Source organism: Megalops cyprinoides, chromosome 3 (genome assembly GCF_013368585.1).
Source record: "Megalops cyprinoides isolate fMegCyp1 chromosome 3, fMegCyp1.pri, whole genome shotgun sequence".
Lineage (NCBI taxonomy): Eukaryota > Metazoa > Chordata > Actinopteri > Elopiformes > Megalopidae > Megalops > Megalops cyprinoides.
In genome coordinates this window covers 24,203,736-24,264,643 of record NC_050585.1, presented here as the reverse complement: position 1 = coordinate 24,264,643, position 60,908 = coordinate 24,203,736, and the positions used below count along the sequence as shown (strand labels likewise).

Here is a 60,908-nt window from a genome sequence, read left to right as displayed (position 1 = left end):
AACACGTGTATCAAAATCATATGACCATCCGTTAGGACTATTAGTTGTAGACAATGGCGAACATCAAGATATATGAAGGGACCATTCAAAAGAGCACTTTGCACACACTGTCCACTGTCAGTAGGCATAGTGTCCTGACCTGTGGCGCTGGACGGTGTATGCACAGGTTATCAGACTGCAATGACCAATACTAATCAGGACAAGAATGGGTGCTCAGTGTTTGCCCTATGTTACATGCGTCACACGGGGGTCTGGTTTGTGTCCTGTAACTGCTGCAGCTGTGAATTAAGCTGTTGGAATCAGCATACTTACCATAAATTACCCTGACGCTCATTGTGCCGTTTGAAGTTGTTGAAGTTTGCCGTTCGAAAGTATATCGTACTAGTTGCCCTTTAGGCTGTAATTGTAAAAATCTGATAGTACTGCGTCCTCAAACAGACCTTGCTCTCAGCTGAGAACTGTCTCATTGTGGAACTGTACACATCCTGTCCCCGTACTGTCGCTGTACCTACTGTATGCACTTTTGTAAGTCGCTTTGGATAAAAGCGTCTGCTAAATAAATAAATGTAAATGTAAATGTAAATGCACTGATATGTAGGGTAGAGTCCCAAAGACTTCGAGACCAGTCTAACCGGTTTACTGTAAACCTAGCTCTTAAGAGAGCAGGCCTGTCATACTGTGGTGTTATGTCCATCAGAGCAAGAAGGAGTAGGAGCCCCTGAGTGTTAACTGCCTGCACAGTGCTGTTGTCCTCCAGTTCTGGACCCTGGAAAGTGTTCTTATTGGAAAATCTGGATTATTTTAGCTCATTACGCTAACAACTAAATTCAGTCACCCCATGTTTGATCTGTTCTTCAAATCAGTTGCTCTTACTTTTAAATGAACTCATTTTTTTGCCATGGGAAAATTCTATGTAATAAAACAAAACAAGAAAGAATTCCATCTTAAATAGCTCTGTAAGTCCTACTTAATAATGACTTAGACAACTTAGACATATGCTGAACAATGCATCATGTACAAAGAATCAATGATTTCATTGGGCCCTCTTACATAGTTCAACTCAGTTGGAATGCTAAATGCAAACATGTTGCAATTGCATCATACTATGACCAAGTCTGTTGGTTTGAGGCTATACATGACAATGAAACTACAGGATTAGGATATAGAGATGCTTTTGGAAGTTATTCGGTATACAGTCAGTATGATGCAGATATAGAACATTATTAGTTGTGGATTTAGATGTCCGACTCAAGGGAATTGTGGCACAATGAGCTGAACTGGAAACAAAGCGGTTATCCAGTAGTTTTGTACTTTTTCCTTGAAAGGTAGAATAACAGTGCTCCACCTGGGATTTGACCTTGTGGCTATTTAGTCTGTAGCGAACTTCTGCATACTAAGGATGTATTATTTTGCTTCATGCCCTTTTCTCTGAAGATGTCCCACCTACCAGTGGAGCCTGACCTTACATGGCATTCATTGACATGCAACTTTCACAGATTAATTTTTAGAAGGCTTCACTTTAAAAATAATTATTCATTAACACGTCAGACACCACCCATAAGTAGTGACAGCTGTTGTATGCTTGCAGCTGTGTGTGTTGTTGTTGTTCTCCTACATCTTCTTCTACACGCCAATGTTCCTGTAGTCTTTCTTGCTTCATAGAGATCACATTCAGGACAAGTGCTTGCAAATTTACCTTATGAGTGTTGTGAATGTTAGTTATGCAAATTAGAATGAGTCTGGGTAATCTGAGTTCTTAGAATTATAGATTTCTAAGCAGTGTTCAAGCACTTTCCATCTTATTTTCATAGTTTACCCATTTGTATTTTTTGAAATATTTTTTGCAAGTGTGATTATAAATAGACAGTTTTATTCTGCTTATGCTTGTGTTGGTCATTCTTGAGCATAATTTTAGGTTGCCCTTAGTTCCCCCAATGAGTACAGTTCCACAAGATCCGTTGGAATGGTGCAGCCTTAACTCTCGTTCTGTCTTGGTGTAGTCAACCAGATTGGAAAGGAATCGGACTCTGGATTTAAGGTTGCAGTATCTTCCCATGTTTTCTTTCCTTTTCTAGCAGTTAAGATAGAGTGAAAAAATTACTCAATCTTCCTGAAGGTTTGAGTAAGAATATTGTGGAATGTGGCCTTGAGATATAAATCTCCAAGTTGATCTCCAAGGATACTGGACATGATTTTGGCCTGATTTTGACCTGAAGTGCTGCATGTTTAAGATTTTTAGCCCCTTTGTTTATTTACATGCATCAGTGCTTTCAGAACTGTAGGATGGCTAATGAATTGAAGAATGTGCAGAGCCAGTTAGAGGTTAGATTAGGACTCAAGAAGAGAAAATGCTACAGGTGAAAAGCTTCTCTTTAGAGAGGCAAAGCCATGAGTTGAGAGTCATGGCATATCTACAGGGGAATGGAAATACACATTACGGCAGTAGATGGCAGCACATATCATTTTCACACAAAGTTTAGTGTGACTCAGTTATTTAAGTTATTTAATGAAATTACAAAACTATTTTGAATATTCTCAATAAAATATTCCATTAATAAGAGGTGGAATAATTATTTCATTATAAGTATAATTTGTAAAAATAATACTGACATCACCAAGCACCAAACCTAAAAGCATCATGTTCAGACTTCTTCGTCCAGTCAAGTAGTTAGAAACTACAAACAGTTATTCCGTGTGCAAGTAACTGGCAAGCAAAATTGATGGGTTAAAATTTGAGCTGTCAAACAATATTTTCCCCTCTAATGCAAGTTCCTCTTTATAAATATGAATGTCTTGGCTGGGATCTTTTTCAGCTCTTTCTGCGTCTTTCTCTCTCTTTCGTGTCCTTTTTTGCTATTGTTGCTGTTGCTTTTCTTGGACCTGATATAAGTACATCAAATTTGATTTTAATGGAATTTCCATTATTGTCTACCGCTTATATATTAGTATTGCCAGCCATAGTTAAAATGAGTAACTTTTCAAAAGATTTTAAAAAATCTAAATGCATAATAAAGCTAACGAACATTGAGTGGAGATGGCAGTTCTGGATGTATGGGCTTGATGGTGAATCTCATGCTAGCGATAGAAAACAATGTCCAAATGACATTGTGAGAACTGTGGAAATGATACAGCATTGAAGGGCATACTATGCTTTACTATACTAAAATGCATTTAAACAAATACTGGAAGGTGTGGGGAATGGGTGGGTTTTTGGACAAAGGCCTAATAAAGTTTTACTGGTACATTTCTAAGTAGACCTAGAGTTCCCAGCTCCAGTTACTCTTGAAAACATTGTGACAGCAGCCTTTATTTAAGGTTAGTTTTCCTTTTACTCTTTCCCAGATACAGATATATGGAAAGACTGTGTCATAACAGAGCAGTTGGGTGGTTCAGTATGAAATGCAGGTGATGGCTTGGCCTGCAACTGGCTGAGATGAAGATCCATACATAGTAATAACTTCCATGAATGTACACTGAAAACTCTTCCACTCTCTGTGTGTGCTTGCTCTTCTGTTCATATATTCCAAGACTAGAAACAATAAAATGTGCCTATATATTTAGTCCCAGTACTATCAACCATTCCATAACTGGCATATAAACAGCTGTGGTAAAGCCTTTGTCCTTTTTTTACCAGAATATCCCCTTGGAAATGTTCTCCTATTTTTTTCCTTCTTTCTTTTTTATCAGAAGTATAGTAATACCCACCCACTTCTGTCATGTGTGTTTGGTTTTGCTCCAAGTATGACATGATATACCTCATCTGGTTTTAGTTAGGGCGGGGCACCCTGCAGAGATGTGAAAAAAATAAATGTGGATGCTGTGGTAAAGTTGATCAGGCATTATTACCAGGTTTGGCCACACATAACAAACATGGGCTGAACAACCATGTATCAGTGTTTAAGCAGAATCCACCGAATGAGGTATGTGGTCAGAATCTAAAATGTTCTCTCCCTGAGTCCCATTGCTGGTAAGTGAACCACAAGTTGCACAAACCTCAGCTGCATTGAAGTGCTCTCTGTTGCCACTCAGGCAAGTACTAAACATTTTGGCAGGAAAGAGTGATCGCAGTCTTCTGTCTCCTGACTGAAACAGGCAGTGAGTACTCCCACTTATATGAAACTTGAATTACTGTGCATTGTAGTTGTGGTTTTCATCAGGCTTTTGCAAAAGGTATGCTGATTGTCAGAAGCATTTTCAGCTCCTTTGGGAGCACAAGAATCATGTATTTCTTCAGGAAATACAATTTAAGTTTACCTTTTGTTCATAGCTACTCAAAGGAATCACTTTTTTTTTTCAAGTTACCAATGAAATTCCAATCAGAGCTGTAACAATTAAGTTTCCATTTGTTGTAACCTGGCCCAAATTATCTTTTACTAAGGCATCTAAAAAGAACGTCACTTCCTGTGTTTGTGACAGTCTCTTGCTGGTATGAAATTGCTCTTCTCTCTGCCCTTCATACTGCTAGGCCTGCCGCCCAATCTATAGTACTGATTATCCTAGACCTTTCTTTGACAGAGTTAACCACTATATCCTCCTGTGTATCTTGACAGTAATAGATATCTTGTACATTGTTCTCCTGGATTTCATCCTACCTCTCTAGTGGTCCTACAAGGTGGCCTGAAGAGGGGCCATATTCTCAAAACGAGTCTCTCATCACCATTAAAACAAGTCTTCAGGACCCTAGATCACTAATACCCTTTTTCCACCGAGGCAGTTGGAGGGCCGGTTTGGAGCCGGTGCCTAATGTCGAACCAGTTCTTCACATTTAGACAGCCAAAGAACCGGCTCTCAGCCAAGAAAACTGGTTCGACAGCGGCACCAACACTTTGCTGGTCTAGAACCAAGAACCGCTTACATCAGGGGCTAGGGGTGGGATCATCGTGACCAACAAGACCAACTAAAACTTTGTGACGCCATTAAAAAAAAAAAAAACAGAGCTAGTGTAGCATCTAGTCTGCATAAAAAGAAGAAGAAGGAAAACCAGAGTTTTATTTTTCAAATGTTTCGCCTTGTTGCCAGCCAGCGAGCTACTAATTTCGTCACAAACGTAACATTGATGGCTAGCTAGCATTAGTAGCATAGTTACTAATTTCTCACATCAATGTTACTTTCGGCATTCATAACAGTGACGTGAGAAATTAGTAGCTATGCTTGCTTGGGTAATGTTAGCTGACCAACAGCTAGCTAGCCAACTACCGTAACCTTGGTAACAGTAGCTAACGTTAGCATGCTACTTTCTAACATTGCCATTGACTCACCTACCAATGTCACTTAACATTGTATAAAGTATAGTGGACAAGTTTGTTTTTTAAAGCACTGTTCTGTTGTTTTTGTTGTTATTGTTTGAAAGCGGAGACGTATACAGACATATACAGTGAAGTAATGACGTGGCTCCATGGTGACTCTCTAGCCCGTGGAAAAGCAAACCGGTTCTTAGAAGGTTCGCAAGTTGAACCACTCCGAACTGGCTCCAGCACCTAGTTCGCGTTGGTGGAAAGGGGGCATAAGAGTCTCAGGATGAAACGCAACACAGGACTGACCTTCACAGACTACATAGTGGTGGACAGCAGGGCCTGTACATTCTACCTATAGAACAGAGGATTGTGCCCTTTCCTCACCACCTACTCAACCCAGCTCCTGGTCCACACCCTGGTCCTCTCCTGTCTACATGAACATGACTCCCTCCTTAGTGATCTCTTTACATGTGCCATAAGACTCTTGCAACTTATCCAGAATAAGCTGCAAGAGTCTAGTGGATGGAGATCTTCCTGATCTCCCTCCACTAGCTACAGTTAACCATTTCAAAATGGCTCTTGCAGTTCTGGCCCTGCTGTGGTGGAATGAGCTTCCAGTAGTGGTCAGAACAGCAAAGTTGTTGGCTGTCATCCAGCGCATACTGACCCACCTCTTCATCCAACCTACCTGAGCTTGAACTCTCCTTTCAATTTTGTTTGACTGTGAGTTGAGGTTTGACTAGAATGTATGTTGCTGTTTTTCTGATAGGCATGTAGGATGCTATAAAGGGGTAGAGTGGGAGTACTGAGGGATGCTCCCGCACAGAGGGGTGCTGTTGGTCTTGTTAGCTGTCTCTCACAGCCTGGTAGGCTTCAGGACCTGGGACAGCAGCAGGCTCACAGACAGGCACCTGTAAAACGAAGGCTGATTGATAATCAGCTCAGGTGTAGCTTATTTCCTAAGGTAAAGTAGGCCTCGATGCAACGTCAGGGGGTTAGTAGGTGGTGTTTGATGCTTTGTGTAAAAGAGTGAGAAGCACTGTTGAGCCTGCTGTGGTTTTGTTTTTGTTAGTGTTGTTTAGCTACTTACCAGGCCTCTATTAGTCTATTATTTTTCCTAACCTCAGACCTGGGGGTTGGCTGCCAACCAAAGAAACCCTGGACTCTTGTATTCCTATCCAATCACCAACTAGCACAGTGACCTCCCTGCCACCCGGCTACAGCATGTTGTAATCTAACTTTGGGGTATCTTGCATTTCACTTAAGTTATATATTGAACCATGTGTGCACTAGTCAATGTATGGGCAGACAGAGTCAGTGCCCTATATGTACATTCTTTCATGCCACTCTGTTAGTTGCACTTTGTGCTTGTATTTTGTAAGATGCTCTGGGCATCCATGTTTGCTAAATGACCTAAATGTAAAATATACATGTAAATCACCTGAGTGGCTCATAAATATTTTACAGTAAACAATTAAAACCACCATCCCCACATTAACATGACTATTCTTGCTTTACTAGCACATTTGTGGTTTAAATTTTCACCCTGGGGAGAGATTATGATATTATGATATCATATCAATATTGATGGCAATATGATTAACACCAGCATCAAACAAGCAAAGCAGCTTCTTTTCCCAGAAGCATTTGAGTCACCAAATAAGATTTTCTTAACTGTAGACCCTCCCAAAACCAAAGATAATGAAATACAATATATACCAAAGACAATGACTCTGTACATCTCCCAACATGGGAAGTTATCACATAGGCTCATTGATCCCTCTTTTGAAAAGCATCTTGGGTTAACCTAGTCATATCAAATATGTTTAGGATGTTTGTATTTTACAGCGGTGCTACACTTTTCCTTAATCTTTAAAACAAATAAATCTCTCAATAGCTCCAATAATGCAGGTCAATGGCATTTTGAAATGATACAATAAGCACTGCTTAGGATTACATATATTATTCTACTGGTCCAAGAGCAGATTTTCAAGGATATCTGACCAATACAGGCTCTAAACACAGCTCACATAAAATGTCATACCAAGTTGGCAGGACACTCCTTTAGTGTCATTACCATTATATGTTTTAGTATTAATACTGACTTCAGATATATTATTAATGTCTTTCCACTGCAGTGACCTTGTGAACTTCAGTACAATAAAAAACAAACATTCCATTTGAATAACAAAGAAAAGCATGGTCAAATATTAAAGATTCTGAGCTAAGCATGGGGAAAACCAGCTTGAAAGCTCTTTAACGAGCCGCGCAAGTTTTACAAGGGCATGACGGCCTGTTGAAATTAGGGTGTATGAGAGTGACACTGCAGCTTTGAAAAGCGCACCCATCTTAATTCATCTTTATGTCCTAGGCCAGTCCTGGCAGCGGTGTGGGAGTCGCTGACCAAGACACCCAACCCAAAGCCCTTCGTCATTCTCAATGTCTTACATCAGCAGCTTACAAGACCCTTGCCACCTCTTCTTTCTCTCTTTTCTTTTTAATAATTCTGTCTGGCAACTTTAAGAGACCTTGTAAAACATGGAAGGCAGGGATATTTTGAAGAACTACCTCAAGTGGAAAGTTCTTATGCAAATGCTTTAAGCGCTGGGGGGAAATGTGTCGAACGTTAGGAGCAGCTGCTGGACCCGCAAGCCTCGCTGTATGATTTGGCAGGAGGCGTGTGCACGGGAGCAGGGAGAGTGGGTGCCTTTGAAGTGGCCCGGCTGATGTGATATTGTTTTTGGCAATGCGGTCTGGGTGGAAAATGTATTGAAACACAATTCTCACCACTGCCCAAGTGCACAGCTTTCTTTTTCACGTTTTTTTCTTCTGGGACAGCTGGGTAATCTGAACCCACTGCACTGATGTTTGAAAGGATTCACTCTTACACCCTTATGATTTCTGAAAGAATTGATTTTTACATTTTGTTCATGAGCTAGGAATACATGTAATCACAATGTTCTAGATCTTACATGAACATTTAACAAGATAATAAATATCTGATACATTTCTGATACTGATACTGATAATGATAGGTAAGACTCACCAATTCAGATTTGAATTAATTGCTCTTCATTTGGGGGGGGGGGGGGGGTGACACTTTTTGTAGACAGAAACATGTAAATGACCTGTCCTGAGACATCAGGTTCCATTGCCTGTAAACCAGTTGAACATACCAAAACATTTAAGAAGCATGAGCAAAATCATATGGCCTATATTCATTATATAACCCCCACCCCAACAACAGTTAAACAAATCAGAGTAAGATTTACTAATAATGCCATTTGATTTACCGTACAACCAGCAGTCCTCTGTACCACACTATTCTGTTTTTCATTCTTTCATCTTCATGTGAGACTGGCGTTAAAGGTCCAATCCACACCAGCAACGGTACTCCTACCAGTGCCACTGTGGTTCCCTTGAACAATCCAACTCAATGAGATGTGCCAAATGTAACAACATTTCAATGTGTATGACCCCCATTACATAACATTACATTCATTTAGCAAATGCTCATATCCAGAGTGACTTCCAACATAAAATAACTGAAGTTTATCCATTCAAGTTGAATGAGCAGCAGTGCCAGATCGGGCTAACACACTCCCAGACAAGTGAGTGTGAGCATAAAAAAAATTCAAGTCCTACCTCAAGTCAACTTGTGTAACCAGACTAGACAAGGGGAGCCAAGTACACTACCATACATCAATCACTAGATCACAGAATTCAAAACACATCTTGATACCACACATAAAATAAACAGCAAGTAATACAAGAAGCAGGTGTTAGGGGGTGGGGACTGAGGTGGAACTGAGATGCAGTGTGAGGAGGTGGGTCTTCAGTCTAGATAAAGTAATCAAAAGAGCAAAATTAACGACTTGAATTGATTTCATGTAACCACTAATGAAAGTAATGCCAAGCTTGTAATAATACTGTTACTATAGTGATGTTCCTAACATCTGAATGGTGCTGCTGGATTTGCAACATAGCCAGTGAACAAGCTTGTTAACAAGCTGGCTTATGAGACATCTTTGTGTTTTTCATATTAATGTTGAACAGTAGAGTTCAAATGCTGGCTTACTCCAACAGGAGGCTGAGTACAGGGAGGTGGTGGACAGTTTTGTGAGGTAATGTGAGCGGAATCACCTGGAACTCAACATCAGAAAGACTAAGGAGCTGGTGTTGGATTTCAGAAAGCAGAGGACCCCTCTGAACCTGGTCAGCATCAATGGTTCAGATTTGGCCATTGGTGAGGGTTACAAATGTCTGGGTGTCCACATTGACAATAAACATGACTGGACTATGAACAGGAAGTGTTCTGTACAGGAAGGGTCAGAGCCACTTGTATATCCTCAGGAGGCTCAGATCCTTCAATGTCTGCAGAACCATGCTGCGGATATTTTACCACTCGGTGGTGGCCAGTGTGATCTTCTACGCTGTAGTGTGCTGGGGTAGCAGGGTGAAGGCAACTGACCCCAACAGACTCAACAGACTCAGCTCATCAGGAAAGCTGCATCTGTCCTGGGAGTGGAACTGGAGTCTCTGGAGGAGGTGTCGGTAAAGAGGATGCTGCAGAAACTATGCAGGATCATGGATAATGCCTCTCACCACCTGTATGCCACACTGAACTCATTTCAGAGTACCTTCAGCTGCAGGCTGAGACCACCGAGGTAAACTATGGAACACCACAGGAAGTCATTTCTTCTTGTGGGCATCAAACTGTACAACTCCTCCCACTTCTGCAGGGAGAACAGGTGAACTATTGAAAAGTGGATAGTGCAAGCTACCATCACTGTACCCTAAAATGTTCAATATGTGTATGCATATCAACATCTTCCTTGTGCAATATGTGCATGTAAATCAACATCTACCTCATGCAATATAATATTCAATATCTACTGGTGTGCAATATCTTAACGTTACTGGTGTGCAATGATGCGCTCTTAAATACCTCTGTAGAAACATTTACTGTGCAATATCTGAGTAAAACACTTAATGGTTGTGCAATACTTATATAAACACCTAATGGTTGTGCAATACCCTACCTGTTGCTTGAATATTTTATTTGGTATTTACTGCATTATTCTTACTTATTTATATATTCTTTTTACCCTCTTGTATTTTATTTATTGCATGCTTGCCTACTTTATTTTTATCTCTGTTGTTTCTGATACTGTAATGTGAGCAATCTCTGGCGCAATAATTTCCTTTGGATCAATAAAGTCTCATCTTATCTTATCTTAATACCACTATACTTACAACAAGCTTACTACAACTACCCCTTACTTCTCAGAAGAGATGTGAAACATTTCCAGTAACTTATCTCCTAGTTATATGGAATAGACCAGTTACAATATTTATGTTTGTCAATGTGCAATGATTTTAAAATGTTCAAAAAGTCCATTTGCCACAGAATATCGGTAAACATTGTCACAACTAGAACAAAACCTGACCGCTAGACACAGTGGATCGAAACCAACCACTTTAGAAAGCACACTCTCTCATAGGACTGCTGTAAAGTAAGTTAAAATTCCACTGATATGACATGTCATTACATTTTACCTAGTTTTTTTAATCGATTTTGTGTGTTCTCAGGGCCTAAAATTTCACAAAAGTCAATATTGCCCTATTTTGTCTTACGCTTACTAAACATACAAACAGACAGGAGTTATCTGAAATACAGTCAACGGTAAGAGCTTCTCTTGTTTAGTTAGATGCAAAAAAAGCAATACAGTTAATCAAGCTGGCCCGTGCCTACTTTAATTTCATTGTTCAAATGAGTTAATACTGCACTGCAAGAGAAATGACCTACCAGTCTAAAATGACTTTTTATGTGTTAAGGTAGTCACCAAAACCTAAATAAACACTGAATTCCTGAAACAATTAACAATTGCAGGGAGCAACACTTATCCTCCAAAGAATGCCTGCTCTACTGTAGTGCTCCATGTAACTTGTAGTGCGAAAAACAGCCGTCGGCTATATGTGAAAGTACTGGAGGGATGCGTTGGTCTTGCTTCAGTACTCCTGCGTGACTGCAGAGGCTGTTGCAGTGAGACTTAATGTGCAGTTGGCAATTCCAAAACAGTGTTGCATAAAGTGGAAAAAAAGCATTAAAAATGTAACACGTGAGCTCAGTTATTCATAATACACTGATGCTGTTCTAATGAAATGTCCTCTTTTTTATTACGGTGTGTCTTTTTGCTCCTTTAACAAACAAAACATATCAGATATCTTGTTTAATAACCTTGCAGATGATCAGGTAATAACCTTCATAAATAAAGTGGCTACATAAGTCTAAGAGCCTGGGTTTATAGTACGTGAATTCCATCATTCATCACCTTCTCAGAAATTAGACCATGAGAAATCGTAGTTGTCTTCACATGTATAGCACAATTGTTTTTCAGGCTCTAATTATTTTTGTGTTAATGTTTTCTTTCATAAACCTAAAACCCTAAATGAAGTAGCTAAAGTGAAACCAAAAAGATGGTGTTTGATCCATTACGCATTGTGATTACATTATGCAAGCTTTTCAATATGTATTCCATATTTGCTTCCTTCAGAAAGTCAGACACCCCATGAATTGTCGTCCCACACATCTTGGTCTGCAGGGAATGAAAAGGAAAGGCTATCAAGGCAATAGTCCACCTCAAGGTGATTCAAAAACCACCAGGCTTAGGTCTGAATGAATGCCAAATAGGATGGACTGGTTCAAGCATACTGAAAGAAATCTGGGAATGTCGTTACAAGAGCACATGCAAACACACACACACACAATTTACTGAAATACTGTCCTTTCTACACTATTGCCAGACAATCTAAGCCTAAATCACACTTCAGTCTCTCTCAGTGTTGAGTCTCCAGAATTGAGAACTGCAGCAGACAGCAACCAATTCTCATTCCCCTGCAGTGTACTTAACAGCAGTTCAGTGTCAATGCTAACCTCATCTTTTTCACAGCCTGAAAATATGATTGTATTTTTACATTTTACTTTCTGGTTAAGGTCAAGTGCATTGTCAGATCAATCAAAGGTGACACAAAGTGTTGAATAAAATAAAAAGATCATAGTTGTCACTGCTTAGAAGGAAAAGTACAAATAAAATCACTGTTTGTTCAGTCATGAAAATACAAGGTTTTAATTCCATGACTACTAAATGTACCCTCTGTGCTCAGCCTGATCAAATGACACATTTAAACTACAGTACTCAGGTGCACATTCAAGTCCAATGCGCTTGCGTCTCATTTGGTGGTGAATATTAACTGAAGCTTTTACTAACTCATTCTGAAGATAAATAACAAAAACATAGCTATGGACTATAGCACTTATATTGTGCCTACTTGCTTCTTTGCTGTTTACACTTGTATCAAAACCCCGTATGTTGCCCATTTTAAAAGATTATGCAATACATTCCCTGGGCTTGCAGTGCCACCTACTGGTATTCATTGTTCAGTTTCAAAGCATAGTCCTGCAACCTTTGTAACCCTTGCCATGCTATTCTGATGGCCCTTAGTATCTTTTGCTGTCGAGGTAACGCAAAACTCCATTTAAACCCGCGCTAGCTGCGTCATAATCGAGACACGTAGTGTAGGTATTTTGACTCTTTCGACTGAGTTGAATCATTTCGTTCAGTTCAGTATGAAGATTTAATCACTGATTCACTGATTCGTTCAGTAAGGCCACTTCCCCACCCCATACGAAATCTGAAAAATACTGAAATCGAAAAATGCTAAAATAATTATTCGGTGTTTGATATCTTTAGCATTATTTTCTTGCTGCATTAAAATTCATTATTAATGTTAATTTGTCTGTACACACCACTATCCACATGCAATTCCTCCCTGTTTGAATAACACCGCTCTACAGGCCCGGCGCTATGGGGGCACTCAGACGACCTCAATGCACCCCAGTTGTCTCCATATATCCCGATGTCTACACAGTATTCATGACTTTTTGTGCACGACCGTAGATTGCAGTTGCACTCCTCTGTATCTTCTCTTTCTTTCAAAAACTGACTACGAAAATCGCCGATTACATAATTTCCTCTAGTTAGTTCGTTCAGTAGCCTACATCTCCATTGAATCTCGTTCAGTGCGTTTCATTCTCTGGCCGTAGGGTGGCGACTTGACGATATGATGTCATTGGAGTTATGATATTTCGAGCATAACTTGCAATGTCATTAAACCACAAAGAGGATGACATGCCGTTTAAATTCAATGCAGACGTTAAAAAAATTTAAAATGCAACCATTAAAAGCAGTATAATGTAATCGAATGCTCTTCCTTCACTAAAAAATAAACCGATACTAATAGGGTTATCATGTCAAAAATATGATTTCAGCATTTACCAAAAATAGTAAAACTTCCGACATTTACTATCATTATTATGTAGGCTAATCTATACATAGACAGTGATAAAACAGAAATATCGTTCATTGCTTCATTATTACCTATTTGGAGCAATGAAACGATAAATAGAATAATAGAATGCAAGCCCCATCTCCACGTATTTTCAAATATGCGTCACCCGATTTTTTTTAGGCGCAAGCAAGGTAATCAGCAATGCTGGTCTTTGGCCCAATTACAATAAAAGACCTGTTCTTTGCCTATCTTTCTCGATATTGTTTGTTTTCAACAACGGTTCCGCCGCGATAAAAGCAAATGTAATTAAGAAGTTCGCCAGTACGAAATATGATCGCCAGCACGTCGCCAAGACTTCGAGGTTACGGACTGACAACGTCACAAAATTACGTTGCCATTACGAAATGGCACCTTTGATTTTCCACGTTTCCATCCGACTTGACGTTGTAGCAACGTTTGTTCAGTTAATAAATTACGTTGCGGCAACGTAAGGGTAACGTGACTGTGTTAGCTGGGTTTAACACGTTCTTCATATGTCAGAACCTCCCACCGTTTCCACAGAGCACCATTTCGATTTTTCCTTTGGGTCTGAAGTTTCACACTTGCTAGTGACGTGAGTGAAGGGAGCCGAATACAGTTTGTACACTTATGTACAATAAGAAAAACAACAAAAAGCAGTTCTTAGTAATCTCTTCATTGCTGATTATTAATTAGTGTGACGTTAAGGCTTACACAACACATACGTTAATATCACAGGTGCAGAGACACCTTTCCCAATTCGAGTGAATAAATTTTACTGTTAAAACAGTGTAACTGTAGATATGTATAAACAGCTTTGCCAACATGAAAAAAGAAAACAGAAAAAAAAACTGAGAATTTGCTAATATACAAACCCCATTTTGACGTCTTGGTCACTTTAACAACAACAAAAAATAACAAAACAGCCTGAGCCTGATACCACTGTGACGTTTTCTTATATGTAATTATTACGTATAGTAACGTGAAAAACTAATGTACTGAATGTATTGCATTGAATGTACTTCAATTGCATGTACTGCATTGAAGTCCACATAGTTGTATAATATCGTAAGGGGGAGAAGCAATGTATAATTACTTTTAATTATCACGACCCTTGGATAACATGTAAGCTTTGTGCGTTTTCTGAAGAAGAGTGGCAAGTTGATGTTTACTGCTATGAAATTCTTAATATGTTCTTCATTTTCGGTATTGTTCCGTGATAACATTTTTTAATAAATTAACTGAGATAAGGACATGTTTTGTCAGACTGCATTCATCTGCTTGTAATGACCAAAAAACACAAGTTTTAAAAACTTAAAAAATAAAAGCTAAAAAGCAAATTATATGTAATAAATGATAAATGAAGTGTGTGTGCAGAAGGATAATATACAATGAAGAGAACCCAGACTCAACTAACACTATGATTGGCAACTCCTTTAACAGGTTAATATAATCAAAAGGGGTCCTACTGGCTAATATAATCAAAAAGGGTCCTATTTCTGTGCAAAGTTCACAAAGTTGACAGTAGATCAATTGCTTCACTTTCACTCTAATTTTAATTCTAATGTATACATATAAACTTAAAACCAAGCATGAACTTTGACATGAAAGATTCTGTTGTTTTAAATTTTAAATTTGTACTTACACCTCAGTTCTCTGTATCCCCCCTGTAGAATTCCATGGAGTGTAGGAATTGGACGCATCCCTGCAGCCTGTGCTGTGAACGCAATATGCGTTGTGTCGCTCGTAAACAAAGACCAAGGACTCCTGAACCCAAAGCTCCAAGGAAAGCCAAACCCCAACACTCACCAAGTACTGTGTCCAGTGTGCTATCAAGCAGCCAGCCCCTTGAATCACCAGCCCCTGTGGCCAGTGTGCTATCGAGTCACTTGTCCCAAGAGTCACCAATCAGAGCACACCCTAGACAGTGTGTGTATATTCCAATCAGAGATGATACAGGTAAGCTACAGAGGAGAGATGTATTTCTACCAGGGAAGTGTTGTAGCACATAATAAAAAAGAAGAAAATGAGAAAATCTTTTCATTAATTTTATTTCTTGCTAATCTATTTACTATTTATTAAGATTTTGTACTCCATACAGATGAAGAGCTAAGGATCAGTGACAAGATAAAGAGTGAAGGAGACCTCCTGTCATCAAATGATGGCAAAGTGCAAAGAAGGGCTGAAGACCAGCACAGCATCGACGTGAAAGAGAGAGAAAAATTCACTCTGCTGAAGAAGGTGAGAAGTTATGTTCAACATATGTGCATGAGTTGGGCTGTGTATGTGTGTTTGTGTGTGTGTTTCAGTAGACTTAAATTCTTTACATGTGACAAACTCATTATACATTTATATGGCATTTTTCTTAATATTGGTTTTCAAGATACCTAATTCCCAGAACCTCTCCTGCTCTCTTTGTCTCAGGTTGCACGGTGGCAGTGGCGAGTCTGGTCCGTTGTATGTACAGTAGTCACTGTCATTGGCATCAGTACCCTGATTGCATTCTACCTGTATGAATACAGATGAAGTTTGGGAGGTGGGACAAGAGGTGGGAAGGCCCCACCACACACTCTTTATAGCACTGTTTTGCATTTCCATCAAGAGAAATTTTAGATCTAGCCACAAAATGCATCATCTGTCTGATTAAAATAATGTGCTAGCTGGCTATACCCAGCTCTTTATATCAAGGGACAACAGAACTCATATTCCATGTGTAAGCTAAAATGATTTAATGATATTACAATTAATAGTATTTGATATGTCCTCATATACTATCATATACTTGCCAACCTAGTGATTTGAGAATAAGAATAAAAGTTTGAATTCACAAGGGCTTATTTCCTGCATTTTTTTTGACTTCGGAGAGTTAAAATTATCATCCAAAGAATCCAGAAAAAACACTTTTGTTCAAGTCATTTCTTATAAAGGCACAATACATCATGAAGTAGAATGTTCAGTGGCCAAAATTCCAAACACAACAGTATTCCAGTACACTATGGCTATGAAGCTAGGTAGTACCCACCACTACTGATTAGTACAGTGTGATGCTGTGAATGCCAATGATAGTAAGACTAAGTAAAGAGGATGTGGGTGGTGGAAAGACACTCAACACATCACTTACTTCTGTTCACAAGGGAATTCAATTGTACAGATGATACAATACTGTGGTTTTCAATGGGTTCTTATTGGGTAATAATTTGTCCTAGGTAGGCTGGGTCTTATTCTCACAGAATAAAAAAAATAATTTATTTGAATTGTTGATTTGTAAACCTTAAGTTGTCAATAAGATACTCTGATGAAAACATTATTTCTTCACATTATTTAACATTATTTAAATGGTAACAGAAACAGCTTTAAAGCGGACTAGCACTGTCTTGCACAGCTTGCTGTGTTAACTACTTAAAGAGCAGTGATACATCAGCGGAGGTGGCCTGTAGACACTGGTCCAACATCAGTTCTCCCTGCGCAAATCCTAATGTCAACAAGTTTAAGTGAATATTCAAAGCTGTCCCTAATTCAGTGCTTTTGGGCAGGTTCCACCTTCAGTTCAGTGTGTATGGTATCACATTTAATCTCAGAAACATATGGATTTGGTTTCATATATGTGGGACATTCTTTGATAGTTATCATTTGTTTAATATACTTCTCACCATCGTGACTGAAAATACAAGAGGATTAAGGGCCTGGGAGAAATTGGGAAGGTGGGCACAAAAACAGAACTCTCCTGTGGAAAATAGCAGAGTTGGCAAATGTGCACTTTACGTCAATCCAACCATTATGAAGTTTCACTAATGATAATATAGAAGAGCAATACTTTTGCATGTTGTATATTTAGTTTTACAATGTGTTTCCATGTAAAATGGTTTCTTGACACATTTTTTTTTTTTTTGCTTTAGCCAACTTTTTTAGCTTCAATGTAAATCAGTTTATGGCTTAGAACAAAATGTAAGCAGCACACCAAAATAATCTTACTACACAAATCAACCACTCATGTTTCCACAGGTATGTTTTTGAGGTATGATAATATAGAAGAGCAATACTTTTGCATGTTGTATATTTAGTTTTACAATGTGTTTCCATGTAAAATGGTTTCTTGACACAATCTTTTTTTTTTTTTTTTTTTTTTTTGCTTTAGCCAACTTTTTTAGCTTCAATGTAAATCAGTTTATGGCTTAGAACAAAATGTAAGCAGCACACCAAAATAATCTTACTACACAAATCAACCACTCATGTTTCCACAGGTATGTTTTTGAGAAGCATCAATTGGATTTTCAAAAGGGAACAGAAGAAAAAAATGAAGTAACATGAAGTAATAACACACAAAAATGATGAATGCATTGAATGTTGAGCTCAAGACATGGTTCATGCAACTTTGGGGAAATTTTAAAATAAAAATTTAATTAAAAATGGTTGTATGGACCCACTTGTTGGAATGAGGTCATTGGTGCAGTTATTTTGTGTTCATGGCTTGAAATGTCTAACTATACAAAACCATTCTTTGTTAGCCATAACTTTATTTGGTATTACGGCAAGAGGGAATGAATGGGAAAAAAAATCTGTATGGCATTTAAATTGATCAGACACAATGAGGAACATTACAAATCAAAAAATCAATTTTCACATTATGATGAATAAAAAAATAAATAATTAATAAATAAGCATGGCACTGGCCAACACATCTCAAAAATGAGCAGAACAGAAATCCAAACCAAAAATTTAGTTTAAAAGCCAACAAACAAAAGAAACTAGCCTGAGCAAACAGACAGCAGAAACAAAATGAGCCACACACCTGTATTTAATAGGCCTTTAATTAGGCAGGCGTGACTTGTTAACCAATGGGCTGGTGCATATAGATATTAGACCATTACATTGACAACAGGCAAACAATTAACAATTATCAGGTTTTGATGCAATATGATCTGCTATTGGTAGGTTTGAAATGGATAGAAGAAACAGGGCCCTTATACATTTAACATTTTAGACAATTAACACAAACTAACAATTAACATTGTTTCTAGGGGAGGTGAAGGCTCTCCTTCACAAAGGGTTTCTTCTTAAAGGTGACATTAATGCAAATTATTTTGAAGATCTTGTCTTATGTGCTTCTTAATACAGAACAACCTAGTCAGTATTACTCTACTTAATATCACAATCCTATAAATTTTGTTTTGTTTTGTTTTAAACCACTTTCCAAACATCAGTGGTTTCAATGTTAAATTGAGTCTTGTAGTATCACAGGGAAACTGGCTTGTTGTTATCTTCAGAATAGGAAATTATATTGTAGCAATTTTCCTCTTGTAAAGGTTTTTAGTTTCAGGGTGTTTTGTTTTAAAATAGTTTATTTAATCAATAATGCCATACTGGAAACATTGTCAGTCAAAGTCAGTGGGTTAGTGCTGGGAAGGAATAGCATCAGCTAGACACTGCAAATAAAACTAACGTGCATAACATAACGTGTCTCATAGTTTTAAAGCACAGGTCTGACATTTTAGCTAGCTTTCAACATATAAAGACACAATTATTGATCAGATAAAACGTAGATAAATTCACATTTTTCAGCGTAATATGACACGTACATTTTTTGATTCGCGAGTTGAGAATAAACACCTAGACTACAGTGTAAGTATGCTAAATGACATGATAACTATGATTTAAGGTGTGATGTTTATGATTTACTTGATCCATTCTCTTTATTTCCATAGGAGGGAGCTGCACTCATGTGCTTTAGAAACTGACTTATTTGCGGTACCGTCCACCTCCTCCTAAATCTGCCGATTGACAGACAGCTCTGACTCCAGCGCTGTCTCGGTACAGACAGCAGAATTACCATGCGCGTTTGATCATGGCTCTCTCGGGAGCGCTGAAACGTTGCCAGAGGATTGTTTCTTGGGTACCTGTTATGATCATCACATCGGTTGTGTTGTGGTCTTATTACGCTTATGTTTTTGAGCTGTGTTTGTGTAAGTATCCGACGTTATCCGTCTAATTTATAAAAGGGACCTGTTCTCATATTTCCTGCTGAATTTTTCCTTTGCAGTTTAACTGTCTCTCACAGTTATCCATAACGTCATAGTCAGAAGGGGAATGATTATCAAGCGAGAGACAGCTACAGGCAATGTTAGTCTAGCTAGGTAGTTTAGATTCAATTGTGGCAGAGGGGGGATGAAGACCGTATGAGCACATGTTTAATGTGTACTGCAAACGTGGATACGAAAAGTAGCCTATTCTTTAACGTCGGTAAACAACGAGTGCCTTTTCTCACCAAATAGCTTAGTCGGTAACTAATGCAGCTTTGCTGTTATTCAGAAGTGCTAGGCATTAACCGTACGACGATGGATTCAATTTTGATTGTGAAATCTGAAAGAAAGTGTTCTTCAATAGGATACGCTTGTCTTAGTCGCCGTCTTTATATGTAATTATTTAATTATGTTAAGGCCAGTTTTCCATTGTGAGCATAGTCTGGCTTGCGTACTGGATAGAAATAGCTGCAATTCAATGCTCTGCATATTCAGTGCCCTTTTATTGGATTTATAAATTGTAGATTTTGTTTATGGTGTAGAGGAGAATAATCTGCATCTAACTCATAACTACATCTAACTCACTCTTAACCCATATCCCGTTTCAGTTACTCTCAGGAACACACTGGAAAAAGGTAAAGAATGTTCTTCATATTTCAGATTACCAAAACAGTCCATCACTTGCCCTCGGGCACTTTCTCACCAAGTTCACTTGGAGTGCGCTTGATTTTTAGGCCAGTGAATGCACTGTTAAACCTGCGTTTACCTCAGTTGAAGTTCCTTTAATTTCAGATAAGCAGAACTCAAGTTAACTTAATTTCATCCTCAAAGTAATTCAAAGTAGAATGCTTAGTCAACTTGATGCTGCATTCCATTGATCGATAGACCAGAATTCCGTTAATTTTCAGGTAAGGTCAGTTCACTTGACATTTCCCTGGAAAAGGTCTTTGGAGAATTTACAAGTACAGCGGAAAATACAGACACTTTCCATGTTGTGCACCTTTTTACCATGTGTATTCTAGTGTCTCAGTTAAATGAAGCTGAAATGCATACAGGCAGCTTAAGCATAAGCAATAAAACAAGCTAGGTGTTATGGTGCATTCTGTTGAAATTATTCAGGTGATGACCAAAGTCTTCATCTGGGCTGTTGCCTGGGTCACTGTTGAGAGGGAAGGTTTATTAATTCTCTTTAACTGCTTGTGTTTTTAATAAAAACCCATTTATTCACTACAGTAGAAGGGGACCGGTTGGAATCCTGCTTTTGATCAATTTAGGCAGTGTGAAATGAGTAAGCCACCCTCAGGTTGTCTTGAATATTGGTGCACATAGCCTATCATTGTTCCCCGTGTCAAAGATTAAGTATTTGTTTCTGCGGTTTCTCATAACTATTTGGAAATTATACCAACTACGTCTATATGTACTTGCTAGCATATTCAGTATCGGTAGAAGTTGCTTCATCCTGTTTTCCTTATTATGTTAAAATAGGCTTTTTTTGAAAAGATTTTTTGACCATTTTCTGCATGGTCAAATTCCATCTTATGCTGTAGTATTTCATGTGTTGCATTGAGTACATTTGTGAGTGTCCTAATTTAAACATTTTCTCAACTCCAGGCATAGTCTAAATATGCCATCAAACAAAACCTGAATATCAACTCATACTAACCAAAAAAAAGTGTGAAAAAAAATGTATTCATTCTTTATTGGTATTAAACTATGAAGTAATTTAAACATCTGCTACCCTGATAGTGCATGTAAACAGACAATGTCTTTGATTTGAAATCAAAAGCAATATAAATCTGCGGACCAAATATGACACCACAATTATGATGTTTGTCATAAGCAGAAGAACAGGTGTAATGTCCAGAAAGATAACTGGGTGGGAGAACCTTTCTTTAAATTAATTAGGCCCAAGTAGTGACATTGATTAATTAAAATGCAAAAGATCCCAGTATATGATGTCAATGCTTGAATTACATATTATGGGATTACTTAAGCAACAGCTCTGATTAGACAATACAAGTGTAAGCAAGAAGAGACACTTCCACTGATAAATAAAATCAATGCTCTGCTATACTGTGTCATATACATGTAGTGATATGACAAAAGTGCAAATCTGTTTTTTTTTTTTTTGTTTTTTTTTTGTTTTTTTATAAAAATGAGCTTTGGTCTCGTCTTAGAATGCATGGGTGTATGGATTTATCTGTAAACTTATTTAACCATCATGATGAATTTTGTAGTGGCCTACCTTCTGGTGTTCCATGTTTGTTTCGTGATGTTTTCCTGGACCTACTGGAAGTCAATCTTTACACCCCCCTCCTCACCTTCAAAAAAGGTAAGGCGGATATGAGACTGGCACTCCATGTATTACCAAGACATGAGTTATGTTTGTGTTTGTATAGCCAAATATGAATAGTAATGCCAACTAGAGATTAAATGCTTCTGAGTATAATTCCCAATATTAGACCATTGCTTGACTTTACTAAGGCAGTTAATATTCAGTCAATTCACTCAATGCCCCCCCCCCAAACTGTAAGGTTTAACTGATATATTTCTCACTCTATATAAGATTTATCCAATAGTTCTCATTTGTGTTTGTCATCAGTTAATAGGTCTTTTTACTCTTCCAGTTTCATCTTTCATACACAGACAAAGAGAGGTATGGAAAGGAAGAGAGGCCAGATGTACAGAAGCAGATTCTTGTTGAGATAGCGAGGAAGCTCCCCGTTTTCACCCGAGCCCCATCTGGAGGTAGGGGCTAGTTTTGACAAAACTAACGTCACCTATTTTTTTTTTTTTTTTTGTGAAGCACGCTGTAAAGCACAAAATAAGTCCAACATCTGGAGCTGAAATGAAAGCCAGAATGGTATTTTAGTATAGTAACCCACAAATACAAGGGTAGCATCTGGTGTATGGCTTTGCCCAGCAGAATGCCATGAATTACTGTTGCCAAATAACTGGCATAGCACAGAGCCAGTCAGATGGAAATTCAAGCTCAGTTTCAATTGAAAAAGCCATCATTGACAATACCCAGATTGGCCCATTCAGTAGTTTCGCATAAAGACTGGAGGAGTTTGGTTTTCAGTTCTTTTTTGACTGATGGACATTTATTGGAATAATACTGGCTTTAAAGATATTGGGCTGTATTCTCCCATTCGCGCGCGAATCCTTTTCTGCACGCCTCCAGTTACGTGAATTTCAGTTATGCGTATTCTCCCCTACCCGCTCCAATCACATCAGCACATGGTGCTTAACTTCAGGATGAAGGCAGGCTCATGAAAGAGGTGTGTAAATGGTGTTTACATAAGAAACGCCCAGATTTTGGGGTTGCTCCGCCCAAAGCACGTAACTGCCTTCATGGCGCGCAAATCGTAGAGCTAAGTCAAGGGGAGAATACGCGTAGGCTGAAAAGTGCGTAGCTGCACGCTTTTTTGACTTACGCGCATGGGAGAATACGGCCCATTGTGAATATGACATTGCTATTATGATTTTAATTCTGACCCTTGAATGTAAAATTTGGTGTGCATATTTTAATTTTCAGAAAGCATACAAAACACAGTGAATGAGAAAACACACCAGGTTCCTCTGTTTCTCGTCTCGAGTATGAAAATTGGCAGCTATATATGGAAGATTATAAGCTCTTTGTCTTATCTGTATTTGTTATGAGGAAACAAATACAGATAATATGATTTTATTTGCAGCTGGTGTCAGGAACGGGGATCGGGACACAAACGCGGACCACCGGGTAAACGTAGCCAAGCGTTTAATTACAATCAGCGGGCAGTTCGTCGTACAGGGACAGGCAGGGTTCAAAAACACGGGGGAGCAGTCCGAGGGCAGATCCAGGATCGGAAGTCGGGGCGGGCAGAGTCGGTAACCAGGCGGGCGAAGAGTGTCAGACAGGTTGAAGTCGGCGGGCGAAGGACGAAGTCGGGAGACAGGCAGGATTCGGCAAACAGCAATCAGAATTCAGGTTTACTAAAGCGGGGACGAGACAGGAAGAAACTTACTGTAACGAACTAGCAACAAGGGAATGGGAAAGGGAATGAGATGGGAAGCAGGCGAGCAGGCAGGCAGGTGCAGGCAATGAGGGAATCAGGTGGGCAGGGACCCGGCGGGGAGTAGGGCGGGGCAGGAACACAAGGAAAACAAAAGCACAAGGACAGGGAAAACAACAACACTGCGGCTTAAGGGGGCGGAGCCCTGACAGCTGGACACAGTTGATGTTATTTTCATGTAGGCAACGTTGGAGAGAGGATGATTTAGATCTGCTTTGCTAAAGTACATTTTACTCTCATTAGTTTACCTGCTGTGTCACCAGTGTACATTGGGTGACATTAAGCGAAATCTCACGGGCTCACTTTCCAGGAGTAATTCAGTTTAAATTCCTCAATACCCTTCCTCCCAAAGGTCTATGGTCTCCTTTCACCAAGTACGCAGCTTCTGTAATCCAACAAATTGGAGTTCAACTTTAGTTTTGTACGGGGCTTTGGGAGTGTTTATGATTCAAAAACTAGTACTGCAAAACCCTTCAGGACCAGGGATCAAGAGAGAGAGAAGCCAGGCATGGAGCACACGCCTGCAATCAGTGAATGCCCTGATTTTAAATGTAACTTTACTGCTACGCTTCCTCCTTTGCTTAGAGATCAGACATGCAGGGCTTTTGTCATGATGAGGAAGTGAGTGTAGAATATAGGATCAAATGCACCAGCTGGCTGCTCACTCCGTTGTGTTTTCAGCTATCAGGTTCTGTGATCACTGCCAGGTGATAAAGCCGGACCGATGCCACCACTGTTCCGCCTGTGAAAGGTATGCCCCTCCCCCCATGGTCTCCCTTTTCACTCGTGCTGAGCAGGGAAAGGGGATATCTCTGTTGGTGTGTGCACTATTGTCTCCTGTGAGAGTGTAAACAACACCCATACAACAACACACTGTGTACAAAACCCATCCTTGAGCAACAGTGGAAATATGGGTATAAGACATTAGCATAAGAGACAGGAGTGAGGTACTTTTATTTTAGTAGGCAATGATTGCAAGGTTGCATTTCAGTTGCAGTTCTATTTTTTCATATAGGCAGTAAGAAAAGAGAGTTGGTGTCCACTCCTGCAGTATTTAATGGCTTTTTTTTTGTTAAAAAAGATGTGCATGATCAGAATCAACTCCACTTACAAAAAACAATTAACCACTTCAAAAGAAATGCATAATATCACCTTGCCAGTCTGGCACATTCCCATTATCAGTGTTTTCCACTGACTGTAGAGGATATACTGGCAAGGATTGGTATGACTGGAACAACAAAGAAATCTATTGCCTGAGAAAAATTGCCAGTCTGAATCTAAATGAGCAGTTGGAATTGTTTTTTATTTCCCCCTCACCAAAAGGTTTCTGCTCATTTCAGTTTTGATAGAGTTTCTCTTTCTCAATCAGACCTCTTTGTATTGCTGACATTTGATGACTTCATTGCTAGAACACAAGCACAAAAGGCCAGAAGGATCCTCTTGATAGCCTAATTAATAACAAGTTACATGTTTGTTCCTCCCGTTGGCTCTCTGTACAGCTCCACATGGTGTATCCCATTGTCAGGACTTTTGGCTCCATCCCCTGTGTTTGGGTAGGAAGTTTGGGGTTGCTGATGCATTTGTTATTACCCCAGACTCAGAAGAACATGTGGCCTCGTTGTCCAGGACAGTTCAAAATGATTCTGTTTGAATGACAGCAAGGGAATAGCCTTGCAGTTGACTGTTGTCCTGTAGCCATGCAGCTGATATTTGTCCAGATGCCCCAGCAGGGAGGAAGGCATCATGCTTTGTGTGACAGATCACTGGTTGAAGAACACCCAAGTCTGTTGTGAAGATTTAAGTTGTTTAGTTTGCTGTTACCATTTAACAAATCAGTATATATAAGATTTTATTTATTTGGACATTTATTTTTAATTGTGGAACTGCATGGATTGTAGACCTTAATAGACTTCTTTAAAAATGCTAGATATATCCAACCAAATTCTTTCTATGGTTATTTTGTTATGTTTAAGTGCTGAATGGTAAAATGAGAAGGGGGTATAAATAAGGCTATACTGAAATAAATTCCTAGTTTTTATCTTTACATAACCATTTTGGGTTTGTTAACTCATATAGAGCAACTAGTGTGGCCAATAGAGAACAAACCATGAAACTGACAAACTAGAGAATGATCTCTGGAGCAAGTACTAACCAGTCATCATTTGGCCTATTCCAGGTGCGTCCTGAAAATGGATCACCATTGTCCATGGTAATTGTTTTTTTTCTACCAGCATCATCATGATCATTGACAGCTTAATTTAACACAATCTTGAAAAGATGGCTAAAACATTTAATTTGTTTTGTAGCTGGATTACTTGGTTTTCTCTCTTCTTTTCAGGGTCAACAACTGTGTGGGCTTTAGCAACTACAAATTCTTCCTGCTGTTCCTCACCTACTCCATGCTTTACTGCATTTTCATTGCAGCAACCGTCTTCCGGTATTTTCTCATGTTCTGGGTGGTGAGTATCAGTACTGTCTCTTTCTGTCGTCCGCAGTAACCACAGGTCTGACTTGTTTTAAACATTTGCTTTTTGGACCACTTTCACTTTCCTCCTTATGTTGGTTGTTTCTGTTGCCTTTCCTCTTAATTTCCCTTCTCCTTACAAAATTGCATCTCTGGGTAAAAATAGTTGCAAGCCAAGTATCCAGTTAGTGAGGTACATACAGACCACCCAGATAATACTAGCAAAATATTTCTGTTTTTAGCCCATTGGCTCATTGCCTTACTTATTGATTACCAGATACTACATTGAGTCAGTTTATATGCTGGCAGGCAAATTAGCCAGCTGTTGAAATAATGAGTCACACAGATCACTAGCTGCTCCATTTTCAGCAGATTGTTTGCTTACTCATTAGCTAAATAGCTGACTTGCTTCTAAGGTAGAACAATTGCTAGCTAAGTAGGCAGGTCAGTCAGTTTAGAAAAAGTTAATTTGCACTTAAATTGCTTAAGACCTGTGATGTTTTTATGGTGAAAAATTTTGTTGAAATTGGCAGTTTAATACTATGTATTTATTTAACAGCCTTATCCTTCTGCATAGCTAGTTGCTGTTTGGAACCCTGGGGGATGGAACAGTTTAGCATGGTGATAGTTGCATCATGTGCGATTTGGAATGCTTGGAATTTTTTGTTTTATAAATGACCTATGTAACGTGGGAGGTGGACGGTGTAAATCCCTCCTTATTACAAAAATAACTGTTAACTATTACTTAAACTATAACTTTTTTGTTAGGTAACATGCAAGATAGGTATGGAGAATGATAGATGACCTATTTAAGGATGCATACTACTTGTGGTTATTTCAGTCTCTCAGCGGCCTATTGGCAAGTTGTAAAAGAGCTCAAGTTGAATGCCAGTTAATGTTACATCCAAAAGATACAGGCCATTGTGAGATAATTGCTAATGTCACTGATGTTTGTGATTATGCAACTCATTGACTAGTTAATGGTTAAAATGGGTTGTTTTAGTGTGAGAAAATATGTAAGTAAGCTAAAATTTTACTGTTGTTTGTGATTGTGTAACTCATTTACTAGTTAGTTTGAAACCTAGATTTGTCACTATGCAGTTGCCAGTTGCAGTTTGGCTTGCTGGCTGACTAGCTAGCACATATGGTTTTACCTGGTATTAAGGTCCTCTATTCTATGTCTACATTAACACCCAGACCCACCCACATCACTCACAAAGATATTCATTTTATAAGCCATAACAGGTAATTAGACATTAATACAATGTTGTCAGGAAGGCTAGCTAAATTGATTTTCACTAGGTGTGCTAGTTAATCCTGGTCCTAATCTGCGAACTGAAACTGTGCTTCTCAAACCTGTGGGATTGAAAAGAATGCATCTGCATGCTGACAAATTTAAATTAAAATCTCACTAGCATAAGTGAATAAGGGATATGTAGCCAGCTTTGATCATATTATTGTTATTGTATTAATTCAATTCTTCAAGTGTGAGTCTGCATGAGTCTACATGTGTCCGTGCATGGTTACCATGTTCATGTATTTGTATTCTGGAGCATAGAGGTAAAGGAATGTACCTGTGAAATTCACTCCCACCCTTTGCCTTTATATTAGTTAAATTTCCCCCCTGAATGTACTTGCAGTTCTCATGATAATGAAAACTATGATGTAAAAGATGTTATAAAATAATGTGTAATACCCCCCACTACCTTCCAACCTTCCAGTGCCACACCTTTTGAAACTTATCTTGGTTCCCAGAATTTGGAGCTGTTCTACACCTAGCCCCCAAAATCTGAGCACTCCATCCATAAGTGAATTCTGATATAGTGCGGTGTGGCTCCAGATTATTATTAAAGCTGTGATTGTGGTAGTGGGATGCAGGTTTTTTGTAACATTTTAATATTATTGTTTAGCATCAAGTAAACACTGATTTAATGAAGTGTTGCTCTTATAGGTCATACACTGATATGATATAAATATGTTGCTCTTAAGAATAAGTATAAAAAATTAGTATTGTGGTGCAATATGTGACAATTCAGGACAAGATACTGAAAACAGTGTCCTTTCTCTCACTCTTTTTCTTAGGTAAATCTTCTGGTAAATCAGGCTCTTGTATTGTACAATTCATGTGATTATTTTGATATGTTGTAAAGAGAGGGCTCCACAGTGGCTCAGTTAAGGTGCTCATTCCAAGTGCAGATAGAGCCCTGTGGCACTGGTTCATGTTCAGTTGTGTCATCACCTAACAACGAATGGGAGCCCAGAGTAGCGGAACAAATTAGTTTCTTTCTGCCAGAGTAGGGGTGGGTATGTTGACAAGGCACCCTTGGCTCACTACTCACCCTGCAACACATCAGGCACCTATGAGTTGCTCAGATGACATTACAAAGAAGCACCAGGGGAGCATAGCTTGTATAGCATGATGCTATTCTGTAATTATGGCTGGTTTGTGCTTTTATTGTTGTTGCACCTGTAGTGTTGACTGTTATTGATGTTGTTGAGGATGATGCTAATATTAAAATGTTAAGAATTCCTGGCTGGAATAAAAATAGCAAAGATCCTGTCTGTATGCTGAAATCACTTTGGTAGTAACATCTGTCCATGTTTCTCACACCATGTTTCTCTGTTTCTCACACCCTTTTTCTTTCAGGGGAAACTCCCAAATGGATCTGCCAAGTTTCATGTGCTTTTCCTACTATTTGTGGCACTTATGTTTTTTGTCAGCCTCATGTTCCTCTTTGCATACCACTGCTGGTTGGTGGCGAAGAATAGATCAACCTTGGGTAAGAGAGCATCACAGTTTTTACATTACATTACATTATTGGCAATTAGCAGCCACTCTTATCCAGAATGACTTACATAGGTTACATTTCTTACATGTTATCCGTATATACAGCTGAATAGGCATTTCTAGGTACCTTGCCCAAGGGGACAGCAGCAGTGCCCCAGCGGGGAATCAGACTGGCAGCTTTTTGGTTATGAGTCCTGCTCCTTAGCACTATGCTACACTGCTGCCCATTTTTCTGTTTTGCTGCCCGCTACACTGCTGCAGTTTTTGCATTATCTCTCAAAGTAACTACTTGTGTCAAGTGGCATCACCACCCTGTGTGTGCTGTAAGTGGATTCTTCTTCCACTATTTCAGTAGTTCTGTTCTCTCCTTTGTGTTGGATTTCCTGGTTGGAATCACATGTCAGGATGTGGCCTGAATTAAAAGGTGCTCACAGAGAGCAGGTGCATGCGAGTCTGCTGAGATGACCAGGGGAGCCGGTTGTTGGCCCTCTGACAGAACTGTGGTGTTCAGTGAGGAAGGACAGTGATGTGCAGGTGTAGATCATGACCTTAGGCGCTGACTTCGTGTACCTCAGACACACAGGCCTTCCTGGTGTGTCACATTATACCAGAAGAGTCACGTGACCGAACCCTGTCTTTTTGTCGTCACAGAGGCCTTCACTGCTCCGGTGTTCCTGAGCGGACCAGATCGAAGTGGCTTTGACATAGGAGTCCGCAGGAACTTGGAGCAGGTCTTCGGAGAGGAAAGGAGACTCTGGCTGATCCCAGTGTTCTCCAGGTGGGTCCTCTCTCTAGAGCAGGACGACCATGATGCCGGATGTGGTCAGTTAAATTGACTCTTCAGTATAGACCGGGATGCGAAGAAAAATTACAGGTGTTCAGAAGGCAAAGAGACAGGAGTGATGTCTGAATTGCTAAGGGTGAACACTTACTGACTTTAAATTTAATGCAAAACTGTTGCTTGCTTTATGAAGCGCTAAAAATTGAAGCATATAGAGCATGGTGCTTTGGCCTGTATGCCCGCAATACATTTTGACCTCCTTTTTCATTAGCATTGAATGCATCCCAACAACCTTACCCAGGCTGAATCCTTCCCCTTAGCCTTCTTAACCCTACACAAGCATGGCGGGATCCCACTGTAACATTGCCTCCTTTGTCTTTCTCAGCCTTGGTGATGGCCATTTCTTCCCCCTGAGGAGCCAGAATGAATCCCAGAATCCCTTATTAGCAAATGAAGGACAGTGGGAGGAAGGCGGATCAGATGCAGAGAACACGGGTAAGTCGAGCCCTGCCAGCCACGGGAAGCCAAGGTGCTACTGAGGTCATTACAATAAAAAGCCATTTCAGGCAATTACTTGTGCCAATCCAATTGCAAAAGCAATTAATGTAGATGGGAGTCTTGGAGACCTGCCGAACACTCTCAGCATGGAAGTGTACTGTAGCACTTGACCCGTAAGGATCGCGTGGCTGACAAGTGATCGTTTGCCTGCAATTCTGAGTGGCCTATACATTTCAGTGGTGTGGCAATTGATACATATACACTGATTATATATAGCATATATAATATATACACTGATGAAATCAAATTAAGAGTCAGTACTGTACGACTACCATAGAATTCTGTTTTGCTTTTCAGTGTGCTTTGTATTTGGGTAGCAGTCCTCACTTTACATTTTCAACCAGTATGCAGAGTGCTGGGGAGAGCTTGATGGCCACTTCTAGCAGGCCTCACTTCTAATCTGTTTCAGCTGTCTTAGACTATCAGATTTGGTATAGTGATGCCATCCCTCGTTTTTTCTTTGTTTCAAAATCAAACTCAGCCAGGCTTTAAGGTTCACACCTACTGACAGGAGAACATCACGAAAATAAAAAGGCAACAATAAACCACTCAAGAGGCTCAAGTGTTTAACATGAGTCTTTTTATGGGTTTCCACAGATTACAGAGCCACTTAAAGTGCCACTTTACTTGCCAAAATAATATGAGGTTATTGGTATGGCATGTCTACCATCTGTGAAATTGTGAAGTTAGATGATTTTCAGCTACTGGTCCTTCTTTATTTTCCTGCCCAATCCATCATCACAAATCCTCTAGTTAACCTCAGACTTCTTCAGTCTTTCTTTATAATCAGCATATTGCTGTATCTATTCATTGTGGTCAGTTCCAAGTTAACATTAGCATTCAAGTGATTCCTTGTATTTCCAAGTATGGAACCAATCAAGATGTACATATGTGATATTATATCAGGTAGGTATTGAAGACCTCAAAATTGCATCTTCAAAAATAATTTGAATGGAACCATTCTTGGGGAACATGGTGAGTTTATTTGACACGTTTTCCACATTAGTTGTCATGGTTGTTCACTGGTCAAATTAAATTAAATAGTCCAAATGTGTCAACCCACCAAATATTAAATAATGACCATGAGGGTGTGGTGAATGAACAAACTAATATTCAGAGTAATATCAACATGCTGAATATCACAAGCTTCTTTCATTGTATGTTTTAAAATGTGAAATAAATCTGTTCCGGCATATAACTTACCTTTTAAGAGAATTTGTGTTGTCACAGTCACTGCTGTTGGTGAAACTACACAGAATTCACATATCCTATAAAGTCAAACCTGAGAGGAAATGCTTGCTTAACTAAATAATGTAAAATTAAACCAACAGGTAGATTGTGGTACTTCTTTAACTTCAAATCTAATTGCCTTCTCTTATTCCACTGATACTCAGTGCTGACAGCAGAGAGCTTCTGGAACATCCTAGCAGTTCTATACAGTTACCTATTTCATTCCGTGTAGGAAGGAGGGTAAAACATTGCAATTATTTCTAAAAACCTGAATACTTCCAGAACTATCCCATTTACTTATTAAGTAAATCTATCTGCTGACATGCAAACTAAAACTAAAGTGGATAGCCTCTACTCCAAAAATAAATAAATAAATAAATAACCTTTACAAAAGGTGTATACTACCCTTATTGTTCTCTGTCATACTGGTATCTTTCCAACCCATAATGTACAGTACAAAAAGAAATGACATGTCTGCGAAAAAGTCATAACTTAGTCTGAAGGTGCTAGCAACATCCAAACAAGTGCAGACATAACACTGCTGGAGTGTGCTTTCACAACAGCAGAATGTTTGATTCATACACTTTTCAGAACCTGACATTTAGATGTGACAAAAGTTTTAAAGACAACATTCATCATTTAGATGATAAAATGAAAGAACATCACCTTTAGAAAAAACTGGAAACATAGGGTTGCATTGCTTTGGAACAGTTTATGTGTGGTTAGGTGGGTCATATATCAACATCAATAATTTGAATGGTTTGCCTATTTTTGTTTTTCACTAAATTATTGAGAATGCCTTTTTTGTACATGTACATACAAGTTGGTGTTTTTTTGTATGCTGACATACAGTGAATTTTTGACTGACTTTATTTTTTTCTTTTTCTTTTTTTTTTTTGGATGAGTTGTGCCTCCACAGCAAACTTGATGTAATATTTTCTTTCCGAATTGTCTTTCAGTAGAGGTAAAAATAAAACAGTACTAGATTATATCTAACTTCTCTGCTCGTCTTTTACACTCAGTATAAATCATGTAATTTCAATAAAATTTGAGTATGGGTATTTATCTTCGTGTTTTACCAGTATGACACAAATGTTTTATGTGAGTCTAATTTGGTTTCAGCTCTCCTTTATAATTGATTTGCTACAAATCGAAAGGATATTACCTTTCTTTTCTTTTAAGAACAAACTCTGAGCTCTGATTACATGACATTGGATCCCTAAAAAGTCATTGTTGCTAATGAGTTTGTGGACACAAACATGATGGTTTACATGTTTCTGCTCTGACAGAACACCTATTCACTCCTGCCTCACTTTCAAATGAATATGGGAACGTGATATTATCCCCAAAAGGTTTACAAAGTTTGTGAGGACAGAAAAGCTGTGGACTCGATGCAGTCTACCTCATATCATGTTGTCTTGTTGTTTACTTCAATTATACTTGGTTGTAGGCCTAAGCATTTTAGAGGAAGTCGGGAGAGTTTATTGTGATAAACAGTAGGTCAATGATTCTGATGTTGTGATCCAAAATGTCTGAACATGACACAGTGAGATATTGTGTATCTCATATTTTCTTAACCCTCCTGTTATGTTCAAATTTACTAACATCCGTTATGTTTGGGGTCAATTTGACCCCAGCAATTTAAACCTCCAGAAAATGGTGGAAATTAAAACTGCTACCCAAATTTATGTGTCAGGTACTTTATGTTTCTTTGTTGACTACGTAAATAGGCTTTAAATAACCCCCCACCCCCCACCCCCACCCCTATACATGTAGAATATCTATTATGCGACTATGGAAAAACATGACAATCACCATAAAATCTCACTGATTAACCTAAAATCGAAGAGAAAGATATTTTTGGTATGTTAAGGCCTTTATATTATTTCTAAGTACAGATTTTTTGTTATTACGAAATGCACTCAGACATTCATCCACAGTCATGTGGGGGCCTGGATTGTAAAGAAAAGGTAATCGCTGAACCCACTTGTCCCATACATCCCGTATTGCTGCGAGTTTATCACGCTTTCTTAGGCCCTGCCTTGTTTCTCTATCATCAAAGCGTATGACACGGGAGAAAAGATGAAATTTCTGTAGAGATATAGTTGCTGGAGATATTGCCCTTCCAGTGCCAGCATTCCAAAGGCTTGCTGTTGCTTCGCCTTTTGACTTGTAAACTTCTGCCAAAATGAGCAACCCAATATAGGCTTGCAAGTGGGTCACATCCAAGTCTTTCCAACTGCCCCCATACACACGCCTCCCCTCCAAGTTTGTCATCTCCAGTATATTCTTTTCAATTGATTATCAAGAGCTCAAAAGCTGATTTTATGTCTTGGGCATGGCTGACAGCGTATCTGGTGGGGCCTGAAACCATCCTGATAACATTAGCAGCACTAAGTCTACCCTGACATTCAAGTGGGGAGAGGGACCATAATAACTTTCCATTTTTTGAAGGTAACATGCCTTCTGGTGGTTGAGAAACAGGAGGGTCAACACTTAGAGTCTCATTCTCATCAGAGGAGGATGCCTCATAATCAGGGTCCTCCTCAACATTATCCTCTGTGTCATATACAGTCTCCTCTATGTCACTCTCACTGGCAAACAGCTGTGGCAAAACCTCATTGGCAGAAAACTTTTGCTTAGAGTTCATTTTCAATAGAGAGAGAGAGCATAAAGAGAGAGCACACAGAGCACCAAGAGGAATGGCTTTGAAGGATGCTGTGCAAGCTTTTGTATGTTTGCTCCTCCCCTACTGTCATGCGCAGACACAGGTGTGGGAATCATAGTTCCCCTCCCTCACAGCACGGGAAATATCAAAATTCTCATGGAAATTATGTTTTCCCCTCCCTCATGTCATGTGAATTGTCCGTGGTTCTCGCACTACTACAGGCATTATTATGATAGGTTATGGCCCTAAAACAGAGGGAAGTCTTATATTACTTTATAAAATTATATTATAAAATTGTATGTTACAGTGTCCTCAATACCATCCAAAACAAGCAAAACAAATGTGTGTAAAATGTTGATATTTCTTATATGTTTTATACAGCTAAAACACCCTGGGGTCAAATTGACCCCGAACAACACCAATGCGTACAACATGAGTACAGGGCATTAAAAACATATCATCATGTTAATTTTGTGTTTACCCAGTTGTCCCTATTAAATTAGGAAAAGTCATTAAATATGAAGCAAAAAAAATGATGTTGAGCATTTATTTAGAGACGTTAAACATTGAATGGGGTCAAATTGACCCCAAACATAACAGGAGGGTTAAATAATGCTACACATGTTGATTTGTTTTGGATTTTACCACTGGATTTTGCAGCGTGAGTAGAGCAGGCTCCTTGACTGGGTAATTGAGATTCTAGGAGAATTAAGAGCCAAAAAATGTGGCAAAACATGAAAGGCACCATTTTTACATTCAGGGTACAAAACCAGCATATTGCAAGGTGCACTTGTTATTACCATCAGCATGGTATTCTGCTTCCACCTTGTGGACAGTGTGGCACTCCACACAGCTCAGCAATTCTGAGTGTGATGAAGACATTACATGCTGACATTACTGCAACTGAAACATATACAACAGTGTGAATTTAGCGTCTATTTCTATCCACAATATAGTGAAAGTAATTCTCCTCATAGAATGTTTTAATTAATATTATTCAAGTGTTAGCAGGTCCTGAATTCAGTATTAAAAGTGATGCAATTTTTTTCAGCTCTTCAAAGAGATCCCTCCATCACAATAGAGATGGAGTCATAGTTGTGGGAAAGAGAAGCTCATATCCGGTGAGTACACTGAAATTTCATCTCTAGAGTACAAGGAAAAGGTTTGCTTATACATTTGGAATGTCACACATGTTTTTATTTTATTTGTATTGTTATTGTATTCTGGATTTATTTTTACAATCAATATGATATGACTAGATACTTTTTTTTTTAATTTAGGAAACTTTGCCCACACTTTCACTGTATTATTAATGCAATATTTAATGTTTTATTTTTCTAAATTTAAACTTTGTTTTGGTAGTGTTTGGAAAAGAAAGAAACCAAGGGTCTGCATTCATTTTAGGTTCAGTTCTGTTTGAGCAAGGAGAGCAAGAGAGGCAGCAACTTCCATCTCTTCTGGTGTATCAGCTTACTTTGTAGTGTTTCATGATTACATTTATGTAAAACTTTAAGGTGTTTGGGAAATGTAACTCCATGTGGGAAATGTTCGTTTGCTCTCATTTAACATATTACACTCTAGATTTATCTCTAAATGGCAACTGAATCCGGAAAAGGGACCTACTATGCTTCACTTTTATTACCTCCATGGAGGCGAATAATGTGAAGCCTTATAAAAAATAAATAAATAAAGGCTGACAAACAAATAATAAATAAATAATCAAATAAGTGTTGTTCAAATATTTATTCAATGTATTTCTATATTGATATATTTATTTGTGTATTTCTATATTTATTCATATTGATGTAATATGTTAATGTGGTGGGCCATGCTAAACTGATTCCAACAAAGCATTGGTCGAGTGTGTACAGGTAAGCATAACAGCCAGGTGCAACCAACACGCTGATCCACTGTGGTCTTTGTAGCTTCCATGAACGTTCTGAATCCGCTGTCTCAAGTGCTGTGGGATGTGGTGGACCAGCTTTGTGACATTAAGTTAGTTTTGTCCATGTCTCTCAGTTCGGCAAAATCACTGATCTTACTACCAACATCATGCAGCAGTTTTTCAGCTGGCTACATACTGTATGTACTCGATGGTAGGTGTTTGAGCACAGCTAGTTTGCTAGTCAGCCCTCTGATTGGCAACCCAAATGAGAAAGCTACTTTTTCAAAATGTCACAATAACACAATATTCTGAGAGCTACCATAGATTTTCACCTTTAAGAACCCCAAAATAAAAACTGAGACAGTAGTTGGTTTTAATTTGAAGTGGTATATATGTTGACTTAAATTTTACATTAATTGCCCATTACCAGATTTAATACTGTTGTGATGAGAAGGAGGATTACTTTAGAGTACCCGTGCTTGTTCTGCTTGTCTTATATAGAAAATAGTAAAATTCCAACAACTCCTTGCCCCCTCTCTCCCATGACATGGAGAAAGATAAGTGCATACTGCTTGTGGTCATTTCAGTCACTTAAAATCTGCGGACTGTTAGCAAGTTGAAAAATAAGACAAGCTGAATGCAGTTAATGCTAATTTACATCCAAAAGATACAGGCTACTATAAGACAGTGAGATATAGCTAGCATCACTGATGTTTGTGATTATGCAATACATTCACTGTTTGCTAGAACATATGTAAGTCACCCAAAACATTGTTGATTTGTGCAACTGGTTTGCTAGTTATCTAGCCTGCAAGTTAGATCTATCATTATGAAGTTGCAAGCTAACTAAAATCAGTTGGGACTGCTGGCTGAATAGCCAGCACATACGGTTTTACCTGACTGTGCTACATTACCTTCCAGACCCACCCATGTGGATACTCATTTTTGAAAACCATAACCAGTAATTACTCAGACATACAACGTTATCAGGCAATGTTAGCACGCTAGCTAAGTTGACTTTAGCTCATTTGGTAGTTAATACTAACGCCAATACTAATACGTTAATACTAAGTTCACTAATGTGTGTAGTTTTGGCACCACGTTGGACTGTTAGTGATAAACTCACTACCAAAAGTGAATGAGTGATATGTAGCCAGCATTGATCGACTTTGTATTATTGTTATGTTCATTTTTATTTCATTAATATTTGTATATTTGTTTACTCATTTGTTTATTGACTGATTTTTAAGTAAGTCAGCTATTGTCAGTATACAATACTTATTTCTGAAAGGTTATTGAAAACAAACTTGTGTTGTCAGTAAATAATGCCGTTTTCTTCTTGTACATCAGTTCCCCTGATTTTCTCACTGGCTGTGATGTTTTCAGTTAGTGGTTCCATGCTGAGGATCCCTTCAACTTTTTCTCTTTATATGGAATGTGTTGGAAAGTATTAACTTCACACATACAGCCACTCTTGCACGCACGTTTGTAGTCAAAAGTCTGCAAGATATGTAATCTTGGATGTTAACATCAATGTTATTTAACTTTTGTTGAGTTTTGGATTGTGACAATATTAAGACCTGTTCACTGATCTGTGCACTGGAGAACTTCAACTTTAATCCTTTCTGTCATGGACTGACAAAACCTTTACAGCAATCCTTCCACAGAAAAAGTGTATTTCCCAAAAACCCTACATGTGAAACTAATCTAACTTCTGTATGTCTGTCTTTTTGTTTTTTGTTTTTTTTTTTCCTTTTTCTCCTATACCATAGGGAATTTCTGAAGACCCTGAGATCACCAATATAATATGTATTCCAAATCCCAAAGAATTCTGGATGAGTCTAGGAAAAGAAGAGAAAAACAAATGTTGGTGAACAAATTCAAAAAGTATTTTGCCACTGATGTTGTGATCCATATTCTTGTATTATTTTTTTTTTCCTTTTTCCCAAATGTGCATTTACTGATTTATGAGGGCAAACAGAAGACAGCTAACATGGGCTCTGTCAAAACTGTACTAGTCACTTCATGGCAGATGGATCTCTGTGATTGGGCTGTTACATCAGTGGGTGTCTCTACATCCAGGACAACAAAAACTTATCCTTTACAATCTGCCCTGCCTGTCCTGGTGGTTGTAGTTGGACGTGACTGTGTCAGTCTGCAGTTTCACCAGATATGATGAGAGGAGAGCTGAGAGCCAAATGTATGTTATTTTCCACTTCTTTTCATTTATGTGGTCCACTCCTCTGGCATCATGAGGTCGATACAGTCTCATTTTTAAGTCAGCTGTTAAACAGTTAATGAGCTTGACAGCAATGTTTTTGTCCATGGACATTATCATATTCATTCTTATTCTTATGCAATGCAGACAATGCGGAAATAAATGAAAGTGTTTGCAAGGAACGTGTACAGAATAGTTTTTATTTGTTGTGATGAGAAAATTATTGACTTACTGCACTAATTTTCAATAATTCAATAATCTTAAGCTGTACATGCATATAATAAGTAGTGCAAAGCAAATAGGCAAGTTGTTCACAGCAGGAGCATGTGAAATAAAGAAATAAAACTAATTTAAGGGGCACAGGAATGTCATGTATACAGTGTAGTAAGTACAGTATAGTGTATGCACTGCCCATTTAGTCAGGGAAGTGCAATGATTACCAGGTGAACCTCTCAAGCCAAGAATAAAGCATATGAGGGAAGCTAAGTTTATGAAAACTGAAACCTCTATTTTAGAGCTTTTCTGAGTTAAAATGTTATTAGATGGAACTGTAAATTACAACTTCTGTTCAGTATGTATGCCCCAGAGTAATTAAAACTTAGTTTCATTTCTTTTTTTTCACCTCACAGGAGGACATTCAGTGGTCTTGGTGAAATGTTTGCAGAAGTTTTGTCTACTTTTGCTGCACTACATGCACTACAGAGGTCTTCTAAAGGACGTGTTGCCTGTTGTGCTGAAACAGGCTCCATCTGCATTGTAATGTGATGGTAGCTGCGCTACAGTTTAACTTTGGAGCAGCTCTCAATGCAAACTGGAGAAATTCGACATCAGATATCTCAGCCATTTCATTGTAATTTCTGCTGGGATTTTACACACCAACTTGGCCGTGACACCTCAGCCAACTTGACTGCAACAAACAACAAATTGTCACCATGTTGCAAAAAGTCATGTAGTAGTTTTTAGGGATGACACAAATATGTTAGCACTTTCATAAGTGCAAACTTTGCTTTCAAATTCCAAACAATTTACAAAACAGTTTACTCTTAAAATTTCAAATGATTTATTGGTAATGAGTGCACCAGAACCTATCTATGTCTAATTGACTATAAGCTGACAAACTAGCATTTTCTATTAAACTAATACATTCATATTGTTATTTCACACCTGATTTTATTCACAATAAATATAACAATGAGGGATCTGTGTCTTTTGTCTTCACTCAATTCCAGAATGAAATTTGCCTGAGATCTCTGATTAGTCAGTGATGAATAGCTGACAATGACCACACTGTGTTTTCACTGATAATAATTTTGTTAAAACCCATCCCATATAAACAATGCTCTTTATTATGATTTGTAACTATCATTTTGCTATAACAGATTAGTGTATAGGCTACTGTTAATGCTGCTCTTGATCTAGTTGTAATAAACAGTATAGGCACTTACCATTTATCAGAAAGCAGGTATGCATGCATAGTCATATTACATTTGGACAACATAATCTCATATTTGACTGCAAGATGGCCAGTCAGTGGGTGGATTAGAAGTAGGATGACTTCACATTGTAGCCAGCAGTAAGAAAGAAAGCAGTCATAAATACATAAATGTAAATGTAAATGTAAATGTAAAGAAGATTCAAATATTTCAATGGTTAACATGTGTCCTAGGCTAGGCTTATTAGCTAGATAAGGTAGACTATATAAGATGACCAGCTAAATTACATTAGTCCAGTTGCCATTTTCACAAACACCATTTTCAGCATGCAAACCTCTTACTTGGTGATAATGTTTCACTCACTGCTTTTAATTTGAACCTAAACACAAGACACATGTTCTCTGTTTGAAACGATTACATCAAACAGAAAGAAGAAAAGTCAAACACTTAATCTACAACAGCGTTTCCCAAACCTCTCCTGGAGGACCACTTGTCCTGCATGTTTTAGATCTCTCCCTGCTCCAACACAACTTTTTATGAACTCCTGAAGCTGCTTAATAATTGGAGCAGGGAGAGATCTAAAACATGCAGGACAAGTGGTCCTCCAGGAGAGGTTTTGGAAACGCTGGGCTACAAGTTTATTAATAGTAAACATGTTACTGTCAGTCCCTCCAATTACTGTCTCCCTTCTCACCTGTTTTGTGTGAGAGTTATTTGCAATTTGCAGAGTACAAAAGCAGAAAACAAAGTTTTATTTCAGTCTGCTCTGGGGAGACTGGCTTGAGCAGACAAGTTTGCAGATTTCTTAAAACTAATTACCTCCACTAAATAAGAGTGACCTTGTTGTAGGCCTATTTTCATTGCAATGTGTAGCAGTGTTGTTGTTAGCTTTGTTATTTTAAGGTCAAATCACCAAGTGGGTAGAAATATCTGAAATTTGTTAACAAAAAACTACTTTTACATTCAAAAGCCACAAAAGCTGGGAAATTCATGACTTTACCTCTGCATTAAAATAAGCCCATGCACTGCTAAGGCTTTTCAGCAGACTGATTTTATACATGTTGTGATACTTCAGCTACATTTGGTTATGTCACACAACATGTACTCACCACTGGGCAGACTGATGGATATCTTTTGGCTTTAACCTGTGTTTGTTTATGAAAGTAACTATCATTCATACCATTTGTATCTCTGGTGTATCAATGTATCAATGCCTATGTTGCATCTGTCCACAGTCCATGAGGGTCAAGAAAGAAAAATGAAGAAGCTTGGAGGTGTTTGGCTAAGGAACATGGGATCAACAGTAGGATTTGGAATGAGTGTAGGTAGTCTGTGCTGGTGAAACCAACTTCTTCCAGTTCTTCTGTTCAAGAACAATGTTAGCTATCCGTAGATAAAATATACAGAGGAATGTATCATTTGTTTTTGTTTCATAAATTGTATAAGAAAATTCCACTGTAGATTGGGAGTTCTTACTCTTTTATGATGCACATAACAGTTAACCAATATTAATCAATTTGTAATTCAAATTGAAGTCAATCACATTTTATTTGTTATAGCACATTCATATATTTGTTATAGTACTTTTTCCAGAGGGAATTAAAAAAACAGGAAATCCAGGCAGACATGTGGGGAAAAAAAAACTGGAAAAAGGCGGTCAAGAGACTCCTGGAAAATAATAATAGAAAATATAACATGCATAACATATAAGGCATCAGTTCATCTCAACAGTTCATCAGAATAGTTACATTCCACAGCCTGTGAGGTGGACAGGGGATCAAAGTATTGCCATCAGGCGGACATTCCTGCTTAGAGTGGAAGGTGCAGCCATCATTCAGCCATCGTATTCATTGCAGATGGTTGGCATAGCTGGTAGCTGTGCTGTAGAAGCACTTGTTGCTCAGATGGGGAAGAGAGAAAGGGGGAAACGATTTTAGTGCTTAGAATGGGATGACCAATGAATTTTGATAGGTTATGAGGCATGCAAGGGGGTGGCGAGCAGAAAGGTTAGGAGCCATGGCCATCAAGGTGATTCAAGACTGTCCCACCCCATTTAGAGCAGAAACTAGATAGGGACTGTCCAACTTGAAATGGGGTGACAGCAAAGACAGTTCATAGCACATGAAATGTTCTATAGCCATGGGCCACCCTTCTCCTCAGTATCTAAATGAATGTAAGTCTTACTGTAAAGATAAGTTTTAGTCTGGTGTTAGAAAGTGAGCTTGTGCCCAATTCCAGAACACAATTAGGTAGGCTATTCCATAATAACGGAGCTGTGTGTGAAAAGGTTTTACCACCACATTGTTTTCAACTTTTGGAACCACCAGTAACCAGTAAGACATACATGCAATCACAAATTTAAATAATGTGGTAGGACTCCATTCCAACTGCCCTGGGGGCTTAGCCTAAGGTTATTGCTGTGCCTGAATTTGTCCTCAGAGTGTGAAGTCATTATGAACAATCAGATCGTGCCTTCCTCGACAACATTCTCTAGCAGCATGTATTCCAGTGGCTGACACCTCCCCACAAACCAGTCAAAAGGAAACACCATGCCATAATTCCCAGAACAGATTAGTTAAACCTTGCCTTCATTTAGCAGAGTACCTCCAAAGTTGCCTTCCATACTGGGCCAGGGACTGTCCCCTGTTGGCTTCCTTGGAAATGCTCCTCCCAGGCCATGACCTTCACCATTTCAAAGGCAACAGCAACTGTTCTTGTGCCTGCTCACAGCAGCAGCAGAGAATACAAGTGATTATTACTTCTGTGGACACAGACTGTTCCTCATATATATGCATATTGGTGAAGTGAGGAGTAAAGTCATTGAGGGTATATGTGTGATTTGAGGATGTGATGGCTCCACCAGATGGTGCCATAGAGTCCACCTGAGCAAGGAGACACCTGAAATTGACCACATCTGGATTGAGTTCCCTCATCAAGTTCCCTACTTAAGCTTCCAGTCACTGCAATGAAGTAAAGGGTGTATATGTGGGGAAAAGGATGTAGGTTGGTGAAAATTGAGAGTGTGATTTTTGTGAATTTTTGCAGACCTGTTATTCTGGAGAAGTCAATTTGTAATCTGTCTTGTACATGACTGGAGACCTGGAATGGAATCTGAACCGTGGAACTGGAATAACAACTACGAGTGAGCCTTTGCCCTTTCTGTTTGTCCCTAGTAAGTCACTGGGTGACCCAGGTCTCCAGGGAGGGGAATCTGGAAACACACACACACACACACACACACACACACACACACACACACACACACACACACATTTTTCCCAGGGGATAGACAATGAAACGGCAAATGTAAAAAAAACACTCCAGCTCATTTAAAAAGACCTACAGAGTTCATGTTATCATTACTAATTACCAACATGGTTCTGCTATAACATGCATCTTGAAATCAATCAAATAGTTGGTGCCCAAATCCCAGTCACAGAAAGAGCAAAAAACTTCATTTCAAAATCTGTATTTTCCAACATGATGGACTGTGCCTACCTGTTTAGATATAAGCACTGAAAATGACTTTCTGGCTTCAGTATTGTACAAAGGATAAACAGGTGTACTTCTGTTTGACGTATTTGTGTCCTGGCCAGCCTTACATTGCTTTCGAGGTTGGCTAACATACACATACTGTTAATCTGAGTGAATCTAGAAACACCTCTGACTTTCCTCAGGAATGACTCACTTATAGATATGATGGGTCATTGTGTATGTAGCTGTTGGATTGCTCATAAGTTAAAAAATATGACCTCAGAGGTGAATTTGAACAAAAAAATATGACCTCAGAGGTGGGTTTGAACAAGTTCCCTTGGCTGGTAAACTTGTGAGGACCAGCAATTAACTTCAGACAACACAGAATATTTCTTATTTTAATTTAACAATATAGTTACCAATGGTTCAGTTCACACTTTCACACCTTTCAGACTCCTGTAGGTGTTTGCAACAAATAGTATATGTTTGGTATTGTCTGGAAAGTATAAACTTAATGTGATTAGTCTATTTTCCTTTAGAATTAAATTGCACCATAATAATTAAAAGACTGTTCAATGTAATCAAGGTGTCATTTTACTAAGAGCACTAGTACTTTATAAAATACATCGTCACAATTTTGGTAAACCATTAAGTAATCCAATGCACAGCCCAAGGGTCTACTAAAACATTAGCTACTTGTGAGTGCTCATGACAGTACAGAATGCATCAAAGGTGATGGTACATGAACTAGGTTTTTAAATTGCAATAAAATTGCTTTAAACAATGTGCCATTATCATTTGGTGAAATATTTCAAGACCTCCTTATTGTTTATGTTTTGCTAAGCTGAATTGTAGGTCTTGGATATTTATGACCATATCATTGTTGCATACTAGTATATCATTCAGGTACTGAATATGGTGTGGAATTGTTCATTTTGAAACCAAGGTGCTCTAGATATACTTGGAGCAGTCTTTGGAACACAGTATTTTCCAGAAACCCAGAGCCAATGCTGAAGAAAGGATACTTCACTCATGTAATTAGATAGCATACAGCTAGAGAATAACTACCATAAATCTATGAATAGAACTAGCAATGAGCAAGTTAATAGTAAGGGTGAGCAGATGAGTTGAAATGTAGTAAGTAGACATGGGCAAGGAAAATATTTATCGCATAAATACAGATTGTAGTTTGGTACGTAGTAGTAAGAGAGTGAATGTAACTTAAAGCTAAAAGAGCTTTAAAAAAATGACAGTTACCCGTTGTCAGTTAGGCTTTGAGTCCTTTGTTCTCTCTCCTTGGCCACAGAGCAGGGCCCAGCAGGAAGCTGCATGAGGCTTAGTCCTTGTTGTATAAGGGCTAGAGCTGGATATCTGTCCTGGGTGCTCTGTATAGGTTTCAGCACAACATGACGGGATCCCTTGCTCTGTCCATCTCTGAACTTTGATGGACAGAGCAATCTTTGATACATGTGGGTCTCACTGGTTGGACTCAAGAGACAAGTTCTGAGTCTAGCCTAGCCTAGCTAAGGGTTCTGTTATGCTAACGTATGTTCTTTAAACGTTTTCCTACTGTAGTTCCTCACTGAACCTAGAACACTGAACAGAGGTTGGCACAGTCTAACTCTGAGTCTTCTCCTGAGGTACATAGACTTGGATTTTAGCTGTTTTGCTCAGGAGACAAAGGAAACACCATGTGGTGAGGGCTGGGTTCCTCAGTTCCACCAGTGTACAGAGAAGATGAAGATTTAGAATCTTAAATTCTAAATCTAAAATCAAAATCAAAAAATCTGTAAAAAAAAATCTCTCTATGGTTTAGAGTATCAATGTTTTAGACCAATATGACTATGGGGGGGTTAAACATGGCAAACAAACAATCCAAATGTCAGCTTCATTAAAAATCGCATTACCCAAACCTTAACAGCAGAAAGATAACAGGTGTACATTAGAACATAGAAAACCTGCAGAACACAAATATGGCTGGGATACTGCAACATTCTCAGTTGCAAAAAATCAAATGGGCATAGTTGGCTATGGTATGTCTTGGAATATATATGGTTCTGACACAATGGCAGCTCTGAAACTGGATATGTTTCTATATTCATTTAGGTCACCTCTTATAAATACACTCTCTCTGTGTACCAAGCAGTACATATGCTGAATCCAAGCAGTTTGTCCCTGACACGCGGTATCCCTGCCTTTGGACACCATCAAAACAGCATTTTGATCAATCTCAAAATAGTTTTATAGCCATGGAAGGATAAAATGGATGTTGTGCTCTCAATAGCAGAGTAAACGATGGCCATTAGTGTTCTCCTGGTGGCTTCATTAGCACTATTCATCACCTTCATAGCCATTCAGTGGGCTGTATAATTTCCTTCAAAAAGGTGTAATTACTGGTGGGGATAAATGATGCTGAAAGATATGTGGTGAGCTGCCAAGGTCAACTAAAGGAGAAATGTATGAAAGGATATTTTAGATTGCCTCTGAACTTGAAAAAATAAAACTATAGTAAAGAGCAAATGATCTTGAAACATCTGGTACCCCTTGTTTCAAGTGCAGTGAGAAAACATCCCCTTCATTACTTCGATGGGAGGTAAAAAGGCACAATGTTCTTTGAATTCCAAGGTGTCCAAGTCTAGTTATTGCCTTGCTTTATTCTAAAATCCTTTCTAAATTATAAAATATCCAGGGATGACAGTGCGGATTAGTGGAAGGTATTTAATTTCATATCCCTCTCTCTACTTGTGATAAACTACTCAAGAGATGGCCTCATCGCTCAAAAGTACTATTTGAAGAGAGGTCTCTAGTAGCCAGACTTAGTTTTTGCAGAGCTTGACAGGAAAGTCATTACCTTAAGTAGGGTTCGTCTTGCTAAGTGCTATGCAAATATGGTTTATGACCTGGAGGTAGACTTTGCAACTTTAACATGTTTTCCCATATAAATTCTCCTATTCCCACTACCTTTTTCTCTTGTCAACTAGCAGGACTCTTACAGTAACCCACAGTCACTGTAGTCTACTGCTGTAAGTCATGATGAGATATACTACTAGGATCTTCCTCTCAATGGTGTTGCAGAGGTTGGAATGTGACTTTCTCATAGTCCTTGTCACAGTGGTTAAGGATCTTTCTGAAAAAGTAAACAGTAAGACCTGAGGTCCATCAAATTCATGCAACAACACTGTGGTTTAGTGTCAGTCAGTAGGGCCTTCAGATTCTTTATAAACAACAGAAGTATCAGCCTTTCCTCACTCCCAACTCAACTCAGCACCTTGGTTCTCTCCTGCCTAGACTACTGCAACTCCCTCCTTTCTGGTCTCCATGAATATGTGATCAGACCCATGCAGCTCATCCAGGATGTTGCTCAGCTGGTCAGAAATCTCCCCATATTCTTACATGTCTCATCCTGCCTGAAGTCCCTCAACTGGCTACAGGAAACAGCTTGAATATCCCTTCATATTATCTCATATCTGCAACTGATCATCAGATCAACACTGCAGCTACTCCTTACAAGCACACTTACCTACAACCTCAGGATGCCCAGCTGTTCCTCTCCTTTACAGTTGCACATCATAGTTAGATCCACTGTCTGTTCTGGCCATGATGTGGTGTATTAATCTTCCCATATTAGTCAGAAGAGAAGAGCATAATTCACTTTCCCCTCATTTGTGTTATCTTATTGTAGGGTATGATGTATTCCTGTATTGCACTTGAGCACATTTGGAAATTTATTCAAAGTTGCATTTTCTAGTCATCACAGTGCTTATGTTCTATTATGGTGGAGGTTGCTCTGGATAAGAGCATCTGCAAAATGATTGTAATGTAATGTAAAGTGTAATGGGCTAACACATTTTGGGATGTGGTCAGTTGTGTCCTGTAGGTACTGTCTTAGATACAGTATGTTATAACATGCTATTATTAGATGCACCTTGTAGTTTTTCTTTTCGGGTCACTCCATATGAGTGGCAAAATGACTAAGTTTAAATGCTGATGTCTGATGGCAAATTTGTTTGGAGCTATCCTCTGGGGTAAATTGTAACATTTAAAAAGGAACAGGATCAGATGCGTGTTAAGCCTTGGTCAAATTTTTTTTTTAACTTGGGAATGGATTTTATCAAGCTGATCAGGTTTTGCTGCAGTTGTAGCAACACCATGATTGGATCCATGATCAGTGATTAGACAACAAATCCATTCCATTAAAGTTGACTAAAATGCTACATGAGGAATAAAGCACAAGGTCTTTGAAGCACAGACACTTGGCACAGTAATTTGTAAAGAATAAAAGATTTAGTTTTCCAATAGGCTGAAGACAGTCCTTGATTGTTGTGCTAAGCTGCACCTCATCAGTCTCCTCTGTATTTCCCACAATTCTGTGCTTTGCCTATGTCTTATTTTAGCATTCACAGTGCAGTTAAATGTAGATTTCATGGTGATTTCACCAGCTATACTGAAAATAGCATCCCAATTTTTGTTATTAGCACCTACTTTTATAGACACAATGTTACCGAAGCAGCATGGAAAGGTAAGAACATTATTGCAAGTTGAAACTGGTGTTATGACATAGAACAGGTTAATGTTTTGAAAAATCCTCGCTATATGATGCTGCCTGGTTTTATCATCATAACCTGCTGCAATTTCAGTTTTTTGTTGCTATACTGTCATTTTTCTTTTTGTCTTTCTGTGTGAATTGCATTGAGACAATAAAATTATAAATAGCATTAGATAAACCAATAAACGTGAATTTAACCATTCTGAGTGATCATCATTTCTTGGTGACATAAGTACAATGAGATCTCAGTTTATTTAGGCAAATGTTATCACATTATATTCATATGTTGTCCTTTACATTTAGACACAAACAATCATTTATGTAAATGCACCCCTCACTCTTGTTTCCTTAGTTCAATATCCTCTGACACAATCAATGCTAATTAAATAGAAAATAATATATTTTAGGGTTGTTTAATCTATGGCATTGAACATCATTTTTGTGCTATCTTGACTGCTGGACTATGATTAATTTGACTTGGAATTGTAGTTCTCCACTTTTTATAATTGTAGTACTTTTTCTACTCTTAAATTTCCCAGATGAAAATACATATCAACTTAATATTTGGAATGTAGTTTCCACAGACCATGTGCCATAACATACCGAAAAGGAATGCATGAATTCCATATCATTAGTGTTGTCCTTCATTAAAAGTCCATCATACATTTCTGAAGGATCAATCATCCTAATACTGCCATCCTTTTTGTCTTTTGGAGCACAAAAACAGTTGAGATATTTGAGAAATTTCTGTTTCTTGGGGGTGTCACAGAGTTCCTTTATGGAGTTTGGGTTTGACAATTCACAAGCATGGTCAGTTAGACTCACAGAGTCAATGTGCCAAATTTCAAATGGTACTCACTCTGGACAAAAATATATACAGCTCAAGGTCAAAGTACATTGTCTTAAAGTAATAAATTTCAGGGGTATCCTTTTCTTGAAAGTCACAGCCTCGTTAAGCAACAGTTTTGGTTCAATAAAATGACAAATGAGTGTGAAATCAAACATGAATTTAAAACATGAGTTTTATTAACAGTTTCACCTTGACCCTATCTGACATCAACAAATGTTAAAAATGTTGATCTTCAGGGCTTTGGCTCAGGTTTATGAGATGATGATGCTGTCAATGTCTACAAAATATGCCCAAATACTGTTGTTTTATGAGAACTGTGTTGTAAAGTGTTGAAATAAATACATTTCTGTATTAATACTTATTTATTTATTTCATACCTAATCCCAGCTCACATTCTCATAGTTTTCCTTTAAACATAATAAATACAATCTACTGAATGTTGTCCAATACTGTGCATGTAGAATAAGTGAGTTATGTCATAGTAGCGTGCTGTTGAAGTGCCCTTCTGCTGCTGAAGAGTTCCTCCTTTCCTGTCACCTTTGAGATGTTGTGTGGGATCTTCTTTGGAATTTATTTTCATTTCAGGTCATTCGTGGAGAGCAATAATTGAAACTAAACTAAGTTCATTTTTAATACACAGATCAGTGTATTATTATTGTAATGTTATAACTACAATCAACCATTCAATACAATCAACTACAACCATTTATAAAAGGACAACAGAAAGCATAGATTGACAGAACATCACCGTTTTTAATTATGAGAATAATAAATAATACTCAGAATCAACTGAATATTGGAAAAAAAAAGCTACTATTGATCAAGACCAGCTAATAATGAAGCCAATAACTTTGACACATGTGCATAATTGGTCAAATATGCCATAATATGGTGTTGTACCAAACAACATGTTTTGCACTGCATAAAATAACAATCCATGTATGAGCCAGTTATTACCACATACAGCAGTCAACAGGAATCTGTTATTGAGGTAAGGGGCAGGGCATGTAACCAAAACTTTGCCAATTCAATTACCTGGTGCTGTGGTGAGCAGGGTACCTACGCTGAAATGCCTCAGTAAATATTCAAATGCAATGTATGATGAGTAAAATTGTAAGATATGCAAGATTTTCTGGATAGAAGCATTGGCTAGCAACATGAATGTAGTGTAACACAGAGATCATTGTATGACCTGTACACATCCTGCCCTTGTGCCTGTTTGCCTACTATATGCACTTTTGGATGTCGCTTTGGATAAAACCGTCTGCTAAATGAATAAATGTACATGTAGATCTTCAGATCTGATGCTAGTGCAGTGATTACTATGCTTTGTTCATGGAAGAAAGACTGTGATTCAACTCAGGGACAAAGATATTCTTTGACAGTGATACTTTGGTCTTCCTGATGGAGTGAGTAAGGAGATGATAGGATACTATTTAAACAACTGCAGTACTTTTGACAATGTCTAACTGACCTGACAGATAATGCATTCAGAAATATGGTCACAAGATATAGTAACTTGAACAAACCATTTTTAAACCATGAAACATCCATGGGAACTCCATTTCCATTTACACAATTACCATTTGCATGACTGCCCCAATCAAAATCAGATTCTGCTCAGGTAAAGACCCTGTAATGAATTAAGTGGGGGGAAAAATCACATAATAGTCCAAAGAGATAACTGATCACATAATACTAGCAGCCTACTCAGATTACTCTGTCTTTGGTTGTGTGCACCTCTCACTTTCTCCTCTTGTTGCTCCACAGGGTCAGAGAATGTGTTTGTACGCCTTTACTACATTCTGCTGTTGGGAGTATGAGGGCCATCATTCCGTGCAGAACACAGAACAGGTTCTTTGAGTCCTTCCTTGGATGGCCAAGCAGGGAAGGCTACAGATAAAATAGAAATATTGTCAACAAATGTTTTAAAAATTAACAGTTATAAGAACTGTAAGTAATGTAAGTAAGAACACACCTTGCAAAATCCAAAGGCAGACTACCAATATAAGTAGAAGAGGTGTCTATGAATGGACCTGTGGGGACTTAGCTGTTGTGAGTTAGAGATATAGAATTAGTAATGAACCAAAGTACACTATGGTACACAGTATCTAAAGCCTGTAGGGTCATAGAAGAAGCATGCATGTACAACATGTCTCCGTAATCAATAACATGTAAGGAAAGATGCTCGGACCTTACATTCAATTGCTTTACCAGTTTATCAGTGTGGGTTTTAAAACTCATTCAACCAGGTTTTTCATCTAGACAAAAACAAAGGTTTGTATGCAGACACTCGTTCAAAACATTTATCATCCAAGGTTACAGTATTCAAGCCCTCAGGGATCTGTGTACAAGATCTAGTAAATACAAAACATTTAGTTTTCTCTGCACTGAGGACAAGGTTGAGCTCATAAACAGCTGCCTGTATTGAATTAAAAGCATTTTGCAGACCTTGGAAGGCCTGGGTTAAGGAAGGAGGACAACAACAAAGACTTGTATCATCAAAGCATGAATGAATTTTACCGGCAAATTTAGCACAGCTTGATCTGTATTATTACTACAAATGGGGAATAGTGCTATTTAAGATACACTATATGGCCAAAAGTATGTGGATACCTGAACATCACACCTATCTGAGCTTATTGGACATCCCATTCCAAAACCATAGACATTAATATGGAGTTGCTCCCCCCCCCCCCCCCCCCCCTTTGCAGCTATAACAGCCTCCACTCTTCTGGGAAGGCTTTCCACAAGATTTTGGAGTGTGTTTGTGGGAATTTGTGCCCATTCAGCCAAAAGAGCATTTGTGAGGTCAGGCACTGATGTTGGACGAGAAGGCCTGGCTCGCAGTCGACGTTCTAATTCATCCCAAAGGTGTTCAATGGGGTTGAGGTCAGGGCTCTGTGCATCAAACCATGTCTTTGTGGACGTTGCTTTGTGCACAGGGGCACAGTCATGCTGGAACAGGAAAGGGTTTTCCCCAAAATGTTGCCACAAAGTTGGAAGCATACAATTGTCTTAAATGTCTTTGTATGCTGTAGCATTAATGCTACCCTTCACTGGAACTAAGGGGCCTAGCCCAATCCCTGAAAAACATCCCCAGACCATTGTCCTTCCTCCACCAAACTTTACAGTAGGCACTGTGCATTCCGGTTAGGTCACTCCAGAGAATGCATTTCCAGTGGTGGCGTGCTTTGCACCACTCCAGCCATCGCTTGGCATTGCGCATAGTGATGTTGGGCTTGCGTGCAACTGCTCCACCATGGAAACCCATTTCATGAAGCTCCCAACACACAGTTCTTGTGCTGATGTTGCAGCCAGAGACAGTTTGGACCTCTGTAGTGAGTGATTCAACAGAGGATAGGCGGTTTTTACGTGCTACGCACTTCAGCACTCGGTGGCCCCACTCGTGGTCTACCGCTTCATGGCTGAGTTGTTGTTGCTCCTAGATGCTTCCACTTGACAATAATAGCACTTACAGTTGACCGGGGCGGATCTATCAGGGCAGAATTTTTTGCAAAACTGACTTGTGGCAAAGATTCATCCTATGACAGTGCTACATTTAAAGTCACTGAGCTCTCCAGTACAACCCATTCTACATCCAAGGTTTGCCTATGGAGATTGCATGGCTATGTGCTTGATTTTATGCACCTGTTAACAATCAGTGTGGTTGAAACACCTGAACTCAATAATTAGGAGGGGTGTCCACATACTTTTGGCCATACAGTGTAGATCCCTGTGGGACAACTTTGATGACCTCCATAAGCAAAGACTTGTGACCATTGACGTTTTCATTTTGCAATCTGTTTGCAAGATAAAACTAGCCTGTTGTTGCAGAACTGAGACCAATGTCCCTTTAACCTCTTAATTAAAAATATGGCCAACTGTATCAAAAGCTTTTGAGAGGTAAATAAAAACTTGTACTATGTTGTTAAATACCAATGAGACTGCAGTTTTTGACAAGTTCAGTATGAGTAAGGGGTTTGGCCATCAGATCTGCAGAAAGGTGTAAGAAAATAGGTGTAAAAGACAAGGACCAGCAGATTTTTCAGGATGAAAACCTTTCAATGCCCTTAAAACATCAGCAATAGAGATCAAGTGAAAATTAAAGGACCTGTTAATAACAGTGGGTAAAAAGCAGTCAGATGTGTATTACAAGTATCTGACATTACTTGACCTGACCATTAAAAAGATAACCAACAGATAAAAAGATTTACCATATTAACTTTCTGCCATTGGCTGGCACTCAATAACAATTTTTGAAGGAAAAGGAAGGATGAATTGGTAGAAGATGAAGATTTAAAAGTTTTCCAGAAATTAACATAACTATTCAGTATATTAGTGAGAGACTTAAAACTGATTTTGACTTCCTAACCTTCCTAAGGTTGTGCATTTATTGCACAAGTATTTAAAATGGGTCCAGTCAGAAGGAGAATGTGATTGTCTAACTTTGGCATTTCTCTGATGATTAAAATCCAGATCTTCTGAGGAAAACCAGGCCTTATCTATTTATTTTACTCTATATTTTTACTGGAGCATGCTTATTAGTAACTAGAAGAGATTGGAAACTTCAGGCAGTATTCACATAAAGCCAATTTGATGTAGGTCTCATAAAAATAAATCATGTAAAAATGCTTCTGTTCAGTGTACTTTTTTTTTAAATGAAGAATGCATGTGCGCTTTGGGTATTTTCTCTATTTCTATGGCACAATGATCACTTACATTATTTAGGAAACACTAGCTGCACAATAAGTGTATTGATAATACGATCAAAGTAGATTTGTCAGGGGATTTAGGATTGAGTTGAGTGGGGGAAATCAAATTAAGAGCAGTTGAGGGTGTTATTAACAGTTTTGAAAGGATTAGAGACTGGGGTTAGCCAATCCCAGTTCAAATCTACTAATAAGAGAAATTCAGTGTTGTTAAACTCAGCCAATAAACTAACTAAAGTGATGATGAAGTCTTTAGATCCAGATGGAGCCTTATCACACAAGTTAGATGAGTATTCTTCACAATAACAATTTTAACAGCCAAAACTCAAACTGCCTACATTTTGTTAAAGATTTACTGACTGGAAATATACTTGGGTTTCACATAGAAAAGGTGGGAGTTGCAATCTAAGTCAATCAGATAAAATGTCAGGCTTTCAGGTGGAAGAACCTAGATGCAGACCAGAAGCTGCAAAACAATCAAAAACAGTTTGAGTCAAACCCAAAAGATCCACAAAAACAGGCAGAATATCCAAAAACACGAGGCAAAGACAAATCCGAAAAACAGGTGGAGGTCATTCACAGGAGATCAAAACAGAGGGGCACAGGCAGAAATCAGAGTCCAAACAGGCAGAGCAGTCAAACTAACCAGGCAAAGTTGTTTCAATTCAACAGGCAGGAAGAGTAATCCAAGGGGCAAAGCAGAAGTCAAACACACAAGTGAACAGATAGCGGCTTACAACAAGCAGGAACAAAACAGGCTAACACACTGAGACAAACTATCAGAGAACAAAGAAAATAGAGGGGTATTTATACACAAACTAATATTTCGGGACATTCTAAAATGCTTAATGTGGCTTAATGTTACAAAACTGCGATCAAAGATCACCAAATTTCTCTCTGACATTTTCTTGTCAGAAACACCTCCTCCGGTCAAAAAATCAAAGCTGAAATCCTAGGAGTATGGTCGTTATCTCACGTTAAGCATTTTCCTCTCCATTGACGTCCATTATAAGGAAAAAGCTTAACGTGGCTTAATGTCCCAAAACAGCAATCAGTGATCACCAAATTTGTCTGACATATTACATGTCATAAACACTATCTTCTATCAAAAAAGCAAAACTGAAATCCAATGAAAGGGGTAACTATCTTGCGTTAAGCCGTTTCTTCTCCATTGACCCTCATTATAAGGAAAAAGCTTAACATAGCGTTATGGACCAAAACAGCGATGTATCAGGACTACACTTCTCTAACACGTTTCTGATCATGACCACGTTCAAGAACCAATACGACGACACTATGGGTTTAATATACACACTAACATTTTCATTGAAGTTTTCCCCATAGGAACCCATCATAAAGACACTGCTTGCGGCTGGCCTACAGTTGACCTATTGAGAATAGCTTAACCCAAATATTCATGTTTTGTCAGGGCTCCGCCCCCTTAAGCCGCAGTGTTTTTGTTTTCCCTGTCCTTGTGCTTTTGTTTTCCTTGTGTTCCTGCCCCGCCCGGCTCCCCGCCGGGTCCCCGCCCACCTGATTCCCTTATTGCCTGCACCTGCCTGCCTGCTCACCTGCCTCCCATCTCCTCGTTACCTCAGCCCTATATCTTCCCTACGTGTCTCTGTCTCGTTGCTAGTTCGTTGCAGTGAGTTTGTCCTGTCTCGTTCCCGCTCTAGTAACCTGAAGCCTGATCACTGTTTTGGAATCCTGCCTGTTTTTTCGACTTCGTCCTTCGCCTGCCGTTTTGGTCCCGTCTGCCTGTTCTGCCCTCCTGGTTACCGACTCTGCCTACACCGACTCCCGATCCTGGATCTGCCCCCGGACTGCCTTCCCGTGTTTTTGAACCCTGCCTGCCCCTGTACTACGAACTGCCTAACGATTGTCATTAAACGCTTGGTTTTGTTTACCCGGTGGTCCGCGCTTGTGTCCCGATCCCTGTTCCTGACAGAACGAACTAGCCAAATGGACCCAGCGGACCTACCTCAGCTGAGGACGGCCCTAGAGCTCCAGGGTGCTCTATTGGGCGGACACCAGAACCAGCTGGATTCCATCGGCCGGTCCCTGGAGGGTTTCGCCACCAGCCTCGCTGAGGTCTCTGCGCGGCTGCACCAATTGCAGCTCGGCCAAGAGAGCCGACCTTTTCCGCCAGCGGCTGTCTACCCACCGGCTCCGCCAGCGCCTCCCGGCCGGGAGCCTCGGCTGCCACCCCCCGAGTCGTATGCGGGGGACCCGGGAACCTGCCGCTCGTTTCTCTCGCAGTGTTCCCTGATATTCGAGCTGCAACCCTCCACCTTCCCCACAGACCGGGCGAGGATCGCCTACGTCATTACCTTGCTGACCGGACGAGCGAGGGAGTGGGGTACTGCTGTCTGGGACGCCGGCGCTCCCTTCTGCAACTCATATGCCGGATTCGCCGATGAGATGAGAAGGGTGTTTGACCGTTCCAGGCAGGGCCGCGAGGCAGCTAGAGAAATGCTGCAGATTCGCCAGGGACGTCGCTCGGTGTCGGACTACGCGATTGACTTCCGCACCCTGGCTGCCACCAGCGGGTGGAACGCGGAGGCCCAGTTGGACGCCTTCCTTCACGGTCTCGCGGAGTCCATCAAGGACGAGCTGGCTACTCGGGAGCTGCCGGCCAGCTTCGAGGCCTTGGTGGACCTGGCCATCCGCGTAGACCAGCGCCTTTCGCAGAGACGCAGGGAGAGAGCGTCCAGCAGCCTGCCCGGTTCCGTCCGTGAACAACCCCTCCCGATGCCGGCCAGAAGCCCTGCACCACCATCCCCGGGAACCTCCGAACCGATGCAGGTCGACCGCACCCGCCTGTCTCCCGCGGAGCGACAACGGCGAATCAGCACCCAGTCCTGCCTATACTGCGGGCAGCCCGGCCACTTTGTGGCGAACTGCCCGGCCAAGGGCCAGCGGTCACCCGCAGCGGGGGGATTGCAGGTGAGTGTAACCCCCCTGCGTCACTCCCCCCAGACCCTTCCTCTATTTTCAGCCACCCTGCTCGTCGGAGGTCAGAGCCACGCTGTCTCCGTCCTGATTGACTCCGGGGCGGATGGCAGTTTTATCGACGCCAACCTGGCAACCCAGCTGCGCCTGCCCCGCGTTCCCCTGCACTCGCCGTTGGAAGCCCACGCGATCACCGGGGCTCCCCTGGTTCGCGTGACCCACGCCACTCCCCCGGTCGACTTCCTCGTCTCGGGCAACCACCGCGAGGAGATTGTTCTCAACGTCATCCGCTCCCCGCAAGCCGCCGTGGTCCTGGGTCGCCCCTGGTTGGCGCGACACAACCCCCACATCGACTGGGAGGGCAACCGAATCCTGGGCTGGAGCCCCTTTTGCCACTCCCACTGCCTTCGGGATGCCGTTACCCCGGTGTCGTCGATCGCTTCCGCTCCCGAGGACTTCCCGGACCTGTCGGCGCTGCCGCCCGAATACACGGACCTGAAACTTGTCTTCAGCAAGTCCCGCGCCACCTCGTTGCCTCCTCATCGCCCGTATGATTGCGCCATCGACCTGCTGCCCGGCTCGTCCCCCCCTCGGGGGCGACTGTTTTCTTTATCGCCACCAGAGACCGAGGCCATGAATAAATACATCCGGGAGTCTCTCGCGGCCGGTCTCATTCGCCCCTCCTCCTCTCCTGCGGGGGCCGGATTCTTCTTCGTAGGGAAGAAGGACGGCTCCCTCCGTCCCTGCATCGATTACCGGGGCCTCAACGCCATCACCATCAAGAACCGCTACCCCCTGCCTCTTCTGTCGTCCGCCTTCGAGTCGCTACAGGGCGCTACCGTCTTCACGAGACTCGACCTCCGTAATGCCTACCACCTGGTCAGGATCCGCGAGGGGGACGAGTGGAAGACGGCGTTCAACACCCCCTCGGGGCACTATGAATATCTGGTCATGCCGTTCGGTCTGACGAATTCCCCAGCCGTGTTCCAGTCCTTGGTGAACGACGTCCTCCGAGATATGCTCAACCAGTTTGTGTTCGTGTACCTCGACGATATCCTGATCTTCTCTCGCTCCCTGCCTGAGCATGTACAGCACGTCCGCCGCGTTCTGCAGCGCCTGCTCGAAAATCACCTGTACGTGAAAGCGGAGAAGTGCGCCTTCCATCAGCACACCACTTCCTTCCTGGGTTTCGTGATCACGGCTGGAAGTATCCGCATGGACCGGCAGAAGGTCCGCGCTGTCGAGGAGTGGCCTCGCCCCACCTCCCGCAGGGAGCTGCAGCGATTCCTGGGTTTCGCGAACTTCTACCGTCGCTTCATTCGCAACTACGGCACGGTAGCGGCTCCCCTCACCGCCCTGACATCTGTCAGCAGAGCGTTCACCTGGGCTCCGGCTGCCGAGGAGGCATTCCGCAACTTGAAGGCTCGTTTTACCTCGGCGCCTGTCCTCACCCAGCCCGATCCCGCTCGTCAGTACGTGGTGGAGGTGGATGCTTCGGACGTGGGAGTGGGGGCGATCCTGTCTCAGCGATCGGCCGCCGACAACAAGCTCCACCCCTGCGCCTACTTTTCTCACCGCCTTACGCCCACCGAGCGTAACTACGACATCGGCGACCGGGAGCTGCTAGCCATCAAGCTGGCGCTCGAGGAGTGGAGGCACTGGCTGGAGGGGGCGAGTGTTCCATTCTTGGTGTGGACTGATCACAAGAACCTCGAGTACGTCCGATCAGCCAAACGCCTCAATCCCCGACAAGCCCGCTGGTCTCTCTTCTTCTCCCGTTTTAATTTCACACTGTCATATTGACCAGGCTCTAAGAACGGTAAACCTGACGCCCTCTCGCGCCAGCACGCCCCTGCCGAGGACTCCCAGGAACCCAGCACAGTCCTGCCTGCCCGATGCGTTGTCGCAGCGGCGCTGTGGGACGTCGAGACCGCCGTCCGCACCGCCCTCCAGAACGAACCGGGCCCCAGCTCCTGTCCCCCTAACCGCCTGTTTGTTCCCCAGTCTGTCCGTTCGCAGGTTCTGCAGTGGGGGCATTCATCGAGGCTCGCGGGCCACCCCGGAGCCCGGCGCACAGCGGCGTTCATCGGCCAGCGGTTTTGGTGGCCCACAATGACGGAGGACATCCGGAAGTTCACCGCCGCCTGCTCGGTCTGCGCCCAGAGCAAGACCTCCACCCGACCCCCCGCCGGTCTGCTGCAACCCTTGCCTGTTCCCAGACGGCCCTGGTCCCACATCGCCCTGGACTTCGTCACCGGTCTGCCACCATCTGACGGTAACACCGCTATCCTCACCGTCGTGGACCGGTTTTCTAAAGCTGTGCACTTCGTCCCCTTATCCAAACTGCCCTCCGCCAGGGAGACCGCTCAGCTACTCATCAGCCAGGTATTCCGGCTGCACGGTCTACCCTCTGACGTGGTGTCCGACCGAGGACCCCAATTTACGTCCAACTTTTGGAAGGCATTTTGCAGGTTACTGGGGGCCACCGTCAGTCTGTCTTCTGGTTTTCACCCCCAGTCCAACGGCCAGACCGAACGGGCCAACCAGCAGCTGGAGACGGTACTACGGTGTTTGACGTCTCGGGAGCCGTCGGCGTGGAGCCAGCACCTTCCCTGGGTCGAATACGCCGTCAACTCCCTCCCCTCTGCTTCCACGGGGCTGTCGCCCTTCCAGTGCTGTGTGGGCTATCAACCTCCCCTATTCCCGGCCCAGGAGGAGGAGGTGGGGGTCCCCTCAGCAACGGCGTTTGTGCAGCGCTGCCGTCGCACCTGGAGACGCGCGCGCACCACTCTGCTCCGCTCCTCGGCTCGGGCTAAGCGGTTTGCTGACCGCCACCGCTCCCAGGCACCCCGCTATCGCCAGGGTCAGCGGGTGTGGCTCTCCACTCGGGACCTCCCCCTCAAGGTAGACTCCCGCAAGCTGGCTCCCCGCTTCATCGGTCCTTTTCCCATCGTCAAGGTGATCAGCCCCACGGCGGTCCGGCTTAAGCTCCCGCTCTCTCTTCGCCGTGTCCACCCCACCTTCCACGTCTCCAAGGTTAAGCCCGTCGCCCGCAGTCCTCTCTGCCCTGTTCCCCGGGCTCCTCCGCCGCCCCGCCTGATCGACGGAGCGGTGGCTCACACCGTGCGCCGCCAGCTTAAGGTTCGGCGTCGGGGGCGCGGTCGGCAGTATCTGGTGGACTGGGAGGGTTACGGTCCCGAGGAGCGGAGCTGGGTTCCTGCTAGGGACATCCTGGACCCGTCCCTGATCCGGGACTTCCACCGCCGACACCCTGGCGAACCCGCTGTGACGCCCGGTGGCGTCCGTAGGGGGGGGGTACTGTCAGGGCTCCGCCCCCTTAAGCCGCAGTGTTTTTGTTTTCCCTGTCCTTGTGCTTTTGTTTTCCTTGTGTTCCTGCCCTGCCCGGCTCCCCGCCGGGTCCCCGCCCACCTGATTCCCTTATTGCCTGCACCTGCCTGCCTGCTCACCTGCCTCCCATCTCCTCGTTACCTCAGCCCTATATCTTCCCTACGTGTCTCTGTCTCGTTGCTAGTTCGTTGCAGTGAGTTTGTCCTGTCTCGTTCCCGCTCTAGTAACTCTAGTAGCCTGATCGCTGTTTTGGAATCCTGCCTGTTTTTTCGACTTCGTCCTTCGCCTGCCGTTTTGGTCCCGTCTGCCTGTTCTGCCCTCCTGGTTACCGACTCTGCCTACACCGACTCCCGATCCTGGATCTGCCCCCGGACTGCCTTCCCGTGTTTTTGAACCCTGCCTGCCCCTGTACTACGAACTGCCTAACGATTGTCATTAAACGCTTGGTTTCGTTTACCCGGTGGTCCGCGCTTGTGTCCCGATCCCCGTTCCTGACAATGTTTAACCTCTTATGACATCACTTGAGCTAAAGCCTACACTGGGGTGGTGATCTGCAATGTGTATGATCAGCAATGTGTAGGCCTACTGTTGCAATAAGGAACATTAAGGCTTTTCTGCCATTATAAGAAACAAGCTTAGCGTGGCTTAATGTACCTAAACATTGATCAAAGACAACCACATTTCTCTCACACATCTCTTGTCATAAACAGTTTCACATACCAAAAAATCAAAACCGAACTCCAAGGAATATGGTCGTTATCTTATGTTAAGCCTTTTCCTTATGCTCGGTACTTAATAAAGTCGGTGCATCACAGTTTGTTGTTTGTTTTATAGCTACTTTTTCAGTGTGCTGCAAGCTAACTTTAGCTGCAAGTTAGTTAGCTAATTGATACACCTAGTTAGCAAGCTAATTTCTACTTCATTAGAAATTGAATAAAGCACAATAAATTCCAAATGTTAATAAATGTTCACGCTATTACGAAGTTAGCTAGCTAATTGATACACCTAGTTAGCAAGCTAATTTCTACTTTGTTAGAAATTGAATAAAGCACAATAAATTCCAAATGTTAATAAATGTTCACGCTATTACGATCATACAATCCAAAAATGGTCTATAATTTAATTCTGTCAGACACAATTGTATCGTCTTTTAAATGTAATATTTGGCGGAAAAGCTGGCGCAATAATGCGCCAATCTCCATCAGAGACATTATATAGGATGTTAGCTTGGTACCTAATATTACTCATCGTGTAGATTTGCCCCGTTTGTGTGCTATGTAGCTATAATTGTGACAGTAGAGTGGGCTGTGGGCATTCATTTTTCG

At 40.7% G+C, this 60,908-nt stretch overlaps 1 protein-coding gene across 1 annotated transcript; it reads left to right on the top strand.

The window, feature by feature from the left end:
• Window positions 1–19,446: 19,446 nt before the first annotated feature.
• Window positions 19,447–50,394, top strand: LOC118774434 (palmitoyltransferase ZDHHC15B-like). Its single transcript, XM_036523781.1, has 11 exons — window positions 19,447–19,564; window positions 20,230–20,256; window positions 21,859–21,953; window positions 22,249–22,369; window positions 24,358–24,427; window positions 25,853–25,885; window positions 26,015–26,135; window positions 28,788–28,920; window positions 29,580–29,706; window positions 30,095–30,204; window positions 50,342–50,394. Exons 1-11 carry the CDS (start codon window positions 19,447–19,449, stop codon window positions 50,392–50,394), a joined length of 1,008 nt encoding a protein of 335 aa, XP_036379674.1.
• Window positions 50,395–60,908: the final 10,514 nt, after the last annotated feature.

Coding starts and splice junctions, on each gene's coding strand:
- LOC118774434 (XM_036523781.1), top strand. CDS start 19,447: ATGGCTCTCTCGGGAGCGCTGAAACGTTGCCAGAGGATTGTTTCTTGG. Junction 20,257..21,858: donor CAGGAACACACTGGAAAAAG/GTAAAGAATGTT, acceptor TGAATTTTGTAG/TGGCCTACCTTCTGGTGTTC. Junction 26,136..28,787: donor ATTTTCTCATGTTCTGGGTG/GTGAGTATCAGT, acceptor TTTTTCTTTCAG/GGGAAACTCCCAAATGGATC.